The following is a 72,089-nucleotide window of genomic DNA, read 5'->3' on the forward strand; positions in this document are numbered from 1 at the left end:
TTGGCAAATTGTTGCTGGTTGACTCACCATCATCAATTTGAGGAGGGATGTTACGATATGTTAAAATGTATATTAAATGTAATTTATGTTCACAATTGTTGTATAATTTGGGATATGTACATAGGGTTATTTGATTAGGCTTAATGGGATGGGTGGTATTGTCTTGGGCCCATGGGCCATTTTGTAACAGGAAAACCTAAAGGTTAAATGTCTAATGAAAGGGGGCAAATCCCCAACAGAAACATTTTATTCGTCGTTCGTCTGCTTTGTTTTCGCCGTGAAACCAAAGAGTGTTGAGCTCTCTCTTGTTGGTGTTTGGACTGTTCCGTCAGTCCCGTGAGCTTCGTTGGATCGTTAGTTCCCATCAGATCCTTGATTTGTCAGTACCAACTCACAGAAGTGAGTTGCCCGACAAAGACAAAGCCAACTCAGTTTGCTAAAATTATTTTTTGCGCTAGCGGGGATTTGAACCCATGTGCTAGAAAGAAATATGGCGCCAGTGACCATTAAGCCCGACTAGCTTTATGTGTTATCGTTGGATATACATAAAATATATATTTAAATTGCAGTAATTTGTTTTCATGCAATTTCAATATTTGTGGAAAATTTATTTAGGTTTTATGCATACTTCAGCTTTTTATGCATATTTTATGTTGACCTAAATATAAGGATTATTAATTGACATTCATTTTAGTCAATTATTTTTATGTCATATTTTTCGTATACGTTTGAATAATTGAGTAATTGTCACAAAATTATTAAATATACAAATGTCTAGTGACATTAAGTTTAGTCACATAAAGTTAATGGCATAAAAAAATTGTGATTCATCATGGAGATGTAATAAGGGTAAATATTATATTTAAGTGATTAATCAAGATGGGAAAGAAATATTTTAAAAAAAATTCTAGTTGCTAACAGGCCTAGAATATTCCTTTATAAACAAATTTCTCGGTCCCATCATAAAGAGACATAAATCGCATATGTGCTATAATATAAGCCACAAGAAAGATTATAATGACACGTTGATTTATTTGTTTGGATTATTTACATGGGTAAATATTCAAAAAAAATTAGCTTCATTTACATGTTAAGTAAGCTTGTTATCTATTTTTTGCAGCTTTTCAGACTTTGTTTGTCCCAACATGTGATTCCTCTATTGTTCCCCTAAATGGAAAAAATTATATTGTGTGGAAGGAGAAATTTCTCCTATTATTAGGGTGCATGGATCTTGACTTGGCACTTAGAGTGGATGAACCTCCGAAACTCACGGAATCCAGTACCCAAATTGAGAAAACATTATTTGAACTTTGGGAGAGATCCAATCGATTAAGTTTGATGTTTATTAAGTCTCATATTGGGAAGAGTATTCGTGAATCTATTCCGAAATGTGCAAAAGCCAAGGAATATCTTCAAGCTATTCAGGAACAGTTTGAGACTTTCGATAAAGCTAATGTGAGCACCCTGATAACCCAAATGTGTTCCATGAAATTTACTGGCACCAAGGGTGTACTGAAGATGATCCTATTACGTTTTCACATGCCATGAGTGGACATAAATCCACATTATGGAATGATGCCATGAAGGAAGAGTTGGATTCAATGACTAAAAACCAAGTCTGGGATCTTGTTGAATTGCCTAAAGGGGGGGAAGGCCATTAGCTGTAAATGGGCTTTTAAAACCAAAAAAAAAAAAACTCTTTTGGAAGATATAAGGCAAGACTTGTAAACAAAGGATTTACTCAACAAGAAGGAATTGATTATCACGATACCTTCTCTCCTGTTTCAAAGAAGGATTCATTTCAAATAATTGTGGCATAAGTAGCTCATTTTGATATGGAGTTACATCAAATGGATGTGAAAACGGTTTTCCTCAATGGAGACCTAGAAGAAGCAGTTTATATGAAACAACCTGACGGTTTCATTTCAGAGGAGAATGATAACTTGGTTAGTAAACTTAAGAAATCTATATATGGACTAAAACAAGCCTCCCGTCAATGGTATTTAAAATTTTATGATGTTATTTCCTCATTTGGTTTTACGGAGAATATCATGGATCAATGTATATACCATAAAGTCAGTGGGAGCAAAATAATTTTCTTAGTCCTATATGTAGATGATATTCTATTTGCTTCAAGTGATTTAGGATTACTTCATGAGGCCAAACGATTTTTCTCGATGAAATTTGATATGAAGGATATAGGAGAAGCTGCTTATGTCATAGGCATAAAGATTGATAGAGACAGATCCCAAGGGACATTAGGATTGTCTCAAGAAGCCTATATCAACAAAATTCTAGAGAGATATCATTTGAATAATTGCTCATCTGGTGTTGCACCCATTGTCAAGGGTGACAAATTAAGTTTGGAACAAGGTCCACGAAATAATTTAGAGAGGGAACAAATGAAAAACATTTCATATGATTTCACATTTGGGAGTTTAATGTATGCTCAGGTTTGCACAAGACCTGACATAGCATATGTAGTGGAAATGTTGGGCAGATATCAAAGTAATCTCGGTTTGGACCATTGGAAAGCTGCAAAGAATGTCATGTGATACCTTCAGGGGACTAAATACTACAAACTTACGTACAAATGATTTGATCAACAGGAAGTGATTGGATATTCAGACTCTAATTTTTCTGGCTGCCTTGATTCGAGAAAGTCAACATCAAGATACGTATTCTTATTAGCTGGAAGGGTAATTTCTTAGAGAAGTGCAAACAATCCTTGATTGCTACTTCTACCATAGAAGCAGAGTTTGTAGCATATTTTGAAACGTCATCACGGGCTATATGGTTGAAGAGTTTTATTTTAGGGCTTGAAATTGTTGATACAATTTCTAAGCCATTAAGGATTTATTGCGGCAATTTTGCAGCAATGTTTTTGGCCAAGAACAATAAGAGCGGAAGTCGTAGTAAACATATTGACATAAATTTTTTTGCTATTCAAGAACATGTCAAAGCAAACAATGTGGTTGTGAAACACATCAGCACCGGATTAATGATCATTGATCCGTTGACAAAAGGTCTACCAACCGTTGTTCATAAGGGACATGTTAAACATATAGGAGTCATTTCAATTATGTAATTTATGTAATTGAGATTCCCTTTATGTTTGTATCACAATTTGTCAAAGAAAAAACTCCATTAAGTTCATTTGTGTCTTCTCTTATTTGGTTGTATACATAAAGTTTAGAAAATGACAAGATAAGGTGATCCTAAATGAGCATTATGAAAATTCTTTCATAAACAAATGTGCCACATAAGGTTCTCATTTAAAGGAGACAGTTGCATTGTAATACGTGGAAGGTAATACTTGCTCTAAAGAACTTACCACCACGATTCATGTAATTTAATCTTCTTTGTTTGAGTATAAACTTATTATATCTATGGAAAATATTCTTAAGATGTATCACTAATCAATGATACATATTAAGTAGGCGCATGAGCCAAGTGGGAGAATATAAGACGGTTCACGAACCGTCACTTAAGTGACCCATACCTGTTGGCGTTTGGTGTTTCCCATTCCTAGGTGGTTGCCGGTTGTAACTGGCAATAGTTACAACCTTACAGTTTCCCGTCGGTTTGGTGGTCTCCTTTGATGGAGAGGAGGGTATAAGAGGGGGTCTAGTCTAGTAGAGGCATGACTGGACATTGCCATCGATGAGCCTCTGCGATAGACGAGACAATGTCGTTCACTCTGTTCATCGGAGACAATAGACGCCGCACGCCAGAAATTCATGATATAAAGATTCTACACTCTCTTCTTCTTCCTTTCTCCTTTCTTTTCTCTTGTTTTCTTTCCTGCCCAGAAGCTCGGAAACTGTGGAAACAAGAAACATTCCTTGCCTTACACTGTGCAAGAGGGAAAACCCCACCCAGAAAACTAGACAGGACCATACATGCCCACAATGAGTATAACAGAGAAGACGGAACTGAACGAATTACTATAAATCACTTCTTTTCCTCTCCACACTCGATGAGCTCTTGAAAGAGAGAAAAAGAAAGGGAGAGAATTTTAATTTCCAATTCGTGGCAACACATGAAGTTGCCTTCCTTCTTGTTTGCATGAAAGGAAATTTCCAACCATTTATCCTTCTATGTGGATGCATTCATTTAGATTAAGAATGCAGATGGGAAGCTTAATGTTGACATTCCATTGAAAGCTTCCCACTATTTTTTCTCCACGATTAAACTCTCTCTTCGTCATCTTCCTGCTCTTTCGTGGGCTTTCGAGTACAAAGGCTAACATACGTCGGAGAGTCCCTTCACCCCTGGCTTAGGGTAGGAACATATTCGAGGGTATGTCAAATGCAGTTAGGGAAATTATTCGTAACATATTGAGTGAATATTTTTGTCTTTTTATTTTTATTTTTATTATTTTTTATTTTTTTCCTGTTTTCTCTTTGAGAATCATTACTTCTCCGATTTAAATTTTTTTATTTTTTTTAATTATTTTTAAAAAATGGGTGCCCAAAATTTTAGAAAATCCAGGTTCACGAGAAAAATAGTATGATTCGTCCTCATCCTTTCTCTCGGATTCTTTGCGTGTTATCCTCATGGTACCATGTATGCCCATGCATGTAAACTCACTGGCATATATTATCATACATACCCTAAGCATGCATTTCCGCCATGGAATTGCTGGGATTGCCTACTAATTGTTTATCGAAACTAATCCCATCTTCTCAAGCGTTCATGTGTTCTGAATCCACCTTGTAGCTTATGTTGACTAAACAGTTCTTTTTAAGGATCAGGTGGAGAAACTCATGGAAGAGTTTCAATAACAATTTTTTTATTTACCACGATTATAAACAAGATTACAATGTGTATTTATACATAAATTTGGTAACAGAAAAAGAATATTTTAGGCACTTGGAGATCCTTCAGTTCCAATGATGGAAGCCTGGTCTGTAAGCTTCCATTACGATGCCATATCGTTCACACTCCCCCACAAGCTAAGCGTCAGTTTGAAACAGACGTGGAGCTTGGAGCGAAAAAATTCAAAGAGAGGGCATGGAATACATTTGGTAAAAATATCGACAACCTGTAGGTGAGATGGCACATACTACGTGTGAAGTTTGTTAGCAACAACAAGTTCTCGAAGGAAGTGATAATTTAATTCAATATGTTTGGCTCTCTTGTGAGAAATTGGATTGGAGCTTAGGAAGATCGCACTTTTGTTGTCACATAAGAGAAGAGGTGGTTGTGGAATAGGAACATGTAGATCGCAAAGGAGATTTGAAAGCTAAATAAGTTCAATAGTAGTATGCGCAAAAACACGATATTCAAATTCACAACTAGAACGTGATATCATTGGTTGCTTTTTAGCACTCCAAGAAATAAAATTGTCTCCAAGATATATGGAGTAACTAGAGGTGGAGCGACGAGTGTCTGGACAACCAACCCAGTTAGCATCAGAGTAAGTAACTAGAGCACCAGGAGCAGCAAATGGGCCAAAGTGAATGATGCCTTTGACTTTGCAAAGAATACCCTTAATAGCAAGAAAATGATATGTAGTGGGAGCATGCAAAAATTGGCTAACAAAGTTAACCTCATGGATTATGTCAAGGTGAGTGATGGTCAAGTATTGAAGGGCTCCAACGAGAGACCTGTAAAGAGTGGGATTCAAAAATAGAGAACCATCAACGAACAAATGTTGGGAAATGATCATAGGCGTAGGAACAGGTTTACTATCAAGTAGCTGAGCGTAAGTAAGAATATCCCATGCATATTTGAGTTGATTGATAAATAGTCCATCAGTAGTTAGAGAAGTTTCATGACCAAGAAAGTAACTGAGAAAATCCAAATCTTTGGTGGCAAACTCAGAATTGAGCTTATAAGTGAATTTGGTGATAAGAGTGGAGTTGTTGCCAGTAATAATAATGTCATCAAAATAAAGGAGCAGATAGATAGTGGTTGAGTGTTTATGAAAGACAAACGAAGAAGTGTCAGCACAATAGTCAGATAATCCAAGTTGAGTGATAAAGAAGTTGAAGCGTTGTAACTAGGCACGAGGAGCTTGCTGTTATGCAAGCAATAGCATTGCTAAGTTACTTAGAGTCTAATTAATTTTTTTTTACTTTACTTTATTTTATTTCAGTTAAAGAATTAATAGGCTACAGGGGTATTTTTGTAATATTTTATCTTGAACCTTGTAAGGTTGAACCCTAGTTAAGGGATAAAAGTAATGAGAAAAGGCAAGCATTGATTTAGAGTAAACAAAGGTTTTGAGTTCTCCTCAACAAGTTCAGGGGTGCGTGTTCTCCTCAAAGAACCTAGGGTTTTCAAGCTTCCCTTTGGCTTGATTTTCGTCTTTCTGTTCTTCCTCCCTACAAATCGTTGTGTCAGATCTGGGATCATAACAACTGGTATCAAAGCGGAAACACAATGAGGGATTCTTTGTCTAGAGAAAAATGGCTTGCCATGCACGATCTATTGGAAGAAATACGTGCAAGGGCTTTAACATTGGAAGCAGTATAGCGTGAATCTTCCATTAAAATTTCTGGTGAGAGGCATCTCGCTGCCGCAGAAAAGAAGGTCATACGGCCTAAAATCGCTCATTCCTGAATGGAAGACATGGGGTCGACAGCAGGAAGAGAAATCAAGACCTGTGAGAGTCGATAAGAAGAAATTTGGGGGTAAGTTTCTGAAATGCCCTCAATTTTTATTACAAAACGCATCTCCCATGGGGATGATGGGGCTCAAATGGGCTGAGCAGCGGCAACGCTGCTCGAATTTTGGGGTTGGAGGTTTTCTGTTCCGTGAAGCAGAGAAACAAAGTAATTTTGATAGAATTCCGGTTTTTGTGTTTGAATTGTGAGATGAGAATTTTTTGGGGATTCTGGGAATGGTAGAAAAATTTCTATGGGTGATTTATTTTTCTATTGATGAGAACATCACCTGTGTAGTTTTTGGGCCCCATGTATGCTGCTCGGCCACTGTTCGTGGCATTTCTTCAACAAAGTGTGAGTTCTGGAAATGAGATGGTAGCCAACGTGAGAATAATGGGGAGACTGTTAGACTGAAAAGGCTGACAAATTTTTGACTTGTTGCTGCTATTGCAGTGCAGAAAGGGGCACAACAACAGCAAATAAACACTGTTAGAAAGAATGTAGATGAGCAGTACCTGGAATATGTAGAGGATAAAAGGGATCATATCAAATTACACGAGTTCAAATCCACAGACCTGTTTCTACCTCGAGCAAGCACTGCATGTCTTGGTTTTGAATCTGCAGCTTTTGTGTCCAATGCATTGATTCATGGGTATGCAAACTTGGGTTGGACAGTGGAATTTAGGCAACTGATGGAAGCAATTTCAGTCCTCTCAGCTTGTGGCCAGTGGAAGATGTACATACAAGTTAATTATTTGCAAGAGGCTTTATTACTGTTTCCAACACTACTAGCCCTGAGTTTAAAGCCTTATCAAATTACCGTAGTGGTTGTATGTGAGTCTCAAGGACGTAGAGACTTGACCAGGAAGACATGGCCAGCACTTGACCTTCCAAGGGTGAGAAAGCACAAATTTATTGAGACACTTCCAATTACTGTTGGTTGTTTAAATGCTTGCAATTATTGCAAGACAAAGCAGGCATTGATGTATATATCAGTCACTTTACAAAAATTCCAATTCTGTTTCAAACATGTTGGCAGTGGGGCTTGTGTGTAGAAATTGAACACTGACAGTAAAAATTTTGAAGAAGCTCAGCAGAATGAAACACATGCTATTAATTCTGGAATTCTGGATGTATATGCGAAGTGTGGGATGGCTACAGTCAATTTTTTTTTTGCTGTTGCTGTTGCAGTGCAAATATATGTTGGCATGCTCAGAGGGATACATGACGACTGAGTGGATGACGACTTTTACATTTGTTGATGCTGTGACAGTGCAGATCGGGGCACCACAGCAGAAAACAGTGCTACTCTGGCAGTGCTGAAAACAGTGCCTGTGCAAAAAACAATGCTGCAAATTGAGATGGAAGGTGCAGCGAAAATTTTGCTCTCTATTCAATGGGAAGGCTTCAACTTACTGAGGCAATGAATGCCAACTTCCCTGCTGCTGCTACAGCAATTCACCAGAGAGCACTAATTGCTCTTCGTGAGTCCTCTCAATAGAATAACCAAAGTTACTGCTACCAACACAGGCCTAAACCATATTGGTCTGCGGGTAGAGAAAAGACTTCCACAACATAAGTATGTTGCTGTTTGTGAGAACATCATCAGGTATGGAAGATTTTTGCAGGATTTTATTAAGTTAAGCCTCATGAATGTGAATTGACGTCATTTGCACTCTACAATGCATAACTACAATCAAAGGCCAATATTACATGTCCCTGCTGATTTGACGACATCTACCATCCTCCTGATTCCTTATTGTATGGCTGGGAGTATAGTGATGGCACAAGGCAGTTATGAGGAAGTAGGATTATTTGGGGCTTGTAGACCCTATACCACAATTATAACAGTTTCTGCCGAGGCCACAATGTGGCAATTATCATGGGAAATACAATAAGACAAGGTCTCAGATGGTGTTCGTCCTCCGGTTGTCACCTGGTCATCATTGATTAGTGAATTTGCTAAAGCATATCTAGAGGAGTGTGCAATTCACACAGTAGATGACAGGCTACTCTTTGGCTATGACCCTTCAAAGAAGCAACATTATACGCTACTGTCTCCGATAGATGCTAGTGATAAAGAACAACTATAGGTAACTTACCTGGGTCTGTTCAGCATGATGCTAAGTGCTTGCGCTCAGGGTATTTTAGTAAAGAATGTTGGGCAATTTACTGAACTAGGAGTGCTTCCAAATATTGCAAACGATGCCTGATGGGTGGTTGTTCTCCGTCGAGCAGGTCAATCCCAGCATATGCCAACTGAAGAGGCTTGTGGGTTCTTAAAAAATATGAGGTCTGTAGGTGTTAATCTTGAGGGTGTTGCTGTTCTTTCAATCCTCTCCACTTCTGCCCAGTTGAAGGGCCTAGAACCAACAAATAAACATAAACCAATACAAACGATTTTCCTATGAGTAGCCATTTAATAGTGACAGTGGTTACCAAGTATGCCAAATATACAGCAATCAATGATGCTCATTCTATTTTTGATAGCAGGGACCAACAAGTTCTACCAGCATTGAATGCTCTCTTTGCTGATTACTACCAATTGGTAAACCTTACCAGTGCTCGCTCAATCTTTTCTCAAAGGGACAAGAAGAAAAACCTAATCTCTGCCTTGTGTTAGAATTTTTGTGGCGCCATAGCAGCAATGTATGCACAAACAAGTGAAGGACCACTGGATGAACTTGGGCAGCCAGCAGTAATTAGGAATCAGCTCAATCCAGTTACAGCGGTTATCGGGGACATGCTTCATTTTGCCCATGAGGAAGCCATTGGGCCAGATCACACAAGGGTTGTTAATGTAGAAGTCGAAGTTGCCAAAATGGAGACGGTGATAGTTCAACTTGTTGTTTGGTTGCTTAACCGTATTGGGGTGTGCTACAACAAGTGATGCTGCCAGAGTATAAAAAAAATAATTGCTTCTCGGGTGGAATTCTCAAGTTTTGTCGTCCAAAGGGCTCACACAGATACTATAGATGCTACTTGGGAACAGGTGGAGACGTTCGGCAAGCAGACCCTACCTTCGAGCTTGAGGACAAACTTTTTCTCCAAGGGGGGTGTAATGTTATGCACGCAATAGCATTGCTAAGCTACTTAGAGTCTAATTAATTGTTTTCTTTACATTACTTTATTTTATTTCAGTTAAAGAATTAATAGGCCACATGAGCATTTTTGTAATATTTTATCTTGAACCTTGTAAGGGTGACCTTATTTCAGGGGTAAGAGTAATGAGAAAAAACAAGTATTGATTTAGATTAAACAAGGGTTTTGAGTTCTCCTCAACGAGCTCAGGGGTGTGTGTTCTCCTCAAAGAACCTAGGGTTTTCAAGCTTCCCTTCGACTTGATTTTCGTCTTTCTCTTCTTCCTCCCTACGAATCATTGTGTCAGATCCGGGATCGTAACACTTGCTTGAGACCATAGAGAGCTTTTTGCAACTGACAAACGTGACGACGAAAACGAAGGTCAATGTACCCAGGAGGTTGTTCCATATAGACATTTTAAGTGAGTGTACCGTTGAGGAACACATTCTTGACTTCAAGTTGGTGAAGAGGCCATTTGTTGGTCATGATAATAGAGAGCACAACTCGAACAGTTGTAACCTTTACAACAGGACTAAAGGTGTCAGTGTAGTCAAGACCAGGTACTTGAGTGCAGCCCTTGTCAACAAGGCATGCTTTGAGACGCTCAATGGATCCATTAGGCAGATATTTGGTTTGAAACACCCGAGCCCACGTTGTTGGTGTTGGCAGGTCGTGGGACTAAAATCCTCGTCTTATTATTTTGAAAAGCTTGAACTTTTTCATCCATGGTAACAAGCCAAGAAAGATTCTTAGGGGTAGATTTGAATCCTTTAGGTGCAATAGAGACAAGGAGAGCAGAGAGAAGTTTAGAGGATCCTATGATACCGAGGTTGGCCAGATGGCGTGGTTTGAAAATAGCAACTTTACCTTGTATAAACATAGGGTGAGAACACAATGGTAGTGTTGACACAGGAGCAAGAGGAGTGATTCGTATCTCGGTAAGTTCTGGACTGGAAGTCTGGTGCAGCGAGGAGAGACCTACAAAAGAACCAGTGGCCTGCATGGACTCATCGACCTGATCAGTACAAATAGAACATGGGGTAAATCTAGATTGTGTAATTTGTGGAGAACGGTGTGAGGATGAAGGAGGGGTTTTTGTTTGGATATGACTGGGTTCCAGAAAGTTGGGAAAATGGAGAGAGGAAGCGGGTTGAGCCTGAGATGATTTTGTAAAATGAAAGTTGTGTTCATCAAATTGAGCATGGCGGGTGATGTAGATCCGAGAGGTGATAGGATCAATATAGTGAAACCCTTTATAAGAGGGACTGTAACCCAAAAAATGCAGAAAATACTATGAGGTGAAATTTTATTAGACATATAATCACGTAAGCAATGATAAACATGACAACCAAAGGGCAAATTTTTTTCATAATTTGGAAAGGAACCATATAAAAGTTCAAATGGTGATTTACCTTCAAGAAGTGATGTGGAAAAATGGTTGATGATGTAAATTATAGTGTTGAAGGCTTTAACCCAGAAGCAAGGAGAGAGATGGGAGTGAAAAAGAAGTGCTAGACCAGTGTCAATCACATGACGTTGTTTGCCTTTTACACGTCCATTTTGGGCAGGTGTATATGGGCAAGAAATTTGATGATGGATGTCAGAGGTATGAAGATGATTTTGGAAGCAAGTGCTAAAAAATTCGCCCCCGCCATCCCTTTGGAAATTTTTAATATGGGCCGAATATTGATGTTTACAAGTTTTCGAAATTGGGAAAAAATATCATAAAAATCTTTATTTGAATTTCAAAGGATAAAACCAGGTGAAATGGAAAAAATCATCAATGAAAATAATATAATATGCAAATCCTAAATGAGATTTGACAGGTGAAGGGCCCCATATGTCACAATGAATAAGATCTAACACATTAGATTACCTACGTTTATGACATCGATAAGGCATACGACGATTTTTTTGCAAGTTGACATGAACTACATAATGATGGAGAGGCCAATAAAGAGGTAAGATAAAGATGTCCATATTTATGTAAAGAAGAAATAACAAAATGATTTACATGCCCAAGGTGAGTATGTCATAAATCATAGGAAGAATGTAAAGATTTATTCTTAAGGATAGAAAGAAGGGTAGGTTTGCCACACTCCAGCACATATAAGCTTTCATCTCTCTTACTGGTTGCCACCACTATTCCTATGAGATGATTCTGAATAGTGAATAGATTACTAGTAAATGTAATGGTTAAAGGCAAATCATACATTAATTTACTAATTGAGAGAAGATTTTTTGTGAGATGATTCTGAATAGTGAATAGATTACTAGTAAATGTAATGGTTAAAGGAAAATCATACATTAATTTACTAATAGAGAGAAGATTTTTTGGGGAATATTTGGGGAATGAGAGATAATACTAGTGTGTGAGATAAGTAAGGAGGCACCATTCCTCGCAATTACAGAGTCCTTACCCGTGTACGGAGTGGACTGATCCAGAATTGATGGATTATTGGACATATGAGCAGAAGCCCCAATGTCCAAGAATTAGTCAGAGGGTGCAGATTCATTGAAAGTGCACAATCCAGTGAAAGCTTCAACAAGATGGGCACAAGACTCACTGGACTCACTACGGGCATAACGTTGGTTGCAGGGATCAGTATAGTGATCGTCAAGATGACATATCTGGCAGCGAGGAGGGCGGTGCCCTAAACCAGAATGAGTGCGGCTTCAGTTGACATAATGGCAGCCAGAACCATTGGTTTGACTAGAGCTGCACGGGTCAACCTGTCCGAACTACAGGATGTAGTAGTGGGAGAAACAGAGCTCTCGAGAGATTTTTGGAAGAGTTCAAAACTCTCGGTCCTAGAGGTGAGGTCAGAGAAACGGGGGAGAGGCATTAGAACTATTTGTGTGATTGAGAAGGTGGAGAAATCGGTGCCGAGTCCACAAAGAAACCAATGGAGTTTGTTGGTGTTGTCGACTGGTTTGTCGATCGCATGAAGCTGATTTTAAAACAAGTGTGTATGCGGCAATGGATTGATTTTCGTACTTCAGTTGTTGGAGGTTGTCTTTGAGACGGATTTCCCGTGCCTTTGACCGGTGATTGAATGCATTTTCTAACGTGAGCCAGACTTCGCATGCAATGGAGAGGCCAACGGCCTCGGCCATTGATTCCTCGGTGAGTGAGGAAAGGAGGAGGCTCAGAAGCATTGATCCATTGCTCTCCATGTTATATATTCGGTAATAGGAGTGGTAGAATCCACGATGGCAAATTGAGGTGGTGGCGTGAGGGTTCCGTCCACATAGTCGAGGAGATTTTGGCTCTCAAGAAGGGGAAGAAGTTGGCTCCTCTAGAGGAGGTAGGTGGTGGAGAAGAGTTTAATGGTAATCATGTGAATGGGAGTTTGAAAGTGGAGGAAAGGAGAAATGGAGTCAGAGGTCATTGAGGTTTGACCTGAGAGATACTTCTATCGAACCTTGGAAAATGGGAGATGAGGGAGTTGGCAGTAAACTTTGAAAAGAGGAGTTTTTTTTTTCAAATAATTGTGAATCAAGATGGGCACATGGTGGAACCACGGGCCGATGCTAACCTGGGGTCCTTGCTTGGGTTGGACGATAATTTGGTTTGGCTCAAGGAGGAATGAGCCCTCAAGCTCAAGGGGAGAAAAATAAAATGAAATGTGGTTTCACTCGGGAGAGGAAGCGGCACCGTGATGAGGGTGGTGGAACGTTGGGGGCAGTCACGTCGGGACAAAATCTAAGGGGCGACGACTATGCCGGTGCCGAAGCCGATGCACAGAGGTTGGCAGCAATGGAAGTCTTGTCGTTCTTTCTCGAGGAAGCTTCTCGTCGAAAAAAATGGCGATCAAATAGACAGAGGATCAACAACAATGTTTCCCAAATGACTAGCCACCTTAGAAAACCTATTTTCCAACTAATAAACTCAACATATTTGTTTTCACTAATCCATGTGGGACTATTCCTTAACACTCCCCCTCACGTGTAGGCCCTTTGGGCTCTTACATGTGGATAATTTAGGTGGAGACCCACATACCAGTTCCTACTCTTATGCCATGTGAGATTTCAATAACAATCTCTTTATTCACCACAATTATAAAAAAAGTTACAAAGTGTATTTATACATAAATTTGGTAACATAAAAAGACTATTTTTGGCACTCGAAAATCCTTCAATTCCGGTGATGGAAGCCTGGTTTGCAAGCTTCCGTTACGACGCCATATTGTTCACCAAGGGCAGGCGAGGGTTGTTGGTGGTTGGGGTTCTCTTCCATTTCTCTAGGCATGAATCTTCGAGCTTCATCTTCTTACATGTTCTGAGGTTGCAAAAATGGCAAAGTAGACAAACAACCAACTGCTCAGTCTAGTCTCCATGAGTTGTTTGTCTTGGTTACATTGTCTAGTCGTCTCTCTTGCTTTCTCTTATCTTTTCAAGTGTCAGACTTGAGCTCGTTGGAGTCTCCTTTGCACGATGGGTTTCTTGAAGTTGTTCTTCTTGTAAAGAAGCAGCTTAGTGATGTTTTTGCGGAATAAAAGGGAGAATTACTTGGTGAAGAAAAGTACCCGTATGAGATGGAATCAGGTGTTTATCCACACACACTACAGGGTTCTAATGGTGAGGAGTATCCATTTAAGGGTTAATGAGAGCAAATGAGAGTCATTTAAAATTCATCTTGTCTAGGGGTCATTTAGGGCCTCTTTGGAACCCACATAATAGAAAATAAAATAAAATAAAATAAAATAAAATAAAATAAAAAAATATTTTCTATTGTTTGTTTGCAGAGAATCATTGAGAGAAAAGAAAATAAGAGAAAAAAATGAGTTAATAAATTTTCACTAACAAAATGATGGAATTTGGGGAGAAAAGAAAAGAAATAGAAACTTGAGATAAAATTTTAATCATAAAAAATTTAAACTATTACTAACTTTATTTTTTTTCCACGTGTATCCAAACAAGAGAAATTATATTTCTCTTCCATTTTCTTTCTTAATTTCCATGGGCATCCAAACAAGAGAAAATCATTTTTGTTTCTCTTCTCTCCACTTTCTGTGTTCTAAACACAGCCTTAATTGAGGTTTAGGAGTTTTAATAAATTTGGAATCTTTACTTAAGTAGATTTCATTTGAATGGACGACCTTGATTCTATGTCTCATACCGATATAGCTCAAGAACCAAAGTGGAGAGAAATGGCTGCTTCTAATTTCTTGGTGTAGTTTATAAGTTAGGAAATTAATTTGATGAAACAACAAATTTAGATGCAGCTAAACCCATAGGACATGAATAGTCCATTGAAGCTAATAGAAGACCAGCAAGAATAGTGTTCAAGGCACTTCCTTCTCTTGTCCATATCGAGCATAATCCCACCAAAGCAGCCTTGCTGGCAAATCCACCAGCTTAGCAACTCTTAGTATGGAATTACCTAAAGTCAAGGGAGTCTAAACTTGTAAAGAGAACATCTAAACCTACGTCTCTTAAGCTAAGAGACATTGAGAATTCATATAAATTCGATCACGAAGAACTCTAATTCGATTTTCTATTTTCTCTATCGATCATTTAAATTCAACAGAAGCGGACCAATTCATGTGAGACCACCATGAGGTCTATTTAGGTGACTAATCAAGTGTAGTTGATTTAAAGGCCGGTTATCTTTATTCACAGTCTTGCTCTAATCAACCCTATTCACTAGAGAGTACTAAATAGAAAAGTGATATATTTTATGGAGGCATGTGATTTCATGTAATTGATTTTTTTAGGTGGATAAATATGATCAAATAATTATAATAAAAAAATTAGATGAGTTATATTATTAAAGCCATAATATCATTAATACCCATGAAAATTAGGAAATAAATTAAGTGAAATAACAAATTTACTTGGGTGCCTCCAAACCCATGCACATGAATGGCCAACTAGAGGATATTTTCCTTTCTTACCACTGGTCTTGCTCTAGTGGTGGTAGACAAAACAAAAAGTTTGAAAGGCAAATATTTTGAGTTCTTAAAAGCTCTCTAAATATCTACCTATTGACTACATAGTACTAAATGGAAAGTGATATATTTTATGGAGGGATTTGATTTTTATGTAAGTAAAATTTTTATTTAAGGTAGACTATACTATTATCAAATAATTATAAAGTAAATTAGATATTAACATTAAAAAATTAACTATTAAAACGTTATTTGGAAGTGGGTTTCCACACATTTTAAATGAAATTATAGTTCATATCAAAGTGAATTTTTTTTAAGAATTAGAAATTTGGTATATAAAAGAATTTCAATGAGCTAATTAACTACCAGTGGTCAGGGATGATTTCATCTCTCTCTCTATCTATCTATATATATATATATATATATATATATATATAATTTTTAATATGGTTTTCTATTGAAATAAATTATTGAGCTTTTTTAAAGTAAATCATAGGACTCTCTCTTAAGGTTATCATTTTGTCTTCTGACGACTAAATAAAAATTGGTCTTATGTATTAAATTTCCAAATTTTAACAAAACAAACAGTTTTGTGTGGTTCATCGTCCAAAGATGCTTTGTGGGGGGAAACAAAACCCAATAATTAGGCAAGGGCTACTCAAATTTGACTTGAAAATACTATCGAAAGGATTGAACAAAGAAAACCATATACCTAGCAAAAACTAGAAGGGGAAGGAGAAATCCAATTATATGTGTATCTTTAGAAATTGACCATAATTTTATAATTTTTCTTTACTCATCAAAAGCCTCTACAGAAAATGCTTCATACTCAGGAAAAATTATTCAATGGTAATGTGGTAGACCACGTGATATGTCTAGAATTTGATTTTTTTTTTTTTTTTTTTTGTGGTTTTTATCATAAGCAAAGGGAGAGGGAGGGACCCTAAGAAGCACAAAGGGAGGAAGAAAAAAAGGTTGAAGCGTTAGCTTCTCACATAGTCTGTGGGAGCACAAGGAGGATAAGGTCAAGGCATTTTTGTCTCCCTATTGATGTCCTCTTGTCTACACTAGGTAGAGAGGGATTGTCCCTCAAGGGTAGCTAGGTAAGCAAGGCGAGGGGTGGGAGTCCCTTGGTACTTTACTCATAGGGAGCAAAGGGAAAGGCAACGGCTCCTTCCTATTTGCTAATGTACAATGGACACATCGAATCAACATTGCCCCTCCCTCTTTCCTTCATAAAAAGGAGAAATCTGTAATCTTTTAAAAATAGATGATATGTCACAAGTACAAAATTTCATATAAGACATAACGGGTGCACTTAGCAAGGCACTTTACCAAAACTACGGGGGGTGGGGAGGGTTAACAAACTTAAAATTTGAACTTCAACTTCAACTTCATCTCCTACTTCAAATTCATTTCACTCATTACATGTAATTTAACTTCAAATTTGGTGTTAGTGTGGATGAATAGTTCATATGCATTGGAAAACAGTTTCCATTGTTATTGAGAGGGGGGGGTTAACGAACTTGAAATTTGAACTTTAACTTCATCTCCTGCTTAAAATTCATTTCATTCATTACATGTAATTCAACTTCAAACTTGGTGTTAGTGTGGACGAATTCATGTATACTGGAAAACAGTTTCCAATATTAGTGCTCCAAAATGAGAAAAATATAAAAAACAAGAGAATAAGTAACTTGTAATAATATACTTAATTAAAACATAATACGTAAATCCAAAATTAGGTAAAAAAAACATGATTACTACACGAATAAGTAATTTAATGTATAGTTAAAATAGATTAATATACTAATTAATTAAATTAGATATTATATTATTTAATGATTACAGTTTATTGTACATTAATACAGTAATTACGTGAGCCAATTAATTGTGCACATGATTACTTATAAAAAATAAATAAAGTTTTGCAAGTTTTGCATGATTACTTATAAAAAAAATCATACATGCGAGTTCGCACACTATGCGGGATGGACCGTCAGCGTTGGCTGGCTGATCTGATGTCGGCAGCAGGCAGTGGTAGGGGTGTGATGACGATGGGAGAGGGTTCGGAGCAGCAACTCTAGCTGGGGTACAGCGAGGCAAGGGCAAGGCTACAGGAGTCAACAGCGACGGGCGGCAGAGAAGGTGATGTGTAGGGGTGAGGATTAGGTACAGTGGCTACGGCAGGGGTAGTGACGGCAAGAGGGAGAAGGGAAAAGCGAGAGGGAGGAAAAAAAATTTGGAGGAAGAAGATGCGAGAGAAGAAGGAAACCAAGAGAGGAAAGAATGCGGGAGAGAGACTGAAAAAAAATTCGATTAGGGTTCGACGCATCCTACCCGCTTCAGCCAGATGATTCGCAATATACTGTGGAATCCAGATTCCTGAAATTAAACTGTGGAGATTATTTTTGGATTCATCTAATTCATTAATATGAATCAGGCGCTGGTGCTCCACTAACGACGTCAAGAGATGAACTGAACTCACATACACAAATATGGACGGTCCATATAGAGTCAATTTGAAGCCCATTTGTCTTCAGTCTGATTCAATAACGTCTGGGCTTATTGGGCTTCAACATTATCAGCCCAATTCCACCATATACCATTTATATACTTCGAGATAATCTTGAGATTCAGGGTGGTACGAGTGGGGTCGGGATCGAGTTTACCAAAAATCGAACATGAACCTGATTCTAAAACTCAAACCCGAAAAAAACCCAATTCATCAAATTTGAACCCGATCCAATCACCATCGTTATAACCTTATCCCCGTAAACCTGACTTAAACCCGGCGATCCCCGTAAAACTCGACCCGTCTTAACCCCATTTTATATCTTTGTCTTAGGTCGAATTGGGATCAAGTTTGGATCGGTTTTAAGAAAATCCGTCTCTAACCCGAAACCCTGCAGGTTTTTCCAGCCCTGTCCCCGATTGGTAGGGTGAAATTACGAACGCCAACCCGGTTTTTGGGCGGGTCGGTTCGAGTTCTTGTAAAAACCGACCTGATTTCCACCAGTACTCCCGCGACCCTCCTGTTGTCTCACTCAATGGCGGACTCGCAGTCATCGCCGATCTCGTGAGAAAAACCAGTGCTCCAAAGCTACAAAGACTGCTGAACAAGGTTTCAGTTTGATTCGATTCTCATGGAGCTTCTCTTCCCGACCACCTCTTTCACGTACTTGGTCGTCCAATCGACTGTCTCCGTTGTTAAATTTCCCCCACATAGCAGCTTCTACTGGCACAGAAGGTTCCGGTGGAGGTATCGTCGCAGCTCGAGTGTTCTCCGCGTTTCTTCTAAACGAGATTATGTATCCGCTGATGCACGGAAAGTTGTTTGGAGCTTGCTGATTCGTGGATTGACCCAGAGACTGTTGATGACATCGGCATTGGAAGCAGAAAGAACGCTATTATTGATTCCTGTCTCGAATCTTCTTCTGCGTCGAGCTCGTTGAAATTTTGGTGAGTGGTTGTTGATATGTCTTTGATTTTTTTTTATGAGAATTTAAATTTGGAGGTGCTAATTGGGATGTCATGAGTTTTTTTTTCAATCAAATGCGCCTTCTTTAAGTTTGTTTTGGACTTTTATTCTTCTTTCTTTTCTTTTTTTTTTGAATATCGACTGTTTTTAGGACTGTATACACGAAGGACCCTCAGAATATTGAGCTACTACAGAGGTCTACTGGGAAAGGTTCTTACTTTCTTAATTCTTTCTACAGAGAGTCATATTTAACCAATTAGGAGTACATAAAAACGTTATTTTTGCATTTTATTTGCTCATATACAATTTTAAGGAATGTCGAAGAGCCTCTAAGCACACAGTTGTTTCCTCGATCTACTTGTTTGTACATTCCTTATCTTATCCATGGTTCTAGTTTCTGCTAATACCTCGACATGCTTTTTTTTTCTTTTTAGTGAGGACATTCATCCTATCATCTTGTTCATTGGATTAGCTTGGATTCACTAGCATAGAAGCTTTTGATAGTTAATTAACTTTTATCTATGGCAGCAGTTGTGGATACTGATTCTTTACTTGAAAAAAGAAGTGGCAACTTTTGCTGAGGCTTTAAAAGGTGCCAATAATGCTATCTTATTCGCTATCAATGCCATTTATGTTCTCACATCTGTAAGTAAACTCACCCTGTATTCTCAAGTTACAGAACCTTTTAGTGTCCGCAGAAACTTATCATGGTTCATAGAGGGAATTCAACTCATAAATTTGTGTTTTTCTTCCTCGTAAAATGGTTACTGCTGGTAATGCGCAGGATAAACAAGCAGAAATTATGCACATCAAATCTTCACTGAACTTCCTTTTTTCTTTCTTTTCACTGAAACTTCTGCTGAACTTTTGAAATCTATTTCAGTGTTTAGAAGATTATAAACATGTAGAAATTGGATTTGGAGCTGGTTGCCCTATCAAATCTTCAATTTCATGTGTCGTATTTGTTAAGGAATAGTCCCACATGGATTAGTAAGTACAAAGATCTTGAGTTTATTAGTTGGAAAAGAGGTTTCCTAAGTTGGCTAGTCATTTTAGGATAAGGCATTGGACCCAATTTAACATGGTGTCAGAGCAACCATTTAGTATGTGGGCATTTCACCCAAATTATCCACGTGCCTACACGTGAGAGATAATGTTAAGGAATTGTCCCACATGGATTAGTGAGTACAAAGATCTTGAGTTTATTAGTTGGGAAAGAGGTTTTCTAAGTTGGCTAGTCAATTTGGGATGGACCTTGGACCCAACTTTACGTGGTATCAGAGCAAGGTTCTCATATGTGGACATCCACCCAAATTATCCACGTGCCACCACGTGAGGCCCTCCACCCAAATTATCCACGTGCCTACACATGAGGGGGAGTGTTAAGGATAATCTCACATACATTAGTGAATACAAAGATCTTGCGTTTATTAGTTGGCAGAAGAGGTTTCCTAAGAGGCTGGTCATTTGGGGATAGGGCCTTCGACCCAAATTTCACAGCCTTTGATTGCCCTTTTCTTTAGTAGTCATTTGAAGGTATGCAGTACTTCTCCACAACAATAACAAAATGCTGCAATGTGATAGAGTGATATAACAATTTTTTTTTTATGTTGTGTAATTGCCCTTTATGCACATTTACAACAACAAATGCATCTCGGTCGTCATGTAAAGGTGGACGATGCTAATTCTGTCCTTTGATTTACAGGGCCTGATTGGCATTGTTATCTGCATCACTGCAAGTGCTAGTCAAATGAATAGAAGTGATCTGAATATGTTTATGCACACTTTCCATAAGACTACACGATGTGCTACAGAAATTGTTGTTTCTGCAATTCAAGAGCCTAATGTGGAGAAAGACATGATAATGACAATACTCTTGGTTATGGGGTAAGGAATTATCGACTTTGTCATTGAATGTTAATCTGTTAGAAAGTATTTGTGGCAAGTGCCTTGCTGGTATTACCTGCTGCTTTCATTCACCTAAGGTAGTTGTTGTCTTCATATTCTACCTTGTTATTTAGACGTTCTTGTGATCTCTTTTGTAACCCACATTATATCAAGCCAAGTTGTTGCTTCATCAGTAAATCTTGTAGATTGCATGGATTGCATTTTACTGAGCACTTACCGATGCTTTCATCTTGTAGATTGCCAAGTTTATGCCTTCCATGACATAGTTTCCTTGTTCCCAGAAGAAGTCTCTTTTATCCAGTCTCGTCCAACACTTCCATTTTGTTTTCTCATTATTTGAAGGAAGCCATTCCAAATCTGAAGATTGTATACCAGCTCTTTCTGAGGAATCTTTGGCCCACCAGAGAGTGTGAAAGTTGAGGACTCAGATACCATTAATGGTGAAGACCATAGAAGGTTTGGCATTCCAGAAGAAGGTGTATCCCCTATTGTATCATGATAGATGCTATATTCTGACATAAGAACTAAGTTAATTATAATAGAATAACCTTTATAATTGTGTTATAGGTGGTTATTTATCGGTTTTCAAATGAAATGAGCATTTATTGAATTTGGCATTAATCATTGTCGATATTGCATATTTTTCTCTCCTGAATTATATTTTATTGTTTTTAAGGTTTATTTCTTCCTGAAATGCTTTTTATAGATTTAATTATGGAATTTCAGGAGAATTATGGTGGAGAAGGAGATATTTACCAAAATACCCTTAGTGAAATGGAGATGATTTTTAGGTCAAATCGTTTTAAAATAAATAAGATTATTTAAAGCAAAAGGGGGGCGTCCAAAGAGGGGGTCGAAAGGGGACCCGAGAGGGAAAACCCGAGGAGGGAAGGGAGCGTGAAGAGAAGAGAAACAGAGACCAAAAGAGAGGACTTTGACCGGAAACAGGGGAGGACCCGAGAGGAGTTCCCCACCGCTATTTGCCGGCCAATACCTTTCGCCGCGCCACCGTCGTCCACCGCCGTCCAGCAACTGAGAACAAACCCGAGGAGAGCTCGAGAGAGTCTCCGTCGAGGTGAGTTCGACAGTCACTCGCCAGGCCGAGAAGTGATCCGAGAGGGCTTCTCTGGTGCCACTTCCGCTTTCCGACCATCCTCCGGCGTCGTTTACATATTCCGACCAGTCCCAGAGCCATTCCGACTCCAACCGAGACTCGAGAGAGCCAGTTAGAGAACGTCAGCTCTGTTTCGCTCTTCGCCGGACATTACCTCCGGCCGTCGGCTTCTAACCGTCGTCGCCGGCGTCGTCTCTACCTCCGGCCACTCACTATTGCTACCCAACGCCACCAATTTTCGAAAATTGCAGCACCCGTGAGAACGAGTTGCTGCCCGAGCGAGAGGAGGAAGAAGGGGAGTAATTCGTCATTATTGAATTTAATTTTTCATATGGTTTGAACTTAGGTTTTGAATGTTAATTGAATCTGATTTGATAATTAAGGTTTATTTCAGATTTGTTTTCTTGATATTTGATTAAATTAGTTAATTAGGGTAAGATTATAATTGAGGTTGGATTTTGGTATTTTAATCCGATTTCTGTCTTTAACTCTAGGCGCCCGAGAGGGGCTAGACGCAAGGATTGAGAATTCGGATTCGTGGTTACGTGGCGCTCGAGAGAGGCACGAATCACGGTAAAATCCAGAGTTGATAATTTTAGCATTATCACAATAGGAAATTAATTATCTGCATTCTATTGTAATCTGATCTTGGTCATTAACTCTATGCGCCCGAGAGGGGCTAGATGCAAGGATTGAGAATCCGGATTCGTGGTTACGTGGCGCTCGAGAGAGGCACGAATCACGGTAAAATCCAGAGTTGACGTTTCCTGTTGTGCAAATAGTTAATTAAATTATTGCTTGATAATTTAGGATATAATTAGTGTTTAGTTCAGATTAATTCATCATATGTGATTAGGCTAGTTGACTGAAGAATACACGAAATTCAATCCTCCCTGTGGATATGACCCTCGCTTACTGCTAGATTACATGAATGATTCGTACGCTTGCGAGGTATAAAAGTCGATGTAACTAAAATTCTACATCAAGTTTACCCGATATTGCCCCATCTAATGAAGGTGTTTGCCATTTGGAATTACAAAGTGTGTACCCTTTCATGAGTTGTCATCACTTCCATTTACCATGTTCTATGCTTCTCAGTTGCTCATGTTTACATATGGATTGCGATCTAAGAAGAAGGCGTGCTTGTAAGCCTAGACAATTTGGACTCTGAAACAATTTAGCTCTCAGATCACTTGCTACATGGTGGTGGATTAAGATCTATCGGGGTTTTTTTTTCCTCCAAAATATATGATTCTTTTTCATGATGTAATGCAGTGGACGATCCACCAACATTTTGTAAATTAATGGTAAATCTTTTTAAGTTATCGTCTGTATCAAACTGTTTGCTGTGAATTTTTAAAATTCTGGAGAGCAGCGTCTATGCCTGGTTTTTTTTTGCTTCAATGCCTGTGTGAGCATATGGGCATTGAAGAAAAATGATTATGCAGTCTTCTGCTTCAAGAAAAATAAAAATTTTGAAGCAATATGTGGGAAGTGAGAAAGTTGCAATTCGGTTTATTTTTTAATTAGTTTTTTTTTTTTTCAATTTACAGTAAAAGATAATTGTATTTCTGAAGAAGATGGCATCTTAACAATTTTCTTCCATTTCAGTCTTTAGCAAAACCGAGATGACTCGTGAGAGTGATCAGGGGTTCATCCAAGTTGACTCAAATTCCGTCGTCAGAAAAGCACCTCGTTGCAAAACTCCAACTCTCTTCAAATTTCCATCACGGAAGAAAAACTTTGCAGCACAGGTGGAGTTCCGACGGCCGCCATGAAGCTCTTCGGCAAACAGGGTAACAAAATCGAACAATTTTTCTTCCCCCCCCCCCTTGTTTCCTTCTCCCGTCTCATAGGAGATTCTTCGTCTCCAGGCTTCTCTTCCTCGCTTCGACGACTTACGACGTGCACAGAAACATAAAAAATAATGAGAAGCCCCCTTCAAAGGAACAGATTCAAGCTCTTGAAGAGTATCTCAGATCAGTTCGTTGACGCCCTTGCCCTTGTATTATTCTCCTCTCCTTCTTGCTCATATCTCACACCGCATGCTTCAATCTTTGATTTTCAACTTCTCTGATGGGTTACCGATAGAAATTAGCGGGCATTGGCATGTTCACATCCTGTATCAATTTGCAGAATGGATTTTAAAAAGGAAATGGAAGGTTTTTTTCCACAGGTTTGCTGATCGGTGATGGCTTTTATTGCTCTCTGCCCCAATTAGGACCAATTGGTGACAATCTAATGTAATGGATATTTAGCTGGAAGACTGGACTTAGAAGTACATTTTAACAAACCTTACCATAATCCTAGCTTGACCTAGAACAGTCTGAGACAACAAATACTGCACGCAATGAGGTGAATTATGGTAACTAGAAAGGAATCATGGAACACTGAAAGAAGCAGTTAAAGAAGTGGAGTTAAGTCCTTCTTGAAGAACCTTTCAATTAGAAAGCAGAGATGGAAGTGTTTGAACTTACTTAGCAATGTGATAGAGTTACTTGTCTGAATTAATAAACAATTATAAAAAATATTTTTATTTATTTAATTAAATATATAACAATAAAATACTTAAACAATTTTTATTTTTATAGTATCCAAATGCTTAATCAAATTTTTACTTTTTAATATCTAAATTCTCACTCTTAAAATATTAATTAAATATAATATTAAAAATCATAAATTTATGTAAATAAAAAAGAGGGTATTTTATTATAAAAAATTACTTTTAAAGATTATTTTATTTAATTAAACTAAAAATATATATTTTAACTTGTTTATAATTAATATATAACTATAAATAAATTAAAATTATTTATTTAATTAAATATTTAAAAATAAAATGATTTAACAAATTCTTACTTTTATAACATCCAAATGTAATCAAATTATTACTTTTACAATATCTAAATTCTCGTTCTTAAAATAGGCATTAAATATAATATATAAAAATAAAATACTTGAACAATTTTTATTTTTATAGTATCTAAATGCTTAATCAAATTGTTACTTCTTAATATCTAAATTCTCACTCTTAAAATATTAATTAAATATAATATTAAAAATCATAAATTTATGTAAATAAAAAAGAGGGTAATTTATTATAAAAAAATTACTTTATAGATAGTTTTATTTAACTAAAATAAAAAAATATATTTTAACTTGTTTAAAATTAATATATAACTATAAATAAATTAAGATTATTTATTTAATTAAATATTTAAAAATAAAATTATTTAACAAATTCTTACTTTTATAACATCCAGATATTAATCAAATTATTACTTTTACAATATCTAAATTCTCATTCTTAAAATAGGCATTAAATATAATATTAAAAATTATGAATTTATATAAATAATAACGTATTTTATTATAAATTAATTTAATAGATTTAAATTTTATTTTAGATATTTATTTAATAAACTGAAATAAATTTTAACTTGTTTTAAATTAATAAATTTAATTTAATTATTTATTTAATTAAATATATTAAAATAAATTGATTAAAAATATTTAAATTTATAATATCCAAATACTTAATCAAATTGTTATTTTTTGTAATATCTAAATTCTCACTCTTAAATTGGAAATCAAATATAATATTAAAATCATGAATTTATATAAATAAAAACCGTATTTTATTATATAAAATTACTCTGATTGATTTAATTTTTATAAAGATAATTTTATTTAACTATTTTTTTAATAAACTAAGATAAATTTCAAAAAATGGATTGAGATTTTTAATTAAATTAAATATATAAAATAAAATACTCAAACAAATACTTAATTTTATAATATTCAAATGAGAGAGTGAGAGGGCAGAATGAGCAGAACAAGAGTGTGAGAGAGAGTGACCATCCGAGTGAAAGTGTATTCACTAGCCTTAGGGAGTGATTTTACTTTCACTTGTTTTTCTTAAGAATTAGTGAAAATAAATTAAATAATTAATTCACTTTCACTCACTTACAGTGTACACTAATAGGTTTTGAGTGGGTCTAGACTTCGCAACCCAGTCAATGATTAATAGGATTGAATCAAATCCTAACCTTCTTCTAATTTGTACATAAAGACCTGAATTAAGGTCAAAATATTGTTTCCTTTACCAAAATTTTTGAGTTTATCAATTTAGATCTTTCTATGTTCAATTAGAAGTCGAGTGAAAGTGTATTCACTAGCCTTAGGGAAGTGATTTTACTTTCACTCATTTTTCTTAAGAATTAGTGAAAATAAATTAATAATTAATTCACTTCACTCGCTTACAGTGTACACTAATAGGTTTTAAGTGGGTCTAGACTTCGCAACCCGGTCAATGATTAATAGGATTGAATCAAATCCTAACCTTCTTCTAATTTGTACATAAAGATCTGAATTAAGGTCAAAATATTGTTTCCTTTACCAAAATTTTTTGAGTTTATCAATTTAGATCTTCCTATGTTCAATTAGAAGTCTACATTTTCACGTGTCTTTGTATATATAGAAACATGGGTTTGGTAAGCATAGCATGCTTTACACACTATGCCCTTGCGTAGGGGTGGCTTCGAATCGAGTCGGCTCGATTTGATTTGGTATCTCTTGAGCTTGAGATTTGAAATCGGCTCGTTTGAGTTAACGAGCCGAACTCGCCCGAATCAAGGTTCGACTCAAAAGCTCGCAAGCCGGCTTTAACGGGCGAGTCGCGGGATCAGGATCGGGATGGGGAAGGGGGTTGTCGCCGTCGACAGCTCCTCGTTGACCGCTACATCCCCTTCAATTTCTTCCTCTTCCTCTGATTTCTTCGCCTCCTCTATTTCCGTCGCTGCCGCTTCCATCGTCGCCAACGACAGGTGCTCACCGGCGCCGCGCCGTCGCTCCTTGTCGTCTCGGCAAAAAACCGGAGAATAGTTTCCTAAATTGGGGGAAATAATTTCTCCCCCCCCCCCCCCCCCCCCCCTTAATAAAAAAAAAAAAAACTTTTTGTCCCTTCGTTATGGCTGTTGAAGAAATGAAAAAGATATTTTAGTAGAAATACGTTTCTAGAGATTATTAGTAGTTTTTTCAATAAATATTGAAAAACATTTTTAGTAGAAATATAGGGACAATTAGTGCCTCATGTTTAAATTTTTGTTAAAAAATCATATAATTTTCTAAGTAAGATTTTCTTGCCAAGATGGGCTAGAAAATCGTATAGAAAATTTTTGAATAAGTATTTGACAATTGATGATATAATACTTTTAGCATGAGGCAACTTTCATAACAATTTTGTGTTTGACATTTTATTTGATTAAAAATTTATCAATAAGTATCGTAATATATTAGAGTAATTATTAATTTTTATTTATTTCCTTAGAAGAGGCAATAAGAGGTCCATTTAACTTTCCTAAGAAAAATTTAAAATATTTCTTGTAATTTTTTAGTAAGTCTCTAATTGTAATAGGATTTTATTTAAATGATTTATAGTTTTTATTTGGTTGATTGTAAATTGATAGTGATATTTCATTTAATTTTGTTGTGTTTGATTATTGTATGGAGTTTATTCATAATGTTATGCAGTGTATGAAGTGTTTAGACTATTTTATGGAGTATATGAAGTGTATAAACAATTTCATGGAGTGTTTATGAAATATATATAGAGTATTTATGGAGTGTTTATGGAGTGTTTATATAGGTATTATGTATATAGATTAAGTAGAGGTCATGCCGAATTTTATATAGGTATTATATACATAGATTATGCTCAATTTTAAGTAGAGGTCATGTCCAATATTATACATGTAATATATATATAGGTTATGCCCAATTTTATGTAGAGGTCATCATGCCCAATTTTATGTACAATGTATGTATGATTTTATATATATATATTTTGAAAATTTTTAAATGTATGTTGAAGCTCGAACTTGGCTCAAAATCAATTAAAATTTTTGGGTTTGAGCTCGATAACAATTTTAGGCTCGAGACGAGGTTTGACTCGAAGTTTAGCTCAGCTCGAAATATTTAAATCAAGCTCAACTCAAACATAGACAGATTCGGGCTCGATATCATCCCTACCATTGCGCTAAGGTTGGCATGTCAACCCTTCCAAAGCTTCTACGAAAATGTTCAAAAGAACAGGAAACCAAAAAACACACTAGTAGAGTGATTCTTGATCCCTTATCTCTTACTTCAAACTTAATTTTAATAAAATTAATTTTTTAAATATAAAAACAAACACAATAATTAATTTTTCTTTTTTCATGGTGATATAAACATAAATTGTTACTAGTGGGCTCCAAACGAAACCTGGTTCAGAAGGCAGATGGTTAAGTCTGTGCCAGCGGCACAGCCATTTTTGAAACCTAACCGCGCGCCAGCTGTGTCTGTTGGCTATCTGGCTCTTCCCCCGAACCTGTATACTCTTTCAAATTAAATACTGCCCTATCTCCTCTTTTTCTCTCTCCTCTGCCCGATACGGAAACCTCGGTTGTCACCCACTGGCTTCTGCACAGGCCTAGAAAGAAAGCAGAAAAGCCCGTCTTTCGGAGAGGACGACTCAGACTCTCGCACCGCAGAGAAAAAGTAGAAAAAAATGCACCGGAAAACGGACTCGGAGGGTACAACGAGCCTGGACGCGTCGACACCGCCACGGTCGCCCCGGCGGCCGATCTACTACGTGCAGAGTCCTTCGCAGCACGACGCGGAGAAGATGTCAGTGCAGTCGAGCCCCTTGGGTTCGCCTCACTTCTACTACCACTGCTCCCCCATCCACCACTCGCGAGAGTCGTCCACGACTCGGTTCTCCGCCTCCATAAAGAACCCCCGCAGCGGCCCATGGAAGAAGATTCACGCTGAACCGCTCAACGAGGACGACGAAAGGGACGGCGAGGATGAGAGGAGGCCGGGACCCAGATTCTATATCTTCTGCTTCATCTTCTCGTTTGTGGTGCTCTTCACCGTCTTCTCCCTCATCCTCTGGGGGGCCAGTAAGCCTTACAAGCCCAAAATCTCCATGAAGGTCTCGCTTTTGATCTTTCCTTTAAATTCATTTCTAGCCGTAGTGGGTCGGAATTTTCCGAAAACAGATGGAAGTCCGTTGGAAGAAGTCGAACGATTCAACTCGGGAATCGTTCGAGTTGTACTTTCAACCTTTTCCCGCATTTCCTCCCGCTGATACCTGGAATGCGAGTCTGCTAGATATTTTATTCCTGGAAAGCGTGCGTGGAAAGGCTCGAGAACTCGGCCTCGACTCGGGAATCTGGAAAGTCCAAAGCATGTCGCGTGACTTCCGTTATTAACATCGAGTAAAACGAGCTTGGAACTGACAATTGGCGGCTTTATCCAATCCAACATTGTCTTCTAGACTCCGATTCGGCGATCCACTGAGCCAACTCGACTGCGAAAAAGTTGACGAGTTGATGACCTTGTCTTGTCTTTACTGCACTCGCTGCAGAAACTTTTCAGGTTACAGCTATGGCCTAAGAGGACAGTTCATGTGAAAGTACAATATTGGCCTTCTTCGGAGACGAGTAAAAAGCTAAATCATGCCCAAAATGTTCTTATTTTATTACAATTTAAGACGAGAAAATATAGGCATCATTAGTGGGAAATTGTTATTTGGGCCTTAATTAATTTTAAATTTCCATTTGCAGAGTCTTGTTATTGATGGGTTCAATATCCAAGCCGGTTCCGACGCTACCGGAGTTCCGACCAAGATGATCACGATCAAGACAACGGTGACGATGTCTTACAAGAATCCAGCCACCTTCTTCGGTGTGCACGTGTCTGCATCTCCCTTCACATTGCACTACTATGACCTCAAAATCGCCTCCGGCCGGGTTCGTATATTATTTCCCTTATTTTGGTTTGGTTTTGGTTTTTCTTAATAGTTAATTTATTTATGGTTTAATAATTAATGTTTTAATTAGATGAAGGAATTTTACGAGTCTCGGAAGAGCCACAGGAAGGTGAGGACGATTGTGCAAGGTACGCTGGTTCCACTTTACGGCGTAGGCGCGAGTATCGGTAGCTCGCTGGATGCTACTATGAACCTCACCCTCTCCTTCACGGTCAGGTCCAGAGCTTTCGTGCTAGGAAAACTCGTCAAGCCAAAATTCTACCGGACCGTCGCATGTAATGTCGGGTTGAAACCGAACCACCCCTCAGTCGCCCGGCCCATCAATCTCAGGCAGTTCTGTTCTTATGATTGAGCGGACATTTTTGGCTCATCTTAAACACAGTTTTTTGGATAATTTTTTTTAAACTTATGGATTGAAGACTGCAAATCCTGTTTTTTTTTTTCTTTCAATCTGACATTTAGCAGCTCCTTTTAATTTTCTCTACGGTTTCCTGGATATTGATCAAATTGCACAGTATAAACTGAATTTACAATGTATACTAGATAGATTAGGATCAAAATATTACGAAAACGAAAAGGAAGTTATAGTTGATGTTGATGAAGATTATACAGTTGTTTCACCTAATATAGATTTTGTTCCGAGGAATCAGTTAACACTTCAGTCGTATGTCTCTGCCGTGGCATAGGCTCTACAAAACAGGAAATGCCCTAGATGTGCCCGTGAAGTATTTGACGAGGGGCATCCCCAGTTCCTTTGCAGCACCAAAATGCCTGAGCCTGTAGATCCCTGCATCTGCTTCTTGTATCTCCCACACCACTGTCGCCAATCCATGGCCATTCTCATCAACTCTCCACTCGAAACATAAGCAAAGATCGTCATCGTCGTAAACAGGGTACCAGTTGGGTGGCAGCCACCTCTCTACCACAGCAAATGTGCCTTCTGTTAGCAGGTCATTCGTCGGATTCCCACTCCAGAAGGTGGCCCTCACCTTGTCTCCTTTGTACAAGAAGTTTTTGTCGGGTGGGAGACGGGCGTCCTCTTTAATGTCGCCAAACTTCTTTCCTGGGGGAATTTCGTCTACCAAGGGACCTTGTCTTGGGCTGATTAGTTGAGGTGAAAGATCAGGTGGTGATGGGTTGTTGTTGCCTTGGGAGTGCTCTCCTGTGGCCATTGCTGTTGCTAGCTTCTTGAATTCTTGGATGTAGGCAGATAGTGTGTGGGGGCCGTATAATGTTGATGCGGCCTTTAGATATTTGACGTTATTTCACAGAGACATTTTGTGCGTCGATTAGTGCTTATCCAGCGAAAACAAGTTGAGAATCATGCAGTGTTTATCCGGACGACTAAATAATGTTTGATAAGGTGAGAATTTGACTGCAAAAATTGCCATTGTGATTGGAGATTATAAATTCAATACCTCGTGTCTTTGTTGTTGATACTCTTCAATGGTGGTGACATACTGGGAGTAAGCATTAGTAGGTCCAGCGATAACAACATGGATGTCATCGTCAAATTCGCCATTCCCGTACTGGATCAATGACTCCTTCACAGCCTCTCGCAGTCGTCTACCAGCCATTGTTGTAAACTCTGTTCAATCCTAAAAGAATGTTGGATTTGTCTACCTTTGGCCCAATCAAAGGAAGTATTGGGTTGACTTGAAAGTTGAAACTCACCTCCTGGCACTGAGAGAATGATCAATTTTCCAATTCTCAAGATTTGAATGGGGAGAATGGCCGGCTGTGTATTTAAGAAAAGGACAACTGCTATGAAAAGGATGCATATAAAGGTCATGGTTACTACAGATGGGTAAGGATCAAACAATTACCGCCCATGGGTAAGGATCGAACATCTCTCCAACATCAAGCAGTATCGTCTTAGGCAAATGACAATTCACCTGTTGTTCACCTGGTTCTTTCAGCATGTCTCTCATCTTTGTCCAAAAATCTTTAATCTGCAATGATCAAGTATCAACTGATTATCAGTTCACATGGTGTCTAGTATTTATAATACAACATGCAAAGACAGTATAGGATTGATACAAAATGGACCAGCACATCAAATCACTATATCAGGTTTCCTTTAAATGAAATTTTATAGAAGCATTGAAGGTTTGTAATCTTTACCCCGGTGTCTCCTTGCTGAAAGCCATGTGCACCAGGGCCATCTGTAGTGCCGGCAGCAAAACCAGGACCTACAGCAGCAGGACATGTCTTGACAACCTTATTGCCAGGTAATGCGATCTCAACACTAGTTAAGTTTAAGTGAACATGTCGATAATTGATTTGTCCATGCAATTTTTCTTTTGCTGAATCGAAGAGATCAATTGCTTTGTTGAACTGTCTGAATCCAATAATTCCAGTACTAAGTACTTCGTTTGGGTATCTGCCAATCCAAAGACAGGTTCATGTTAGCAAAAAATTATTCTTAGTAATGGTTAGACTTGTATCGAGTTCTCTTTGGATTACTTGTTCAGTGCATATAAATCTCATTCTTGAAGTGTATATAAACAATACATGGCTGCAACTGGGATTAGTACTTCTAAATGATTGAAATTAACATACCCAGGACCTCTGCTGACACAAAGTTGGTTGTTGCCTTGGCATGAAGAATGCTTGACATCACAGGCCTTACCACTGCCAAGGCAAATTTCTCCCATTATATTTGGACTCACATCTCCCATATTTGATTGGCAAAATGCGGCTACAAACTGTGAACCGTCAGTCTTTCTCACTTTGAAGTTTTTGCTAGTGGTTTGGTTACATGGCTGCCCTCCAGTGGCATTGAATTTGCTAGCAAAATTCAACAGTGTACTCTTCTCTAATTTGCATAATAACTACTGTCAGTGCAACTCTGGAAACAATCTCATTCATGGCAAAGTTCAAACACTTTTTACAAATGTGTAGTACTCATTCATACCTTTTACTTCAGTTAAATTAAAAGAATATCCTTCATTAGGTTGAATCCTGTCCTCAAATAACCTTGCAGCAACGCCCTTGTTGTCACCACTAATGAGTTTGTTGTCCTTACTCATTGAGGTGCCATGGGTCGCATACCAGTTGAAGGATCCGATACTCTTCCCGCTTTCTTTGTCAACAAATTTGAGAAGTGTCATTTCATTATCTACATTTTCAGGGTACTGAGCTCTCTCTTTAGCTGGATTCAGAAGGTATGCACTTGGACTCCTGTTGATGTTTGCATTCTCTACATCTCCTATATAACAAAAACAGCTTAACTGAGTAGCACCCCTGGCCTGTTCTTTCTAGTAATTTACTGAGTACAAGTTTTCAATCTAAAATATCATCTCAGAGCATCTGCTGAACATACATTAGCCTGAACTCAAACTTTGAAAATGTAATCACTTCCAAATAAGTAGGATGTCCTTAATTTGCTAAGTTAAATTAGATAATCATAATGTTTTAGAAGGCATGAATAAAATATCTTACTTTAATGTATCGATTGTGAACAGAAGGCATGGAATCATTGTAAACAAGGAAAATTTTTGAAATAAAAGAAAATGAAAATAAAGGCGACTCACCTTTGTTGATGAAAATAAATCCTGGTCGGAGATTGGCGTGAGCTTGGGCGACGCTCTCCGCGACGGCTTCCACAATTGCATCGAAGGATTGCTCCTCGAAGTTATGAGAAGTGAGAGAGTAAAGCAGATACTGAGAATAACCTCCGGAACCGGCATGGGTATGTGTTGCACTGATCGCAATGTTGCTTTCGTTGTAAATGCTTCCGAACCTAACCGGAGCATCGCAACCATTAACTCTTATTCAGCAGCTTGTATATTGGATCGAATTAATCTGATTTACCTTATTCTAAGCCTCTCAAGGACCTTAATCGTCACGAGCTGAGAGGCCATGCCGGCATCGAGGTTGACAAACGCAAACCTTGCACCTTCTTGGCTTTCTGCAACGACGAAGGTCCGTGCCCGGAGCCGGAAATGGATCCCGGCGGCAACTTGATCTAGATTGGAGTAACCGTTCATGTTCACATCGGCAGCTGGCCCCGTCATGTCGTAACTTCCTAATCCTATCAAATACAATCCATCGTCTACGGCGGCGACGGGGCAAACAACACTTAATGAAGCTACAAGCATGACAAGAGATGGATGGAAGGGATGGGAGTTTTTGATTCTCATTGTCTGAATACTATTCCTTCTTTTGCTTCTCTCTCATAAAAACAGATGGTTTGAATAGGTAGTTTCATCGCCGGAGGTGATAGCTGGCTGAGAGGAGAGAGTTCTTCATGGATAACTCCGTTGTTCTCTTAAATAAAGTCTTAATCGGATGATTCCAAAGCCATTCTTGGTAGAAACATAGAGGTCCGTCTCCGCATTTCAACCTCGTCCAAGCAATCTTGTTCTTGCTCCCCTTCACGTCGGAATTAATTTTTAATCTTTTTCCTACCTTGTTCATAAAGTGGTTTAAAAATAAAATCAAATCAAAGTCAAGAACCAAATAAAAATTATATGTAATAGCTACCACCATTCCCAGCATTTAATGAGGTCGGATTTCTTGCCATCCTTAACAATGACTTGGGTTGGTCTTGCTTAGAGCAGTTTTTGGGGATCTAATTATGAAGCTGTCATCAGTGCCATCTATTCATGTGGGTCTTATGTGAAAACTGAACTACCCTCATGGAATTGCATTAGGCCTCTCCTTACACTTGATGAACTACAAACGAGGACACTAATTGGCATCATGGGTTGTAAAAGTTCTCACCATTTATGTTAACCTTATTAGCATCCACATTTCAGTAGTGTTTTCTTTTCATCAAGATCACAATAACAATGCTTAATACATGTGTACTTAACTTGAAGACACAGCAAAGGCACTTGAGGCACCAGTGAAGTACCGATAGGCTGAATTCCCAACTTTTGCTGCACCAAAATGCCTCAGTCTATAGACACCAGAAATTGCTTCTTTTGGTATTTCCCACTCCACACTCGCCACTCCATGGAAACTAGTATTTTCAATCCCCCACTTGAAAAACAAGCTGAAGTCATCGTCATCAAACGCCGGCACCCACCGCTCCCCCAATAATGCTTCGACCACCGCGAAAGTGCCTTCGGTCATGAGATCGTTTCTGGGGTTGGCACTCCAAAATGAGGCACTGACTCTCTCTCCTGTGGTGAAGTGACCCTTCTTGGGGGGGAGAAAGATGTCTTCTTCGATGTCCCCAAATTTCCTTCCTGGCGGAGTTGTGTCAATAGCAGGCGCTGCTAAGAGGCTGATTTGAACAGACGAAAGATCCGGCGGCGAAGGGCTATCTGTTGTCGGAGGTTTCCCAGTGGCCATCGCTGTTGCTAGCTTCTTGAATTCTTGGATGTAGGCAGACAATGTATGGGGACCATATAATGTGGATGCAGCCTGGATTATAGAGAACAGTGAGCTGCCATGTCAATTTTTTTTTTTTTTTTCTTTGCTGTTTTAGGCATCAATGGTTTCGATTTTCAGGCCTCACCTCGTATCTTTGTTGCTTATACTCTTCAAAGGTTGCAATATACTGGGAATACGCATTAGTAAGTCCTGCGATCACTACAATGGTGTCGTTGCTGAATTCACCATTGCCATTGTTAATCAAGCTGTCTTTCACAGCTTCCCTTAGCCGCCTCCCCGCCATTGTGGTGAACTCTGTTCATCTCTGGAGTTAATTCCGGCATTTTCTCCCTTTTTTCTTAAGAAATTATGGAAGGTCAATAGAGGTTTCGTGTTTTCTTTGCTTTTGAAAATGGGAGAGCAGTTCTCATTTCTCAATTTTTAACGCAAACAGGCATTGCATTTGCCCTAGGCTTACCTCCTGGGACAGAGAGAATAACTAGTTTGCCGATCCTCAAAATCTGGATTGGGAGAATAGCTGGCTGCAATTTGGTGAAGAAAGAACCTATGTATTGTCAGTGGGATTCAATAATGGTGTACAAGGTGAGATATCAGAGTTTGTTTTGAATTTGATCATTACCGCCCATGGGTAAGGTTCAAACATCTCTCCGGTGTCGAGAAGCACAGTCTTAGGTAGTTGACAGTCGACCTGTTCTTGACTCGGCTCTTTGAGAAAATCTCTGAGCCTTTTCCAGAACTCATTAATCTGAAACTCCAATATTATCATTTAAAACTTCAACCATCTGTAGAGTTATTTCTAATAGAAGAGTATGATAATGGTGTCATCTTCTCACCTGGGTGTCCCCTTGTTGAAACCCAAATGCACCTGGGCCATCCGTAGTTCCGGCGGCAAAACCAGGACCGAGCGCCGCAGGACATGTCTTCACTACTCTATTGTCTTGCAATTCAACCTCGATATTAGTTAGGTTTAGGTATACATGCCTGTAATCTACTTTCCCACTCAGTATTTCCTGTGCCGAGTTGAACAGATCAATGGATTTTTCGAACTGCCGTTCGCCGATGATCTTGGTGCTTAGTATTTCATCTCGATATCTGCAAAATCAAATCGTACATCAAGCTCAGTCCAATAAGCGTTAGTTCTTACTCCAGTGCCGCAGTTCGATCCTCATTCTACTGCTGCAAAGCGAAGAATGAATCTGTGATTGATATACCCGGGACCTCTGCCCACACAAAGCTGGTCATTGCCATTGCAAGACGAATGATTGAAATCGCACGGCTTGCCGCTGTCAAGGCAAAACGCACCGAGGACGTTTGGACTCACATCTCCGACGTTTGATTGACAAAAAGCTCCGACGAACTCAGCGTCACTAGTCTTTCTCACTTTGAACCTTTGGCTGGTTGTTCTATCACAGGGCTGCCCTCCGGTGGCTTCTATTCTACTTGCCGTTTCCTCCAAAGTTCTCTTTTCTGATGCACACAATCAGTATGAGAAATGAAGACATTCGGACTGATTCAACTTGAGGCTTTTAATTATGTACCTGCTACTGCTCTAGGTGGGGTTGAGGAATTTTGGTGAGAGGATCGAAACCAGTCCTCGAAAAACCTCGCGGCAGCCCCTTTGTTGTCTCCGCTAACGAGTTTATTATTCTTACTCATGGAGGTCCCGTGTGTTGCAAACCAGTTGAAGGATCCAATGCTCTTCCCACTCTTTCCGTCTACAAATTTCACAAGTGTCATTTCGGTGTCGACATTGGTGGGATACCGAGCTCTCTCTTCTGGTGGATTGAACAAGTACGCACTTGGGCTCCTGTTGATGCCTGCATTCGCTACATCTCCTGCAGATTCGAGATTAATTTCGAATTAACCGACCGATATTATTCTGCTATATGTAGAACCGATCGAAACAAGATGGAAAGATTTATTTGGGCGCTCTTTCTCACCTCTGTTGATGAAAATGGATCCTGGTCGGAGGTTGTTGTGAGCTTGGACGATGCTCTGTTCGATGGCTGTCACGATCACGTCGAAAGATTGTTTGACGAAGCCGAGGGAAGTGATGATGTAGGTCACGTATTGCAGATACCCACCAGGTCCGGCATGGGTATGGGTTCCACTGATTGCAAGGTTTTCTTCATTGTACACATATCCGAACCTTAAAACAGTAAAAAAATGGAAAATATGCTTCATCCCAATGGAATAATCGAACGATCCTGTCATGTTCACATAATCTTTATTGTATCCGCAAGACAGTTTACAGAAGGCGGTTGAATACCTGGATTTAAGCCGCTCAAGAACCTTGATGGTAACCAGCTGAGAAGCCATCCCGGCGTCGAGGTTGACAAAGGCAAACCTAGCACCCTCTTCGCCTTCAGCGACGATGAACGCTCGTGCTCTCTGCCGGAAGTGAACTCCGGCAGTAACCTGTTCCAAGTTGGCGTAACCCATCATATTCACATCGGCTGCTGGCCCCGTCATATCGTAACTTCCCAATCCGACCAAGTAGTCCCCATCGACGACACTGCAGAGAGCAAAAACAACCAGAAATGGAAGAAGAGAGGGGCTTTGACGACGGTTTTGAACTCTTATCATCGTTTGTGATAGTATGCTACAGTCAGTGGCATTAGAACCTTGCTTTATCGTTCATGGCTGGTGCGAGAATTAATAGGTTGCATCACGACAATATTTATATAATCAATATTCTTAGTATGGACTGAGAAAAATGAAGGGTAAGTTTTGTTGGTTTACTCAGGTTTGGGCTGGCATGACAGGATGTTCGCATGGATTGCTCCGAGGTTTGTCTATTTGTATGAGACTTACCTTTTGATTCGGAATTCCTTTGAATTTGTCAATTATCTACATTGATTTGAAGCCTATTTACTGGACAAATAAGGGGTAATTCAAATTCTTAATCAAGGATCTGAATTTTCTTGATTTTGGCATTGACTCGCCAAATATCATTTAGACATATTTTTAAATTACAATCAATTAAAAATTAATTATATCTTGCTTGAAATTTTGTAGGAGATTGTTGATTCTTTGATGAACTTGAGGTGGTGCAGCTAAAGTTGGTAGGGTCTTGCAGGCTCGTGTATGTCCTTGGTTGCTTATCTCCTTTGCATCCCCCCTCAAGTCGGGTACAAGCCGAATCGGCATGAGCCAAACTCCTCTAGCAGTCTTGGCTTGATTCAATCATAAACTTGTAAGTTTGAGTTCAAGCTTGTCACAAACATTGAAATGGAGTTGGAGCTCGGTTCAATCAAAATTTTAAATATGTTGCTTCTTTAAATAGATAGTCACAAGAAGAAAGTGGATGCATCTCAACATTTTATGAGAATTTCTTGATTGAAAACTCTAATTGATTTTAATCATGTCTTGATATTAAAACAAGTGTCTTATTTATACAGCTTTTGAAACAACGGTAGAGAGATTCTTCGATCTAACTTAACTTTCCTCTTGAGCCTTGAGATAAAATATGAAATGTTTTATATTTTGAATTAATCTTTCCTAGCTCAGGTGGTTTTTCAAGAGAGGGGTGAATTGAGAATCTATTAAGTACTTAAAGGGCTAAAGAAAGTATGACAAATAATTAACAAGAACATATTACATGGTCATTGCACAAGAACCTTTGCTTAAGAAAATTTCGTTAATAAGCTTTATTAACTGAAATTTACATGCAAAGAGATTTTGGTTATTTAAGCAAAATATAATGCCCAATTTACACAAGACAAACCTCTCTCAAGAGACTTTGTATAACTAGATTCTGACTCTAGTAAGCTTTTTCCTTCTTGATCTTTCTAGTAGACAGTTAGATCACACTTTATAGCTCTCCTAGTAACATTTTGTACGATGGATCATGCCTATACATATGATTGATCATACTTTATAAATTCTGCTAGGTTGTATTTTAGATATACATGTTGATCGATCATGCTATATGTTAGTGTACTAATTTGAATTTTAAACATGATATAGACTATACAAAGGGATTTAGAAATTATAAAGAATCGCATATGGAGCCAATAAACTACAAGTTCATGGCTAGTTATCCTCTAGAATAAATCATTGGTGATCCTCAAGGCAAAATTGCAACTAGAAGAGCAACTCATGAGATTATGGCAAATAGTACCTTTGTTTCTCAAATAGAGCCCAAAAACTTTGCCGAGGCTGAAAATGATGATTTTTGGATCATGAAAATGTAAGAAGAATTGAATTAATTTGAAAGAACCAAAGTTTGGACTCTTGTACATACACCCAGAAATCAACAAGTCATAGGAACAAAGTGGGTCTTTAGGAACAAAGCCAATGAAGAAAGTCAAATAATGAGAAACAAAGCTAGGTTAGTTGCCAAAGGATATATCCAAGAAGAAGGTATTGATTTCGAAGAAACCTACGCACCCGTGGCAAGAATAGAGGCAATTCGAATACACCTAGCCTGTGCTTGTCACATAAAGTTCAAATTGTACCAAATGGATGTAAAGAGTGTCTTTTTAAATGGGTACATTCAAGAAGAAGTATAGGTTTTGAAGATTTAAGCAAACTTGATCATGTATACAAATTACATAAATCTTTATATGGGTTAAAACAAGCTCCTAGAGCGTGATATAAACTATTAGGAAAATTCTTAGAAAATGATGGCTATAAGAGAGGAAGCGTAGACAAGACACTATTTACTAAGAACCATGATCACAATTTGATTATCGTTCAAATTTATGTGAATGATATCATATTGGGTTCTACAAACCCCTCTCAATGTCAAAAATTTGCTAGTGTAATGAAGAATGAGTTCAAAATGAGTTTATGGGTGAACTCACATTCTTCCTTGGACTTCAAGTAACACAAATAGAAAGTGACACATTCATAAATCAATCCAAATACAATAAGGGATTGCTTAAGAGATTCAACATAAAAAAATCTTAAGTCAATTAGCACACCCATGAGTTCATCCTTGAAACTTGACTAAGACAACTCCGGTACGACCATAGATCAAAAACTCTATAGAACTATGATAGGATCCCTACCATTAATTTCAGCCAGTAGACTAGCCAGTAGACTGGATATAATGTTCTTGGTATGCCTATGTGTTAATTTCAATCTGATCCTAGAGAGTCTCACTTAGTGTCAGTTAAAAGAATTTCAAGTTATCTACTTGGGACACCCAACTTAGGTCTTTGGTACTCAAGCTCTTCAGCCATTGATCTAGTCGGTTACTCAGATGTTGATTTGCCAATTGCAAAATTGACAGAAAGAGTACTAGTGGTAGCTGCCAATTACTTGGAAATATGTTTGTCTCTTGGTTTTCCAAGAAACAACATTCAGTTGCACTATCCACTATTGAAGTTGAATACATAGCGTGTGGAAGTTGTTGTGCTCAACTTCTTTGGATGAAGCAACAACTAGGTGACTTCTTCTTAGAACAAAAAGAAAATTTAGTCAATTGTGACAACATGAATGCCATAAGTCTAAGTACGAACCAGGTTCACCACTCTCGATCAAAATATCGAGAAATTAGAAAACACTTTATCAGAGAGCTGGTTCAAACCAAGGTTATTAAGATTAATTTTATCCCCACCAAAAATCAATTAGTGGACATCTTTACAAAGGCATTAGGATTTGATAATTTCTCTAAGCTTCGAGGAGAACTAGGCATGAGTAACCCACCTTGAGCTTAATGAACACATCACATCTTGTAGTGCCAAAAGAGTGAAGGGGAAATCAAAAGATTATATTTCTATCACTCTAAATAGGTCATTGATAGATCAATACCTATTGACTGATCGATCAACTTAAGAAATTGATTGATCAATTGAAATAGATTGATTGATCATTCATAGCGTGAATAGAGAATATGAAGAGCCAAATTGGGTTTTTAAGGTGACTCGTCATTCCAAATCATTTCCACCAAATTTTCCAAAGCTCCAAAGCTCTAAATCTTCATCCTCCTTCTGTATTTGAGTGTTTTCCCCTTCCAATCCGAGGTTAAAACCGTTGTTTTTCGGTAAAACCACTCAAAATCGAACCTCCAACATGGTGAGAATGAAAGTAACAACCGAGAAGAAGACACTGGTAAAGGAAAATGGCACTTGAGAAGAAATGCCAAACTAGAAAGAGTATTTCTAGACTAGGCAACAACAAAACAGATATTATTTGGTCTTTGCCCCAAAATATATAGTGGAACCGACAAAAAGTCGAAGTTTCTTTTTCTGATACCAAATGTTAAGCACCTAGCCAATACTACCTAAAAGACCGGCCTATTAGGAGCGGAAGACATAGGTACTTAACCCAGGACCATAACAGATTGAGGGCTTCTCAGACCTTCTTGGTTCTTACAAATGCCTATTCCAAAGAGAGGCACATGTGTATCCTCTCCTTGTAAAGGTGTTTTACAACAACTTGAAGGTAGAGGAGATTGGGCCATGTAACCTCAAACTCACCTTTCCACTATTATCATTTAGTCTACGGGCTTGAATTATTTTCTAGGTACTTCCTTCATGGGCATGACCTGTTATGTGAAGGACAACTGGACTACTGACCTTCACCTAGACATGCCCCAAAACATTTAGAATGTCATCCTTTTTGTCTTTGGACAGACGGCTGGAAGGTCTTATGAGGTCAAGATTAAAGACCTCACAGTGACACAAAGAGTAATCATGAAAATTATGGCCTGCGTCCTCAACCCGAGGAAGGGTACCTACTCCCGCCTGACTACGGTTGATATATTTTGGATGATGGCCATCTTCAAAAAGGTTCAAATTGACTTCGGCTACATCATGGCGAGCCGGATGGTGGATATAGCCATGAGCACATGAGTGGAAAAGTTTCCATTTGTTCAAGAGATCACGACCATCTTGATTTGATCAGGAGTTGACCTCTTGGACAAGGTGTCAGTGGACATCATGAAGATGATATCCATAGGGGAGACACAAGTGGGAAAATTTGGATTCACCAAGTGACAAGGACCATAGATTTAGAAAGAGAAGATCCTAAAGGAGTCCACCCTACAACCTATAGCTTCAGAAGATGAGCATAGTCCTGAGCTTGATGTGGAACAATTTGAATCCACGAAGAGGCGCCACACGGAAGAGGGAAGCTCATCCTCCACTGATCGTCTTAAAACACTAGAGCAAGCTATTGATGATGTAGTGGTGACTTAGGCGACAATCCTTGCAACATAGGATCAATTGAAGGCTGGGTAGTAGAGGATTGAGCACCTCATAGCGACCATCCTCAGCCGCCTCTCGCCTCCAGCTTAGTCATCTTAGGATACATGCATCTATCATTTTTTTTTTGTGACTCCCTGTGTAATCTCTCTTGATGCTATACATGTATTTATTTATTTTGAAGCATTGTACACAAATTTTGTAAAGAATTGAACATCTTATATGATGCACCCACTGAGCCACTTTTTGTTATGTCTTGCATGTTTAATTCATTATCTTTTTGTGTATAACAAAAGTGGGAGAAACAATGGGAACTTGGATCAAAAGACCTAGGCACTGAAAATTCTACAAAATTTATGCTTAAAAGGATCTAATTAAACTTTGCAAATATTATAGGGAGCTTAAGCTGAATTTGAACAAATTACTTTAACTCCAACCTTAGGGAAGTCTATATTTCTATTTTTTCCAAGTTAGGTTTTATTATCATAAAAAAAGGGAGATTATTAACCGTAGGTTGATTCCCATGTTGTTTTTGATGATAACAAAACTTAATTGATCTAATAACTTGAAAATCTAAGTATTTCATATACTTCACCTTCAAGAGTAAATGCATCTCAAGGTCTAAAACTTCAAAACGATCAAGCCTAACTCAAAACTGTTAGCAAGAGTTGTATCCCGACAAATCAAAGGATTTCTCTGATTTGTCATTTGAGGGAAATCATAGGAGAATTTCCTTTGATTTATCCTTTGAGAGATTACAGCAAAGAATCCTATAATCTATGTATTATTTTTGTTGTATAAATTGTGTAAATTGAAGAGTGTAAGGTAGATTTGTATATATGAAAGAGAAGATTTTTTCCAGTGAAATTTATCATGGTATGAGAGCGGGTGAGCTCTTTTGGCGATGATGCTGGTGGGCTCTAGTATTGTGACGAAGGGAGGACTGTTCTCCTCGGTTGTGGACCCCACCCAAATCGGAAACTCCCCGTGTGGGAAGTCATCCTGTCCGCAAACGGTAGAAAACAAAGCGACGGTCACGACGACCACCGACTCTGGCCGAACCTCTGACGTGTGGAACTGGGAGCTCTTGCACAGGGAAACTCCCATCCGGCGATGTTCAGAGGCCATCGTTGGGGAAGATGATGACCTTTCAATTAAATTCGCTTTCTAACTTATGCGGATTTAATTGGAAAGAGCGACGAGGCTTGGACCGAACCCGACCAGACCGGATGAACCAGACTCGAGGCTGAATCAACCCAATGGCCCGCATCGGACCAGACCAGACCAGATAAGACTCGAGTTGGACTAGACCAGATCAGACCAAACTTGACCCGGACCAGATTCGGACCGGACTTGAGTCTGACCAAACTCAGGCCTATCCCAGGTTGTCGAGATGTGTATCTCAGGCAAAGATAAGCTGAGGTATTTGAATAGTGATATTCCTCAGATAGATGAGGACCTAGGTAATGCTTTCCTCAAATCTACTGGAGAGGCTAATAGCAACATGTGAATACTTGATTCTAGAGCAACGGACCATATGACATTTGATGCGAATGATTTTTATCAGACCTCTCCTCCTCAACGAACTAGCATTGTCAATGCTAATGGATTATTTCTTTGGTAATAGGAGCATGAACGGTGATGTTGTCGCCACCCCTACCACTATCAAATACATTACTTGTGCCTACTCTTTCTCACAAGTTATTATCCGAAAGTCAAGTTACCAAAGAATTGAATTGTGTTGTGCTAATGTATCCTAAATTTTGTCTTATTTAGGATGTTCTCACCAAGGAGATCAGTAGGCGTGGTACTAAGAGAGGAGGGCTCTATTACATGGAAAATTTAGTATGGGCCGAACATATCACATGCACCACTTGAGTGATCTCAAAGTGGAATAGATTTGGCTGTGACATCGTCGGTTAGGTCATCCTTCGTTTGGTCATCTGAAACATGTGTTTCCTGATTTATTTTTGGATTTGTCAAGTCTGGAAATTAACTTTAAAACTTACATTCTAGCTAAAAGTCATCGATTCCATTATCCTTTAAGTTTGAATAAGAGTGAGCTCCCTTTTGCTTTGATTCACTTTGATGTGTGAGGTCCTTCCCCTAAATATACTCTATCTGGGTTTTGCTGGTTTGTGATATTTGTTGATAATTGGACTCGAATGAATTGGGTTTATTTTTTGAAAAATAAAGATGAGGTCTTCCAAATTTTTCAATTTTTTCATAAAATGATCCAAACTCAGTTCTCCGCTAGGATTCAAATTTTTCGATCTGATAATGGTGGAGAATATGTAAATCAACAATTCCATGATTATTTCCAACATCATGGACTAATTCATGAAACCTCATCCCCCCAAACTCCTCAGCAAAATGGTATTACGGAGTAGAAAAATTGCCATATCCTTGAAACGGCTCAAGCTCTTGTACCCTGAACTCATGTGCCTAGACACCATTGGACTGATACTATTGCTACGACAATCTATCTTATTAACTGCATGCCCTCCAAAGTGCTTGAGTTCAATACTCCACTATTGGTCTTGTCAACCTATGTTTCATTACCTACTATCCTGATGCTTTGTTATGGACTCAATAGTAGGCTAAGTCATTCAGAGGCGTCATGGCTGAGTCATTGAATTATTCAATTAATTGCTTTTCTTTCAATTTGCTTTTACTTCATTTTTATTTCAATTGACTAGTTAGTATGCCACATGGGTATTATTGTAATTCTTCTCTTAAACTCTTGTTGGCATCAACCCTACTTAAGGGGGAAAGGAAATGAGAAAGGGTAAGTCTTGTTTTAGCCTAAATAGGGATTTGGAGTTCTCCTCAATGAGCTCTAGGGTCTGCATTCTCCTCAATGAACCTAGCGTTTCAAGTTCCCCTTCGAGCTTGGTTTTCTCCTCCTCCTCCTTCCCTGCGAAGGACCATAACAACTTGGTATCAGAGCAGGAACACAATGAGCAATTCTTCAATCCTAGAGGAAATACTTCTCATACTCCAAGATATGCACAAAACAATACGTCAGATGAGTCAGGATATGTGCAAAATAGTACATGAGATGTGTCAGTCTTCCATTGACATGTCTGAGAGATGGGCTGCAATCACGACGCATCTTGAAAAGACCACAGAGGGAAATCCAGAGCTGAAGTCCAAAGCCTGGAAATCCGAAGTCGTGGAGCCTAGAAATACGAAGTTGGAGGGTTATTGTGCAAAGAGCTCTTCGAAACAGCCTGATTTTGGTTCACAAGTCATTGACGAGCGCCAGGTAGTCGATATGCCCATCAATCTCCTTTTTTCACGGCAACCTACCCTTCTCCCAGAAATTGAGATTGGAAATTTCCGAGCAGAGAAACCCCATGCTAAATTTTGGCCACAACTTGCTGTTGTTCACCATCGGAAAAAGGTCAGGTTCTACTTCGCTATGTGGCATAAACGTTTTCTACCCAACAAATTCACTTTTTTGCCGTTAGCAATTTATTTGAACAGGAAGGCAAAAAAAGCCAGAGACTTCGATTTCTAAGTGGAAATTGTTGCCTTGGCGGAAGATGGAACTTCTGGAACAGTGGATTTTGCCAAACCCGACAAGTACACTTTTCCCTGTGCATTGAAATCCTGCACTAGAGTTCAGGCACTCAAAGAAGGGGAACAAATTAATGGCCTTCTGGAGAAATTTGGGTTTGGGATATATGAAAGTGAAGGGAACAATTTAATTCGATGGTATGTGGGTTGTGGTAAGGTTGACATAGCCCTAGGCTGTTTGAGAGAATGCCAGATAGGAGTATTGTCACTTGGAACTCTTTGTTATTTGTTGTTATGATGAGATGGTATGAAAAATTTCCCGAGTTCAAATCCACATACCTGTTTCTAACAAGAGAAAGCTATGCAGGTCATTATATACCCCAGTTGGCTGTAGTTTTGCTGAACCACAATAAATATTCAACTGGCTTCAAGTTCAACATTAAGGGAGTAGCTATTGGAAACCCATTTCTCAAGCTTGACAGAGATATTCCCACAACTTATGAATACTTTTGGTCACATGGAATGATTTCGAACGAGATTTGCCTTGTCATAATGAATGAATGCGATTTTGCTGAGTATGTCTTCAACAATGCTCATAATGTAACCACTAAGTGCAACAATGCAATTGCTGAGGCAAATAAGGTGGTTGGTGAGTACATAAACCCATATGATATCAAACTTGATGTTTGCTACCCATCAATTGTGGATCAAGAGCTGAGATTAAAAAAAATGCAACCTAGAAAGGTGTGGGTGTTGATGTGTGCATGACTTATGAAAGAAGTTTCTACCTCAATCTTCCTAAGGTTCAAAAAGCACTACATGCAAACAGGACAAACTTACCATATATTTGGTCAATGTGCAACGGTGTTTTGAACTACAATGATATAGATGGTAACATCAACATCCTTCCATTTCTTAAGGCCATTACTTAACAGGATATACCAGTTATGGGTTTCAGTGGAGATCAAGATTCTGTTGTCCACAACGTCTTGTAGTTGTGTTTTAGTGCTTGAGCTCATGATGGTTTAGTCCAGGATGCTTGGCACTTCTTCAAGTCCCTTGATGAACATGGACTGGCTCCAAGGACTGAACACTATGCTTGCATGGTTGATGTTATCAATCGATCATGTTAGTTACATGAGGTGCTTAAGTTTATTGAGACAATGCCAGTAGAGCCAACTACCTCCATGTTAGGAGCTATACTTACTGGACGCAATAACCATGGAACAGTGGAGCTTGGTGCACATAATTATCGGTGTACCTTCACACTTCAGTGCCTGGTACTCAGGTGTTTTTCTAGAGTCAAAGTAGTTCACACTTTAGATAAGATACATGGACAAGTCTTACTACTCGTCTGCCTTTCCATCACTATTAGTTTAAGAGATATTGGACACATTGGAAATGCAACAAGTCTTGCCATAATCACTGGGATGCTTGCAATAACTTGGATCGTGTCACTCATCATTTTCTACATTGGGAGAAGAATATACTGAACTGTGCCTTGTTTTTGATTTTTTTTGGAGCCGTAGAAGCTATGAAGATTTCAGCTTGTATGCTAAATCTTCATGAAAGTATAAGGTTTTTCATCTTCTTTGTGGCTGTTCTCATGGTAGTTTTGTTGACATGGCACTATGGATCCTAAATGTCATATTATTATCCCTTAATGCTTAGGCTTTTATAATTATTTGGGTTTGATAATGCAAAATGTCATATTATTATCGCTTAATGATTAGGATTTTATAATTATTTGGTGCCTAAATATACTCATTATTCTTATATTTTGATTTAGGATGTAAATGGAAGTGTTAAGTGCAAAACGAAGTTAATTGGGCTATTTTGGACAGTTTCAACATTGCTACGTAATCTGGGAATAACTCTCTCATTAGAGCTCTGATGGAGATGATTCAAGATGCTATGGAATTGAAAGAAAACGTTATACAACTTTTATGTTTTGAATTTTGAGCAATACGGGCTTCATCCAGGACGAAACCGGGCTTGAAGTCGTGGCACTTGCACTATGACCCAGACCAGATGCACGAAAAGAAAAACCCTAAACCGGGAGAAAGAAGGGTAATAAAAGGAGAAAAGGAGTTCGGCACCCCTGACCTCATTTTATCTTCTCCAGATTTTCCTCTCTCTTTTCTCTAGTTTATTCCTTCATATTTCTTCATGGCCATGCGTGGCTAAACTTTCAGACTTGGTCAAAGGAATCTGAAGCCTCGGTATCAATACAACTGTGAGATCTGATTTGTTTTCATAATTAAATTTATGTTTTGAGTATCTGATGTTCTTCTTTAATTTTTGTTCATGATTGTCTCGTTTAATCCCAAGGAGGCCTACTAGTTTATTACTCGATGCAATCTACTGCTAGGTTAGATGTCAAATCTGTAATTGTTTGTTCTATCTAACCTGTGAAGCAATAGAGATTTGATGATTTGCTGCGTTAGGAATTATTAGATCTTGAGAAGAACACTGGACTAAATTAAATGCAGCAGCTTGTGCTTATGTTGTTTAGCTTCATCGATCTCTCTATTCTTAAAGTTGCTGCTAGATTAAACCTTTAGCGTTTGTCTTGGGTTGTTTAGTAGTTAGGGTTATCGCTAGTTTTTTAATTAATTATGAGAGGAGAGATAGGAAGATATTTCCAACGGTGAATATTCAAGTACGAATTGACCTATGCTTGCATCAATGATCAGCTGTGAAATTCCGATGGTGGATGTTGACTTAGACCAAGGTTTGTTCTTTTGATTGATTTCGATTCTTTTAATTTGAATTCTTTCTAAGTTATTTTTTTAAAAGCGTTTTCGTTATACATAATCGCCCTGTTAGGTTCTTCCCTTGCCATGGATCGAGTCACCCTTCTTTCCTCTCTTCCTTCCATGGTTGATCTTGACGTTGGAAGAGAAACCTTGTTTCTTGAACGAGTAATGGTGGAACTCAATTTAGAATGAAGGAGCTTTGGAGGAAGCTCAACCTTGGACCTCAAAGGGAGAATCCGACCTTGACCTCTGTGGGAGAATCAGACCTGTAAAATATAATTTTCTCAATACTTGCCTCTCTTTTCCTTCATGTCCCCCTAAATAGGGTTGAGGACGAAAGATGACCCATTAGGTCAAGTGGTTCACACCACATTACACTAAACCAACCCAAATTAAACCAAACCAAATAAAGTAAACCAAACCGAATTGAAATTACATGAAAAGTAAATTGACATAATTTAATTCCTATGCCTATGGATAACTCGTGATGCTATGGAGTCCATAACATCACCCCCCTCCCCCCTTGGAGAAAGAGCTTGTTCTCAAGCTCAAAGTATGGGTAGAGGGTGCGAAACGCCGCTAATGGCTCCCATGTCGTGTCACTGGGGTCAGCATCAGCCCATTGCACTAAGATCTCCCAATCACCCTGAATACGACGAGTTTGTAATACCTGTGCCGGGGTAGAAAGTACACGACCCTCATGGAGTGGTGGCAGCAGGGTGTGCAGCAAGGGCGAATCACCGTGGAAGGCCTTTAATTGTGAGACATGAAAGACGTTGTGAATTCTGGCCTCTGGCGGAAGCTGCAATCTGTAGGCCACTGTCCCAATGCGGTCCATCACCTAAAAGGGACCATAATATTTTGGAGAGAGCTTGTGAAGTTTGGAGGCTGTCAAAGACAACTGCCTGTAGTGTTGGAGACGCAACCAAACATAATCTCCAGGAGAAAAGAAGACTTCCTGGTGCTTCTTGTCATAATATTGTTTCATAGAATTTTGTGCCTTCTGTAGATGAGTGCGCACCTCTGTGATGAATGTGTCTCTTTTAGCCAAAGCTTGGTCCAAAGTTGTGACTTTAGAGGCCCCTGGTTCATAGGCTAAAAGACGGGGAGGTTCTCTACCATATACCACCTTGAATGGGGTTGTGCCGAGAGCACTATGGTAGGAGGTGTTGTAACAAAACTCAGCCCAGGCGAGCCACTTAACCCACCTCTTAGGTGAGTCCCCCACAAAACAGTGGAGATACATTTCAATGGTTCTGTTGACGACCTTTGTTTGACCATCAGTCTGTGGATGGTAGGCTGAAGAAAAGGCTAACGTTGTGCCTTGTAACTTGAAGAGTTCTTTCCAGAAGGTACTTGTAAAGATTGCATCCCTATCACTGGTAATTGAATTAGGCATCCCATGTAATCGTACAATGTTATCCATAAAAAGTTGAGCTACCTGCGTTGCAGTGTAAGGATGTGCCAGAGGAATGAAATGCCCATATTTAGAGAAACGATCCACCACTACCAGGATAATAGATTTACTTGACGAAGAGGGAAGTCCATCTATGAAGTCCATAGAAATATCAGACCAGACCTGTGACGGAAGCTGAAGTGGTTGGAGCAACCCCGCTGGACTTAATGTTTCAGCTTTATTCCATTGATAAGTCTGATAAGCCGCCACATAATCAGCTATACTATGCTTCATGCCCCTCCAATAAAATTCCCTACTGATTCGAAAATATGTTTTCTGTCGGCCCTCATGTGTACTATCATGGAAGGAGGCCAAAATGCTGTTAATCAGAGGGGATGTGTGGTGTAGAAAAATTCTGTTTTTGTAGAGGACGAGATTGTCCTGAACCGTCCAATGTGGTGCCGCTATGCCCTGCTGGATATCCTTGCATAAGGAGATAATATCTGGGTACTGTTGTGCCTCTTCCTGTATAGAATCCAACAAGAGAGCTCTGGGCTGACTAATGGTGTTTAATTGCGGCTCTGGAACGTCCCGGTGAGATAAGGCATCAGCCCCTACATTCAAACTTCCCGGTTTATACTCGACAGAAAAGTCAAACCCCATAAGCTTACTTAACCAATGCTGTTGTGGTGAAGTAGTGAGACGCTGCTCAAGAAGATACTTGAGGCTGCAATGATCAGTGCGAATCAAAAAACAATGTCCCCAAAGATAAGGGCGCCAATGCTGTATAGCTTTCGCCAATCCAATCAATTCCCTCTCATAAGCTGCCAACTTGTGGTGATGTTGGCCCGGTTGACGGCTAAAATAAGCAATCGGGTGGCCCTGTTGGTGTAACACTGCGCCAATACCGCCCCCTGAAGCATCACATTCCACTACAAAGGACTCCTCAAAGTTGGGGAGCTACAAAACTGGGGCTGATGATAAGGCGTCTTTCAATTGCTAAAAGGAATGAGCTGCTGTCTCTGACCAGGTAAAAGCATTTTTCTTGAGGAGATTGTTGAGCGGAGCTGCAAGCTGGCCATATCTACGAATAAATTTTCTATAATATCCAGCTAGGCCCAAAAATCCTCTTAAGGCTGTAATAGATGTAGGGATAGGCCAATATGTGACCGCTTGTATCTTACTCTAGTCTACCTTCACCCCTGATGCTGAAATAATGTGACCCAAATATGCCACTTCTGATGTACCTATAGAACATTTTGACCGATTTAAAACCAAATGATGTGAACGTATAAGAGAAAATACCTGGTGAAGGTGCCAAAGATGTTCTTCCCAGCTGTTGCTATAGACCAAAATATCGTCGAAAAAGACCAATACATATTTTCGCAAGAGAGGGGAAAATACCTCATTCATGAGGGCCTGGAAGGTGGAAGGCGCATTTGATAGACCAAATGGCATTACGAGGAATTCAAAATGGCCGTGATGCGTCTGGAACGCTGTTTTCTCCACATCTGATGGATGAACTCGGATTTGATGATTGCCAGATTTTAAATCGAGTTTAGTAAATATAGTAGCTCCATGTAGCTCATCTAACAGTTCGTCCACCACTGGAATAGGAAATTTATCTTTAATTGTATGGGCATTGAGTTGTCGGTCATCCACACAGAACCTCCATGACTTATCATGCTTGTGGACTAGTATTACCGGTGAAGAAAAAGGAGACCTGCTGGGCTGAATAATACCCTGTGCTAACATCTGCTGGCACTGCCTTTCAATCTCATCCTTCTGTAAGTGAGGGTAACGATACGGATGTACCACTACCGGCTCGGTTTCCGTTTTCAAACGGATACGGTGATCACAGTGCCTAAGCGCCCCCCCCCCCCTGTCCTTGTTCACGGAGCATAAAAATAGACTAATCACTCTTCGTGGGATCGACCCTTACTCGCACTACTACATATAGTTTTAGGAGTATAGGTTTTATTTTTGGTTGCCTGTGATAGCACACCAAATTTTGGAGCCGTTGTTGGGGAGTGATTCTAGTTGATTTTTTTTTTGTGTTTCTTGTGATCCTTATTTTGTTCTTGAAAAAATAAATAAATAAAAATTTCTGATTTGTTTTTTTATGTTTTATTAGAGTTCCGTTGATTGTTTATGATTGTAACTCGATTTTCTAATCAAGGTGATTTGTAGTACAATCCAGAAATAGAGAGAACTTTGCGCTCAAAGGAATTCTGAAGAGAACAATCTAGCTCTTGATTCCCCATTTGATAGTGAATCTGATTTAGAGGAGGAGGAAGTTATGGCTGGAAATCGAACTTTAAAAGAGCTTGCAACCTCTGATTTGAATCAACAATCCTTATGCATAACGTTCCCTACTTTAGATGCTACTACTACATTTGAATTAAAATATGGACTACCACTTCTCTTGCCCAGTTTTCATGGTCTTGCAGGTGAAGATCCTCACAAGCATCTAAAGGAGTTTCATGTGGTATGCATTAGTATGAAACCCACGGGGGTGACTAAAGAGCAAATTAAATTATGAGCTTTTCCATTTTCTTTGAAGGATTCGACTAAGGATTGGCTCTATTATCTACCCTCTAGGAGTATTACCACATGGAATGAGATGAAAAGATTATTTTTGGAGAAATATTTCCCAGCTTCAAGGGCGGCCAACATTCAAAAATAAATTTGTGGTGTAAGGCAGCATAATGGAGAGTCCCTACATGAATATTGGGAACGTTTCAAGAAATTATGTGCAAGTTGTCCCCATCATCAGATTAGTGAGCAACTTCTTATCCAGTATTTCTACGAGGGCTTTCTTTCCACTGATAGGAGCATGATTGATGCTGCTAGTGGAGGAGCTTTGGTGGATAAAACTCCCGAGGCTGCGAGAAACTTGATTTCAAATATGGCGGCCAATTCTCAACAATTTGGCACTAGGCTTGACCTTCCATCTAAGAATGTTAATGAGGTAAATATTTCCTCCCTTGAACAACAAATTACGAATCTAACTTCTCTTGTTAATCAAATGGTTGTAGGTAATACGCAAACATCGAAGGCTTGTGAGATTTGTTCAGTAGTAGGGCATCCAACTCTTTAAGAGGAGCCCACTGAGCAAGTGAATGTGGCGGGTGGTTTTCCTGGACAACTGCAAAGGAAGTATGATCCCTATTCGAACACGTATAACATGGGATGGAGGGATTATCCGAACCTTAGCTATGAGAATCCACAAGTTAATCTGCCCGTGACTCAAAATCACCCAAGTTACTAGCAATATAGGCAGCCATATCCCTGTAGACAACAACCGGGCCAAACTTCCAATTCTGGTATGTCTTTAGAAGATATTGTTAAATCTCTTGCCACTAATAATTTGCAATTTCAATAGGAGACAACGGCCAATATTCAAAGTTTGGACAATCAGATGGGTCAGATGGCAGCCACAATTAGTCGGCTAGAGGCACAAATTTCGGGGAAATTACGGTCTCAAACGGTATTAAATCCAAGAGAAAATGCAAGTGCAATATTTTTGAGAAGTGGTAAAGAAGTTGAGATTCCAGTAAAGGCATCCCCTGCATCGTCAAAGCAAGAAAAGGAGGAAAACGTCATTGCTGACAGGAACGTTTCAGATGATGATGATGTACCTAAGCGTAATTTTCCACCTCTTTTTGATTATAAACCAATTCCTCCTTTTCCTCAAGCTTTGGCAGATTCTAGAAAATATGAGCAAAATAAAGATTTATATGAGAGTTTCCGTAGATGTGAGGTAACTATTCCATTTTTATATGCCATTAAACAAGTGCCTCGTTATCCTAAATTCCCGAAAGAACTATACACAATTAAGAGAAAATAGAAACTTAAAGGATGTGAGAAGGTGGTAGTAGGGGTGAATTTTCTGTAGTTATTCAAAGAAAATTTCCTACGAAGTGCAAAGATCTAGGTATGTTTACTATCCCTTGTACGTTAGGTAACAACAGATTTGAGAAGGCCATGACAGATTTAGGAGTTTCGATTAATGTCATGCCATATTCTATATATGCTTCTTTGAAACTTGGATCTTTGAATAAAACTGGTGTTGTGATTCAATTGGTTGATAGATCTAATGCCTATCCTAAGGGTGTAGTTGAGGATGTTCTTGTGCAAGTTAATGATTTGATTTTCCTTGCTAATTTCTATGTGCTTGATATGGAAAATGGTGACCAAATTGCTCCTATTTTGTTAGGAAGACCATTCTTAAAGGCATGCAAGACTAAGATAGATGTTCATAGTGGCACACTTACCATGGAATTTGATGGTGAAATTGTTAAGTTTAACATTTATGATGCCATGAAATATCCTGGTAATGATAATCCTATTTATTCTAATGATTTGATTGATTCTTTCGCACATGAAGTTTTTGAACTTGATAGAAAAAATGAATTGGAAGTTTCCATTATTAATCATCTTGAGAAAGAGAATGAGGAGTTAGCCTTGACTTCTGATTTGCATGAAATTGTTGCAGCGTTGAATGATATTCCACAGTTATAGCAGTCAGGTAATGTTCTTTATATTGCATTACCAGTTTCTAATGAGACGCCTTTACCCTCTGTTTTGCAAGCTCCCACTCCAGATTTGAAGCCTCTCCATAGTCACCTCAAGTACGTGTTCCTTGGAGATGGAGGAATGTTATTAGTGATTATCTTCAGTAAACTTAGTGCATTGCAAGAAGAAAAGCATGTGCAGGATGAACTTCATTGGTAGGAAATATTCCCTGATGAGCAATTTCTCGCCGCGAGTGTGACATTACCTTGGTATGCGAATATTATAAATTATTTGATTATTAATATGTTACCTCCTGGTTTGTCTAGGGCTCAAATAGATAAAGTCAAGAGTGTTGCCAAATACTATGTGTGGGATGACTCATAATTACGGAAGCATTGAGTCGAGCCAATGACAGTAAACAAAGGCATTGTTTGGGAGGCAACCTAAGGGGAGTTTGTTCATTTTTTCTCTTTATTTTCGCATTTATATTTTGGTTTTTTGTGCCTTCTCTTTACATTTCACCTTACATTGGGGGCAATGTAAGTTCTAAGTGTGGGGGAGGGGATTTAGGTTGTGTTTCAAGTCTGTTTTTTTTTTTTTTTTTTTTTAAATTTACGAATTTTTTTTCTTTGTTTTTGTGGTTTTTAATGATTTTTGGTTGTGTATGTCATGAGCAAGATTAAATTAGGCTGTTGAAAGATTCATAACACGATTGAATAAGTAATCTTATAATTAAGAATGAATTAGTCTAGTCATTTTCTTTGAGGATGGTATTGACTAAATTTGGTAGCCAAAAGTTGGTGAGATTTTGAGCCTTTAAACTGACACATCCATATCAGTCTCACTATTTTATTTCATGAGAGATAATCTTCCATGGATTTGTTTCTCTAGAACTTGCCTTGATTGTCTTTGAGGTCACATTGACACATGCATGCATGAACATGATTAAGGCCCTCTATGTTATAAGCTACGTAAGCCAAATAGCCTACCTTGTAATTAATTTTTTTTGTTTGTTGAGCCCCTTTGAGATTTATTGGTTTTTTTTTTTTTGTGAACCCACGTTACAAGATTTAAACCTGAAAAAAACCCTTTACCCAAGCCGTAGAGCTAGTGGGCATTGTTCATCATTATGGTTCATGTGGGTGTGCAAGAAATAAGTGTGGGTGCGTCTAGATTTGTTGTATGGCTATGACCGGTGAAATGGAACATGTTTTCATCCTAAATTCACGAGTTCCATTGTTAGTAAAAAAAAAAAAAGGTGAAGAGAAAAAGAAAAGAAGAAAAGAAGTGATGAGGGAATGGCTTTTAAAGTTACAAACTGTCCGTGTTCATAATTCCTCCTAAAATTTCAAGAAAGAGGTCTATTTATACGAGATAGATACAAATTGAAGAAGTTGATGAGTGGAGTGATTGGTTTTACATGTCCAATATATTTGAGCTTGAGTTGATTCATTTTTTGCTCCACTAGTTTCGATGGCTTTTGAGCTACATTCCCAAATATTTCCCACCTTGATCCTAAACCCTGTTACAACCCTTGAAAAGTCGTTATGATTTGTGTTATGCATGTGATCTGAGTGTTGGAGAATGAGAAGATATGCAAGCCTATGGTAGATCATTTTCATCAGAATGAATTTGAGAGAAATACATACCCTTCAAACACATGAGAGTCGAGTGTTTATTTCTGTGAGGGTCTACTTATTTAGTTTACTCCATCTTTGAATGAAAATACTTACTAACTAATTTTAAGTTATTTAAGAATTTTTTCATGATATGTTATGAGTTTTGAAGAGCTTAGTTGTTACAACCTTGGTATTTTTGGGAAAGTGAATTTGAGTTTTGCCTGAGGACGAGCAAAAGCTAAATGTGGGGGAATTTGATGAGAATGAAAAATGTCATATTATTATCCCTTAATGCTTAGGCTATTATAATTATTTGGTGCCTAAATATACTCATTATTCTTATATTTTGATTTAGGATGCAAATGGAAGCATTAAGTGCAAAACGAAGTTAATTGGGCGATTCTGGACAATTTCGACATTGCTACATAATATAGGCATAACTCTTTCATAAGAGCTCTGATGGAGATTATTCAAGATGCTATGGAATTCCGAGATAACATTACACAACTTTTATGTTTTGAATTTTGAGCAATACAGGCTGCATCAGGGTTGAAACCGGGTTTGATGTCACGGCACGTGCACTGTGACCCTGATCAGATGCACGAAAAGAAAAACCCTAAACTGGGAGAAAGAAGGGGAATAAAAGGAGAAAAGGAGTTCAGCGCCCCTGACCTCATTTCCTCTTCTCTAGCTTTTCCTCTTTCTTTTCTCTAGTTTTTTCCTTTAGATTTCTTCATGGCCCTGCGTGGCTAAACTTTCAGACTTGATGAAAGGAATCTGAAGCCTCGGTATCAATACAACTGTGAAATCTGATTTTTTTTCATCATTCAAATTATGTTTTGAGTATCTAATGTTCTTCTGAAATTTTTGTTCATGATTGTCTCGTTTAATCACTAGGAGGCCTACTAGTTTATTACTTGTTGCAATCTACTGCTAGGTTAGATGTCAAATCCGTAATTGTTTGATCTCTCTAACCTGTGAAGCAATCGAGATTTGATGATTTGCTGCGTCAGGAATTATTAGATCTTGAGAAGAATGCTGGATTAAATTAAATGCAGTAGCTTGTTCTTGTGTTATTTAGCTTCATCGATCTCTCTAATTCTTAAGGCTGCTGCTAGATTAAACCTTTACCGCTTGTCATGGGTTTTTTAGTAGTTAGGGGTAATTGGATCTCTTGTTTTCTAATTAACTACGAAAGGAGAGATTGAAGGATAGTTCCAACGGTGATATTCAAGTGCGAATTGACATATGCTTGCATCAATGATTAGTTGTAAAATTTCGATGGTGGATATTGACTTAGACCAAGGTTTGTTCTTTTGATTGATTTCGATTCTTTTAATTTGAATTGTTTCTAAGTTATTTTTTTTAAAAGTGTTTTCTTTATAGACAATAACCCAACCCCCCCCCGAAATCCTTGTTCACGGAGAATAAAAGTAGACTAATCACTCTTTGTGGGATCAGCCCTAACTCACACTACTACATATATTTTTAGGAGTAAAGGTTTTATTTTTGGGTGCCTGCGACAACACACCAGTTTTTTATCTTCTTTGTAGTTGTTCTCATGGTAGTTATGTTGACATGGCACTACAAAACCATAAAAAAGTATGAGTTTGATTTTCACAACAAGGTTTGCATGGATTGGCAAACTGATCTTGGTCCAAGGCTTGGAGTTGTTTGTGTCCCAGGAATTGGATTTATATACACAGAATTAGTCAGAGTCTTAACCAGTACTGTTGCAGCTGCTTGTGGATTTCCCAAAGATATGCAGAGTGATCCTAGGGTAGTAGTTTATGCAAAGAAAAGAGATGGTACACTAGAAGAACTTGGGCGGACAGAAGTAAGTAGGAATCAGTTGAATCTTGTTTGGATTTCAAAAATCGGAGTTGTGTCTCAATTTGAAATTGCCCAACCACTGGTACGTAGGGTGTATGATGTTGCTACCCAGTTTCATGACATGCCTATCAAAGCACTTAAGGTGGATGCGCAAGATTTTCTTGGTGAAGGTACTTGTGTTCTTTCAGAGATAGTAACTAAGCAAAGTAGGAGTTTAACCCTCCATCTTCAAGTGAGCAATTTTGTGCATGATGGTGTCAAGTACATGGGAACACTTACAATCCGGGCTGAAGAAACAACTGTTGCAAGGAAGATTGCAGACATGAATATGCAGCTTTTGACAGCAATGGAGAATCCTCGGAATGATGCACTGAGGATGATGAGGTCAGCAACCCAACACTCTCGAGATGCTAATAATGTCTGTATAAGAGGTGATCACTTTTCTGCTCAAAAATTTTCCCTAAAGGCCTAAGAGGAATTTTTAGTTGCAGAGGAGTTGAATGGACAGGCAACTACAAAAAATTTATATATTCAGAAACATAAACACGACCAATGGCAACTAGATTTGCATGGCCTGCCTGCATCTGAAGCTATTTCTGCACTCAAAGACCTTCTTCACAGGATTGAAACTAACATGCCTTGCATTCATTCTGTACCAATGTTTTCTCTTGCCTATCGAGATGAAGTGAGTATGTTTTCTTAATCAAAATCTGTTGTGTGTTTTGACATGAAGGAAGAGCTTCAAACGGTAAAGAGACAGGAACAACGGCTCACTTAGACCAAATCATCCTCTGAAAACTTGTAAAGTGAAGACCATCACCTTTTTCCTACCTCTGTATTGCATGCCCGACTTATGAATTCCTAGTAGGAGATTCTAGTCCAGTGGACCGACATAGAACAAGCAGCAGCTACAGATATACCCTTCATGGGTACAACGCCACCTCCACCTCAATTCTTACCTCCAAAGATAGAGGGGCACATTATTCTCTCTCCAACTACAATTTTTCAAGACCGAAAAATTCATAACAGGTGGGAAGTCCTCGTCTAGTGGGTTGACACAGATAAAGCAGCTGCCACCTGGGAAGATGTGGAGACATTCCGCCAAGCCTACCCTGCCTTTGAGCTTGAGGACAAGCTCTTTATCCAGAGGGAGTGATGTTATGGACTCAATAGCAGACCGAGTCATTTAGAGGCGCTGTGGTTGAGTCATTGAGTTATTCAGTTAATTTCTTTTCTTTCAATTTGCTTTTACTTCATTTTTATTTCAATTGATGAGTTAGTATGCCATAGGGGCATTATTATAATTCTTCTCTTGAACTCTGGTTGGCATCAACCCTACTTAAGGGGTAAAGGAAATGAGAAAGGGTAAGTCTTTGATTTAGCCTAAACAGGGATTTGGAGTTCTCCTCAACAAGCTCTAGGGTGTGCATTCTCCTCAATGAACCTATGGATGTGCGTTCTCCTCAATGAACCTAGGGTTTCAAGTTCCCCTTCGAGCTTGGTTTTCTCCTTCTCTTCCTCCTTCTTCCCTACAAATCGCTGGGTGAGATCCGGGGCCGTAACATGCTTCCACCTTGAATTTTTGGCTACTTGTGTTTTTTAATCTCCAAAAAACCGACGCATGAAACTTGATCCTTGTGCTATTCAGTGTCTCTTTTTGGGATATGCAGTACTTCAAAAACGGTATCAATACTATGATCCAACTACTCGGTGCACATATGTGACTATGGATGCCATGTTCCTTGAATCTGATTGTTTACTCTCCTGTTGCACCCAATTATTCTCTTCAGGGAGAGACATGAGAAGAAGAGTTGAATTGGTTGACATTTGAGTGGTTCAAGGACACTAATACAACGACATCTCCGAAAGCTGAAGTAGCAGAACCTAATCCAGGGCCAACATATCCAAAAGTTGAAGCTACAATACCTCTCCTCTCCTTAGTATCTAGCAACCCATCTCTTGAGAATATCAGTGAGGTAAATATTGCTACTACACCGCAAAATTCTAATGATGCAGGTACTCTTATCAGTGGCTATGCATTACCGATTAGACATAATTGGGGCAAACCACCGAACAAATATTCTCCTAAAGTGAAGGAACACTGATCAAAATATCTGATTGCCTTTTATGTATATGCAAAAGAATTATCTCAATCCTTCAAGAACTTTGTAAGTGAACTCTCTTCGCACCATATTCCTACAAGTGTTGATGAAGCTCTAAAGACCCTAGGTGGGTTCAAGCTATGAAGGAAGAAATGGAGGCATTAATGAAAATTGAGACATGGTGTCTTGTTTCATTATCTGAAGGTCAAAAAATAGTTGGGTGTAAATGAGTATTCTCCATCAAGTACAAATCCGATGGATCAGTTGAACGGTACAAGGAAAGGCTAGTAGCAAAAGGATACACACAGACATATGGCATAGATTATGAAGAGACATTCTCACTAGTGGCGAAATTAAGTACTTTGAGGATGTTTCTATCTCTTGCAGCTAACCTTAATTGGCCATACCCAAGCTTGCTGTTAAAAATTCTTTTCTCCATGGAGACCTTAAAGAAGAAATTTACATAGATGTTCCTCCGGGATATATGGCAAATTCGAAAGCAAGGGTGGTGTGCAAGCTACAACCAACATTGTATGGCTTGAATCAATCTACTAGAGTTTGGTTTGGGTGATTGAGCTTGGCAATGAGGAAATATGGCTTTCAACAAATTAACTCAGATCATACACTATTCTTAAAGCATCAACAGGGTAAGGTAAAAACTTTGATAGTTTATGTAGATGTAGATGATATGATCATTATAGGAGATGACCCAGAAGAAATAGCCTTCAAGAGCAACTGGCAACAAAATTTGTGATGAAAAATTTGGGAGGACTCAAATATTTTTTGGGAATTGAAGTTGCTAGATCATAAGCTTGGAGAATACCCAAACCAAGTGCCAACAGATAAAGGAAGGTACTAGAGGTTGGTTGGAAAACTTATTTATCTCTCCCATACACGACTTGACATCGCCTATACAATAAGTGTAGTAAGCCAATTCATGCACTGTCCAAGTAAAGATTACATGAATGTTGTGAATAAAATTCTTTGGTACCTAAAGTTGTCACTTGGGAAAGGACTTATGTTCTCAAGAAATAACCACCTAAGGGTGGAAGGTTATAAAGATGCTGATTGGGCAGGGAATATTTCAGATAGAAGATCCACCTCAGGCTATTTTACGTTTGTTGGAGGGAACCTAGTTATGTGGAGAAGTAAGAAGCAAAAGGTGGTAGCATTATCAAGTGTTGAAGCCGAGTTTCGTGGGATGGCTAAGGGTCTTTGTGAGATTCCTTGTCTTCGAAGACTATTAACCGAATTCGGCTTTGCCCCAAGCCATGAGATGAATTTATTATGTGATAACAAGGTAGCTATTGCTATTTCTCATAATTTGGTTAAGCATGATCGAACTAAACATGAGGAAGTAGAACGACACTTCATCAAGAAAAACCTTCAGGCCAAGATAATCCAATTTCTGTTTGTTATATCTGAAGACCAGTTGGTAGACATACAAAAGCGGTGTGCAGAAAGAACTTCTACAACTCACTTGACGAGTTGGACCTCACAGATATATATGCACCAACTTTAGGGGGACTGTTAGCAAGAGTTGTATCCCAATAAATTAGAGAATTTCCTCTAATTTATCCTCTAATTTATTCTTTGAGAGATTACAAGAAAGAATCCTGTAATCAATGTACTCTATTTGTTGTATAAATTGTGTAAATTGAAGAGTGTAAGGTAGATTTGAATATATGAAAGAGAAGATTTTTTTCGATGAAATTTATCAAAAACCTCAAGCACGATTGAAAGAAGTCTCTTGAAGAAGCACCCATAAGGAATAAGATAATGAGAAGACTAGAGTTCAAGTGTAATAGTCAAATGTCCAAACTCAGTTACCCATGTAAGAGAGTATTCAAAACTCGCTTCTTTTACTGTTGAATTTCTAGAAATGAGAAATACTTTACTAACTTGTTGTAATTTGAATACATAAGTCTCTATTTATAATAAATAAAATAAGTAGAATCCAATTATAATTAAACTACCCTAGTTTGTTTTACACCCAAAGTTAAACACTAAAAGATAAGTCCTAGAACAATTGAACAACTGAACATAAATAGAAGACTAACAACACTAAAATACATTTAACTGAGACTATTTTGCAAGACTTCCTTACATGAAACTCTTGTTAGATGGCACCATATTAATTTTGGCTCGGTGAGACTTCTTACCATGAGAGTCATGTAGGACTCTTCCATACCTGCTCTTCAACACTCTCCCTCAAGTTGGAGTTTATAACTTCAGCTTGTAATGAAAAGGCTTCTTGGTCTTTAATTTTATTTTTCTAAAAAAAATCTTCATAGATGCAAAAACTTCATCTTTTGTGTTCCCCTTTCTTAAATATTTTAATCATCTAAAAGTTACCACAACATGTGAAACAAAATACTTATTTCTTGTACTTCTTCTTCTACTTATGCCTTCAAGTTAGGGAAAAAATGGATATAGAGGCCCATCTTGGAAAACAATTAATATGGGAGAAGAAAATCACTCCTAGCGTATGACAAAAATCTATACACCAGTTAAAATAGTCATAGTTTAAAACACACTCCGCTCAATTTTAAAGGTGGAAAACAATCTAAATTTAGAGTTTAACAAAGAGACTACTCACTTTTTAAGGGTAGCTCAAACACAAATCACCTCTTGGGTGGAGGATAAAAAGACTTGACTTGAGTTGGATGTTGGATACACTCTTATACTAATGGTAGTGGGTCTAGGCATTTCTCTAAAGTGATGATAAACTAAAGAAATACAAGAGGAAAATAACTTTAATTGAAAGGAGACGACTATGCAACACTCATACTTCCAAAGTGACATTTTTTTTTAAAACTAGGGCAGACTATAATGGTAGAAATTAATCAATTTGACCAAGTATAACTTTTTTGGGTGACCAAAATTTTTGGAGCTAACTATGCAAAAGATATAGAAGCAAGTAACAAAAATGCAAAACTTGAGAAAACATTGAAGCAAGATATTGCATACCTTGAATGAGTACATCATGGAGTGATTAAGTTTGACCAAAACTCTCTGATTAGAGAGAAAAGTGTTGGCCCAGGTGGCTTCTCAAGAGGGAGAGAAGAAACAAATGACTTTCATATGAGAAGTTGTAAAAACTAGTACTTGGTGTTTAAAGGATATTACAACCTTGATTTTCTTACACTCAAATATTGCAAAAAGATCGGTTGCCTAAAAGATTATGAAGACTAATTGATTATGAAGTCGATGGTTATATGATGGAAGAATGATATGGGAGTTGCATGAAACTTAGCTTGATCTCTCATTATTCAAGACCAGTAGTTTACTTGATTTTTTTGGATTAAATCAAGTTGGTTTATGATTCTCCAAACATATAGAAATTATTTGAGGGATTTGCCGAGCTCAAATAGCAGTTGGTTTTTGGTGATTTTTTGGAATTGCTAATTCCTTCTCCGGCCTTTAAGGTTTATGAGAAATTTCATTGCCTAAATTTTTTTTGGAAATGACTAAAGGAAAGGTGTCTTTTTAAGTGATAAATATGACACCTGTCATAAGGAAAAGTTAAGCCATGCTTGGATTAAGAACCAGCCACGATTTTTTGAGTTTTTGAAGACCAAAAGGAAAAATTGAATTGGTATTGAGTGAGTAATTGATCTAATCGACTTAAGATACGATTTTTGGTTTATTTGGAGCCTGATTAAGTGGATAAGAAATTATCTTTATTTGAAAGTGGCTTGTATTTGAAAGAAGGCTATTCAAATTTGATTAAGTGGATTATTTTTCAAATTTTAACAATGGATATTTTTGTCAAACATGAGCCTCCCAAGATTGGGGTTTCAATTTGAATAAAAGGTCGAATTTTTTGGACGCTTAAGGTCCTTCTTGGGTTGAAAATTCGGATTGGGAGGAAGGCAACCACCTCACTCAGGTTACCTCTTTTTTGGGACAACATATTATTACTTTAATTACTTCTCAAAATTGATTATTGGATTATATCAGTTCTACTTTAGTCCATATCAATTCTTCAATATTGGAGTATAGAAATTGCGCCATCTTAATTGAAGTTTTAGTTTGATTGGATCTTCATCATATCCTTATCTTGTTTGTGCTTTACTAAGCATTGGTTGACTTAAGATGATTGAAAGAAATACAAGTAGTAAAAGGGACATACTTAAAATTTCTACTATTCCCTTAAGGGGATTATCCAATTATCTTAGTTGGTCTCAATCGGTAAGAACTTTTGTTATTACTCGAGACCTTCTCGGTCACTTAACCAAGCCTTCTCCAATGATTTATGAAGAAAGTCAATCTTATCTATAGTGGGTTAAGGATGACAATTTGGTAATTAGTTGACTTATTAATAGTATCGAAGAGCATGTAGTCAACAATGTTGTCCACTTAGAATCAGCAAAAAAAATTTGGCACACTTGTACTAAGTTATATTCTACTATGGCTTCATTACAAAAGCTATTTGATCTATTGAAAAACATGCTCAATACTAAGCAAGGAGACAATATTCATGAATTTTTGGCTTGGTTTTGGGGTCTACTTCAAGAGTGGAAGATCACTCAACCATACTCCTCCAATATTTCTGTTCCAGAGAGTCAAAGGGAAGCTTTAGCGACAACAATTTGTTTGACAAATATCAAGCTATACCTTGAAGTTGTTAAGACTCAACTTATTAGCTCCTTTACACTACCATCTTTTGATGAAATAAGTGCCACATTGCTGTGAATCCCTGATCCATCTCTTAATTCAAATAATGATGTTTGATATTCTAAGTATCCAAGCAATAGAGGTACATCATCCTCCAATTGAGGCCGTGATAGAAATTCTAGAGAAGGCCGAACAAGAGGTAGAAGAACCACCGGTCCTAGCTACTCTCACACAAAGCCTCACATATACACTTATTGTGGTGGTCAAAACCACCTTGTGGAAAATTTTTGGAAGCTCCATGGAAAATCGGAATGGGACCACGACTACTCCAGGGAAGAAAAGGTTGAATCACAAACCGGGAAGATGAGTCCCACTCAAGAAGACTATGAAAAATTTCAAAAAATGAAGTCATTCATGGGGTCTTCCCTTAATATTTACCTACGACTGATACCACTATTGCTTCAGGTATGCTTTCTTCCACTTCCTCCTCTTCATCTTGGATAATAGACTTCGGGGCCTCCGAACATCTCTTAGGTAACAAACATATGCTAATTTTTTTATCTCCATGTATTCCCGATATGTTTGTTACTATAGCTAATGGTACCCCAAAAAAAGTACTTGGCAAGGGATCATCTTCTATTACGCCCTCTATCCCACTTTGAGAAGTCCTATTTGTTCATCAATTTCCTTTAAACTTACTCTCGGTAAGTCAACTCACAAAATATATAAATTGCTCTATCACCTTCTCACCCTCTTCTTGTGTATTTCAGGATCTAACAACGAAGCGGGTGATTGGTGGAGGCCATGAAATGGGGGGTTTGCATTACTTTGACTTGTCTCCATTAGCTGCACTTTCATCCTCTCCATCCAAGGCGCAACTTGGGCACAACTGTTGAGGACTCAATAGCTAACCGAGTCATCCAAAGGAGGTGCCACTGAGTCACTGAGTTAATTGCTTTTATTTTCCTATTGATTTTAATTTTTTTTATTAACTATTTAAGTCATAATGTTGTAGGGGCAAAAGTGTAATTTTCAAACCCTAAACTCAGTGTAATTTTCAAACCCTAAACTCTGTTTGCGTCAATCCTACTTAGAGGGGAAAGAGAATGAGAACAAGACAAGTATGATTTTAGGTTAAATAGGGTTGAGAGTTCTCCTTGACGAGCTCTAGGGTTTGGAGTTCTCCTTGACGACCACTAGGTCCAGGTTTCCTCTTGAATATGATTTTCTCTCTTCACCATTTTCTATTTCTCTTTTTCTATTTTCCTTATCGAGAGCAGTAGCAAAGTGGTTTTCTCTTCCTCTTTTCTGAGTTCAGCAAAGTGGTTTCTATACCTCACCGAGAGCAGCAACAAGAGGTTTCTATTCCTCTTTTTTGAGAACAACAACCCCCTTATAGTGCTGAACTCGCTCCTCTAATTCTCTATTATTCAATCCCACGCCGACTTACTCGATCCATTGCGAAGGACCACAACAATCTGGTATCAGAGCAGGGTAACACGGGGGGTTCCAACAATGGCGAGTTAAGAGAGTTCGTGGACAAAGTGCAGAATGTGCAAGCAGAAAATGAGAGAAAGTTTGCTCAAATGATCTAGCAGTTGGAACAAATCCCAATCCTGAATCTCCAGATCGACAGACTCTCAGCGCTAGGGAATCTTTGGGCTGGAAGAAACTCAACCCCAGAACAAAAAGGAGAAGACAACTCGCACAACAAAGGGGGGGACCAGTTTGTAGGGCGCACTAGTTTCCCTATGCAAACTGGAAATTTCAACCAGGGAGGAGGCACCGTACCCAGGTATACAAATTGGATTTTCCTACTTTTATTGGGTCAGACGACCCCTTGATTTGGTTACATAGGTTCGACATTTTTCTTCTGCCTCAAAGAACAACAAAAATTGATAAGGTGGGGTTGGCCGCCTTCCACATGCTCGATGAAGTGGTACTTTGGTTTTATCAAGTGGAGCTGGACAGACTGGTGCTAGATTGGGAGGAGTTCAAAGAATTATGCACTATACAGTTCGGTCGTCCAACACACAACAACCCGTTGGGGGATTTGGTGTTGTTAAGACAGACTAGCTCAGTGGAACTATATAAAAAACACTTCCAAGAAAAATTGGCCCAAGCCAGTCAGATGGTTCACATAGACCAGTAGGTCAATTTATTTACAGCCACCCAAGACAAAAATTTCAAAATTGGAGGACAGTTTGGCAAGGGGAACAAAACAATTCCACTGGTTGGCAAGGGAAGACTTCACCTCAGGTGACCTTTCTAGCAGTGCAACCACCCAAAATTAATCCAATTACTACTTTGGCAGCAGATACACGCCCTAGCAACTCACCAGCCCAATATATCCAAAAATTAACAAGTTTGGAGATGGCTGACAGCAGGGCAAAGAACTTGTGTTACAACTATGATGAACCGTATAGGGCAGGCCACTAGTGTAAACAGTTGTTTTGGCTAGAAGTAGATGAGACGCAAAACCAGAAAAGAGTGATGGTCCTACAAAGGAGGATGCACCAAAAATTTCTCTGAATACCATTACAGGGCATAAATCTACCAAAACTATGCAACTCAGGGCACGGGTGATGGACCAGGAACTTGTGGGACTCATCGATTCGGGAAGTACACACAATTTTCTCAGCTTAATGACGGCTCAACACCTTCAACTACAGATCCTTCCCCATCCAACAGCCACGGTTCTAGTTGCCAATGGAGAGAAAGTCCGTAGCTATAGGATCAACAAAGTGGTAAAGTTTTCAATTGGTACGACTCCCTTTCATTCAGAAATTTTTGTCATACCTTTAGCCAGGTTTGATATGGCACTGGGTATTAAATTGTTACAAACCTTGGGCCCCATTTTGAGGGATTTCTCTGCTTTAACTATGATTTTTGCAACGGGCGGAACCCAAGTGCTGTTATAGGGCAGTCAAGTTGGCAAGCCACACTACATTCATACCCTCCACAAACAGGACCAACTAGACATGACTTTAGACAAACTCCTAGATGAGTTCTCACACCTGTTCCAAGAGCCTTCAGGGCTGCCTCCTTTGAGGCACTGTGATCATCGGATCTGTTTAAAACCCGACTCAGAAGTGGTGGTGGTTAGACCATACCAGTATCCACACCTCCAGAAAGATGAAATAGAAAGGCAGTGCCACACAATGCTGCAACAGGGCCTTCTTCGTAGCAGCTGTTCCCCATTCTCTTTACTAGTCCTCCTCATTAAGAAACATGATGGCACATGGAGATTTTGTGTTGAATATAGGGAATTGAATGTCCAAACCATAAAGGATAAGTTCCCTATACCAGTGGTGGAGGAGCTCTTGGATGAATTACATGGTTCATGGGTATTCACCAATTGGACTTGCGTTCAGGGTATCATTAGCTTCGTATGAATCCTTCAGACATCAAGAAAATTTCCTTCCACACTCATTACGACCATTTTGAATTTTTTGTGATGCCGTTTGGGTTATCAAACACCCCATCCACTTTTCAGTCGTTAATGAACGAGGTATTCCGAAACTATCTTCGAAAGTTTGTGCTTGTATTTTTTGATGATATACTCATTTATAGCAAGTCCGAGGATCATCATTTAGAGGATTTACGTTTGGTGTTTCAATTTTTATGAGCACACCAGCTTTATTTAAATAAATCTAAATACTCTTTTGCCAAGTCCCATGTGGCATATCTCGGCTATATTATTTCACATGCAAGGGTCACAATTGATTCTGAGAAGATTCAAGCCATTACCGATTGGCCACAACCTCTGAATAACATCACTTTGAGAAGGTTTTTGGGGTTAGCTAGATACTACAGAAAGTTCATAAAAAATTATGGGTCGTTGGCAACACCATTAACTATCTCCTCAAGCAAAATTCCTTTATTTGGAATGAACCTGCCACACAGTCCTTCAAAGATCTCAAACTAGCTCTCTCCTCTGCACCAGTTATGTAACTCCCAAATTTTAAGGAATTATTTGTGTTCGAGTGTGACGCATCCGGAGGGGCATTGTGGCCATTCTACAACATCACTCCCACCCCATTTCATATTTCAGTAGGCAATTGGCAGCAAGGCATCACAAATTGACAACTTATGAACGGAAATTAATCGGATTGGCCAAGGCTGTCTAACACTGGTGACCTTACTTGTGGGGCCGTGCATTTCTCATCCACACTGATCATTAAAGTCTTAAATTTTTGCTTGAGTAGCGCCACACTAATTCTCCTCAATAGCACTGGATCAGTAAATTGATGGGGTTTGACTTTTCAGTGGAGTACTGCTATGGAAGGTTAAACAAGTCTGTGGATGCCTTGTCATGATGTTTGGAGAATCAGCAGCTCGACTATGCCATCAACCAGCCTCGTTTTCTCCTCTTAGACTTGGTTAAGGAGGTAAATAACAATAATCTAGTCCTACAAGAGCTGCACAAAAAGCTTACAGAGGGGGCAATGGACTCTAAATGGTCACTCCAGGATTCTCTTATTTGCTAAAACAAACGAATCTATATACCACACACTTCTGATTTGGTTGAAGCAATCCTCTCTGCCTACCATGACAACCCAGATGAAGGCATCCAGAAAACCTTGCATCGCGTGTGGATATGTTGAATTTATGGAAAAAAGAAATACTTCATTGACTTGTCATAATAAGAGTACAGGAAAATCTATTTATAAAAGAGGAAGATAGTACAGTCCAATTACAATAAAACTTCCTTTGTCCCAATTACACCCAAACTCTAACACTTAAAGATAAGTCCTAGCATAATTAAATAACTCAATATAGATGAAAGACAAACATAACTCAAACTAGAACTCTTTTAGGATGTGACCATAACATAAAGATGCCTTTGTGAGTCCTTCTTGATCTTCCAACTTATGTGATAAGGATGCCAACTCGTGGTAATCATGGTGGGTCCTACTTCTTATGTTCTTGGGCCCATCTTATGGCCCTTCCTTGGTCGTGTAGGCTTGGGCCTATCTTCCAACACTCCCCCTCAAGCTGGGTATGAGAGAACAACATGAACTCCCAACTTGGTGCAAATGATGTATAAAATCTTTTTGTATAAAATGACACATCTTCCAATATGCCTTCATCTTCCAAAACTCCCCTCACACTATTGCGTCCTTTCATGAGGCCCTACTGGCATAATATAAGTGAGAGTAAAAATCACTCCTAGCCGGTAAGACATTGCTCCATACTCCAATCCTAATGCTAGATGTAGGGCTTACTCCATCTTCTGTTGGTAGTGTGTCTATTGGCATTGCTCTGAAGTGTCCACCACCGTGACCCTCCACAGGACAACGACTCTCAAGTGGTAGAAGTAATAAAATCCATTACAGGGGGGGGGGGGGGGGGGGGGGGGGTGGATTACATAGAAAGTTCCTCCGTCATGGACTTCCACCCACAAATAATTTTCATCTTTTTGACCGGGATGAAGTTCCTCCATCATGGACTTCCAACCACAAATAATTTTCATCTTTTTGACGGGGATGAAGTTCCTCCGTCGTGGACTCCCAACCACAAAAATTTTTGATCTTTTTGATGGGGTAAAATAAATGATGACATGAGGCCACCTCTTATTCAATAATAATGTCCCCAGAGAGACATAATAGCTGCAACTGAATATAATACGACCATCTTCCAACACATATAACATGAACCAAATAGTAAACTTTGTCAAAGAATGCATGAAATAATCCGATATAAAAATTTCTTCTTTGATGCACAAGCTTCATCTTTTGTGTTCCCCCTTTCTTGAATATTTTGGTCACATAAACTTATCCACAACATAAGGAATAAAATACCTCTTTCTTGTTCTTCTTTTACTTCGCCCCCTCAAGCTGGGAGGTAATGGCCATGATCCTAGCTTGAACCAAATATCATAGATGTAGCAATAAACCCAAATAACAGAGATTTATAAATAAGCCCTCAAACCAGGGAGAAGTGAGATATTTTCCCGATCAACTCAAACAGTGACGCAAAACAATTGGCATAAATTCGGTTTTTCAATACAATAGAATACCAACATGACCTTTGATTCTTCTAATTTGAATATTTAATATAGATCAGATTGACATGAAATTTTTTCCTTCTAAAAGTAGACTTAAATAAATTTCATCCAAGTATAACGTCTCTTCATAAAATATAATTATCAGATGATAAATAATCTTATAGGTTTCGGTCTCTCTCATCTGGCAGAACTAAGTTCTGTTTCTCTTGTTTTTCCAGAATGACCATTGACTCTTCCAAGATCAATACCTCCTTATAAAAAAATCATACCGAGAATTGGTTTAATAGGTCAGAAAATAGACTTACATACTTTTCTTTTGATATATAATTATCCATATAAATTCTCTTTCTTGATAGCTTAAAATTCCTTAGAAGTTGAGGCTTTCTGCTACCGCTCGAACCTCTTTATCAATCTGACCTTTCCTCGGAATCTGAAGATTGTTGCTGCTGCTCGAACCTTTTTTTAATCTGACCTTTGCTCATTCAAATACCAATAACTCTCTGTGTATAACTCCGATTGGAAAAAAATCATTCTTCTTTGGAAATTAGACTCAAATATCTTCCCGTCAATATATAATTTGAAATATTAAAAACTTTGTATAGAGGTAAAAAATGCGAAGGAAACTATAGGTGTAGGGACTGAAAAAAATAACTACGAACCTAGACTTAGGGTTTAGGGTTTATAGAAAAGGATCATATTACCTCCATGAGTTGACCAAGTCAACTCACAGAACCTGCTCTGATACCATATTGAAACCATTTACTCTAAAAGATCGACCTTTTAGAGAAGGCGTAACATGAATATTAAAGACAAGCAACCAATCCCAAAAATCCCCCACACGTGCAACACCCACAACACGGGGCAACCCCCACAAACCAGGGGACCAAATTCGTCAACACAGATATTGGCGGCAGCAGGATTCGAACACATGAGCAACCTGCTCTGATACCATGTTGAATTTATGGAAAAGTGAAATACTTCATTGACATCAATAACTTATTGTAATTAGAGCACATGAACCTCTATTTATAATAGAGGAAGGTCGAGGAGTCCAATTACAATGAAACTACCCTTGTCCCAATTGCACCCAAATTCTAACACTTAAAGATAAGTCCTAACATAATTAAATAACTCAATATACATAAAAGACAAACATAACTCAAAACTAAAACTCTTCTTGGTCATGACCTTAAGATAAAGATACTTATTGTGTCCTTCTTAATCTTCCAACTGATGTGATAAGGATGCCAGCTCATGGTAATCATTGTGGGTCCTACTTCTTACGGGCTTGGGCCCATCTTGTGG

The 72,089-nt window shown here is 38.5% G+C and overlaps 3 protein-coding genes, 1 long non-coding RNA gene, 1 other non-coding gene and 1 pseudogene across 5 annotated transcripts; 3 read left to right on the plus strand and 3 right to left on the minus strand.

Moving 5' to 3' along the window:
* The first annotated feature begins 19,657 nt into the window (after nucleotides 1-19,657).
* LOC137943881 (uncharacterized) lies at nucleotides 19,658-24,003 on the plus strand. Its single transcript, XR_011110769.1, has 3 exons — nucleotides 19,658-19,715; nucleotides 23,704-23,888; nucleotides 23,967-24,003. It is a non-coding gene; the product is annotated as an uncharacterized lncRNA (long non-coding RNA).
* A 4,525-nt stretch (nucleotides 24,004-28,528) lies between these two features.
* LOC137944672 (uncharacterized) lies at nucleotides 28,529-30,401 on the plus strand. The gene is made up of 3 exons (XM_068790388.1): nucleotides 28,529-29,065; nucleotides 29,700-29,885; nucleotides 29,976-30,401. The coding sequence occupies exons 1-3, from the start codon at nucleotides 28,640-28,642 to the stop codon at nucleotides 30,255-30,257; spliced, it is 894 nt and encodes a 297-aa protein (XP_068646489.1). The 5' UTR covers nucleotides 28,529-28,639; the 3' UTR covers nucleotides 30,258-30,401.
* Nucleotides 30,402-30,594: 193 nt separating this feature from the next.
* LOC137943663 (neutral ceramidase-like) lies at nucleotides 30,595-32,816 on the minus strand. The gene is made up of 7 exons (XM_068789106.1): nucleotides 32,813-32,816; nucleotides 32,468-32,723; nucleotides 32,030-32,288; nucleotides 31,732-31,857; nucleotides 31,580-31,643; nucleotides 31,324-31,493; nucleotides 30,595-31,149 (listed from the first exon to the last, which is right to left on the minus strand). The coding sequence occupies exons 1-7, from the start codon at nucleotides 32,814-32,816 to the stop codon at nucleotides 30,595-30,597; spliced, it is 1,434 nt and encodes a 477-aa protein (XP_068645207.1).
* Nucleotides 32,817-34,720: 1,904 nt separating this feature from the next.
* LOC137943664 (neutral ceramidase 2-like) lies at nucleotides 34,721-37,892 on the minus strand. Its single transcript, XM_068789107.1, has 10 exons — nucleotides 37,876-37,892; nucleotides 37,521-37,766; nucleotides 37,192-37,400; nucleotides 36,790-37,086; nucleotides 36,463-36,718; nucleotides 36,085-36,343; nucleotides 35,871-35,996; nucleotides 35,709-35,772; nucleotides 35,376-35,545; nucleotides 34,721-35,281 (listed from the first exon to the last, which is right to left on the minus strand). Exons 1-10 carry the CDS (start codon nucleotides 37,890-37,892, stop codon nucleotides 34,721-34,723), a joined length of 2,205 nt encoding a protein of 734 aa, XP_068645208.1.
* Nucleotides 37,893-46,173: 8,281 nt separating this feature from the next.
* Nucleotides 46,174-46,922, plus strand: LOC137943665 (serine carboxypeptidase-like 42; annotated as a pseudogene).
* Nucleotides 46,923-52,753: 5,831 nt separating this feature from the next.
* LOC137945067 (small nucleolar RNA R71) lies at nucleotides 52,754-52,860 on the minus strand. Its single transcript, XR_011110887.1, has one exon. It is a non-coding gene; the product is annotated as a small nucleolar RNA R71 (small nucleolar RNA).
* Nucleotides 52,861-72,089: the final 19,229 nt, after the last annotated feature.

This window comes from Aristolochia californica, unplaced genomic scaffold (assembly GCF_029961685.1).
Source record: "Aristolochia californica isolate CCGP_79_NKW_82.1479 unplaced genomic scaffold, dmAriCali1.0.hap1 SCAF_11, whole genome shotgun sequence".
Taxonomy (NCBI): Eukaryota; Viridiplantae; Streptophyta; class Magnoliopsida; order Piperales; family Aristolochiaceae; genus Aristolochia; species Aristolochia californica.

Coding starts and splice junctions, on each gene's coding strand:
- LOC137944672 (XM_068790388.1), top strand. CDS start 28,640: ATGCACCGGAAAACGGACTCGGAGGGTACAACGAGCCTGGACGCGTCG. Junction 29,066..29,699: donor AGCCCAAAATCTCCATGAAG/GTCTCGCTTTTG, acceptor TTCCATTTGCAG/AGTCTTGTTATTGATGGGTT. Junction 29,886..29,975: donor TCAAAATCGCCTCCGGCCGG/GTTCGTATATTA, acceptor TGTTTTAATTAG/ATGAAGGAATTTTACGAGTC.
- LOC137943664 (XM_068789107.1), bottom strand. Junction 36,719..36,789: donor CCCACCTAGAGCAGTAGCAG/GTACATAATTAA, acceptor TGTGTGCATCAG/AAAAGAGAACTTTGGAGGAA. Junction 35,546..35,708: donor TATTCTCTCTGTCCCAGGAG/GTAAGCCTAGGG, acceptor AGAGATGAACAG/AGTTCACCACAATGGCGGGG.
- LOC137943663 (XM_068789106.1), bottom strand. Junction 31,858..32,029: donor TTCAGCAAGGAGACACCGGG/GTAAAGATTACA, acceptor TGATCATTGCAG/ATTAAAGATTTTTGGACAAA. Junction 31,150..31,323: donor ATCAACAACAAAGACACGAG/GTATTGAATTTA, acceptor AAATATCTAAAG/GCCGCATCAACATTATACGG.